This window comes from Silene latifolia, chromosome 8 (assembly GCF_048544455.1).
Source record: "Silene latifolia isolate original U9 population chromosome 8, ASM4854445v1, whole genome shotgun sequence".
NCBI classification, from domain to species: Eukaryota; Viridiplantae; Streptophyta; class Magnoliopsida; order Caryophyllales; family Caryophyllaceae; genus Silene; species Silene latifolia.
This window is the reverse complement of record NC_133533.1, coordinates 36,391,988-36,464,076: the sequence shown is the minus strand read 5'-3', so window position 1 is coordinate 36,464,076 and position 72,089 is coordinate 36,391,988. Positions and strand designations below refer to the sequence as shown.

Genomic DNA, 72,089 nt, shown 5'->3' with positions numbered 1-72,089 from the left:
AACAGAAAACCAATCAACAAGATAATAATATGATCATAAGACAACAATGATAATAATATGCTCAGGACAACAATTACGACGATATGCTCAAGACAACAATTGCAACAATAATCCATCTTTCAACAATCTCCAATTACCAATATAGAAAAGTTGAGTAGTTAACCTACCTTTTAGCAAACCCAATTAAGCAGCTTAAAGCAATCTAATAATCAAGGAACCGATTCCAATTATACTTCCTTTACAAATCGTCACCTAACATACATATTATAATCTTCCATTAATTACTAAATATTTTATTTTATTATTATTTATTATTTGATCATTTATTATTATTAAAGGATTACGGTATTAAACCCGATTATACAAAACCCGAGTCACCCAATTAAAAACCCGACTCAAAACAACAATCAACAACACTTCCTTATACACGGCTTCCCACCCGTGTACACACTCCCTTGAACCACCAAACCCGACACCATCAACCACCACTAACATAACCCATCTCCACCATCACTAGCCTACAACCCATCGTCACCAAGCACCCCTTAAGCACCGACTAAACAACCACCTACACCACACAACCCGACGCCCTAAACAGTACCACGAAGACCCGACACAACTAACCCATTCACTCCCTTACCACCTTCTACCACCTTATGACAACTAAGGGCCACCACCGTGGTCTCCTTTGACCCCCTGGTGATCCCACCACCTGGCACGACTCCTTACAACAACCCATGACTCACCATACACGACACATGACCCGTATAAAAGACACAATCTGCAACAACCTCTCCCACGACGGCCACCGTACAAACCACCACAACTCACCACCACGACACCACCATTAGAGCCGCCCCTAGCCGACTAGCCAAACACTCAAGTCTCATGCTCGTACGACAACCACACAAGCTACACCATCTGTCTTAAAGCTCACGTCACCACCTCCTTTAGACACGAAAACCGCCACCTACGGTGGTCGACAAAGGTCACAGTTGGTGCTACTGTGGTTACCACGGTCAAGGGCAACTACTACGATCATTGGCACGGTTTACTATGGTCCATACGATGTATTAATGATAAATTTAATTAATTAAGATGATATAGACATGAGTTACGACAATCTTACCTTTTATTGCTTATTTGTTCTTTCCATCTCTTAAAACTCCTTCTTCTATTTTATGATTTTTTTTTCAGCTATTATGGTATTTATAGTCTAGATTTTAGAGAGTCTATGGTCGGTCGGAACTGTATTCTATTTTTCGGAACAATTGTCGTTGGAAGTACCTAGACCAAAACACAATTTATAACTTCACAAACAACTCTACAATTAGTAAAGAGGCAAGTAAAGGTCGGATCCCAAGGGACGGGAATTGAGATGAGATTTCTATTGCAACTAGTGGTGTCTTAGGGGTGTCACAATTGGGGTTTGAATAGAAGGTCACTAAACTAAATAGCAATGAAAGTAAACAAGCAAGATGAAATAAAAGGGTTGTAAACAATTGATAAAAAGCACTAGGGTGTCATGGGGTCATAGGGGATTCATGGAAATTGATCATACAAACATGTTCTCAAATTATAAGCAAGCAATTATTATTGTGATGGATCGAGTTGGTTTATATCTTACAATCCTAGGAAAGTTTGGGTCCCGGAGCCGAATCGATTAGATTGTAAAACACCTACAAGTCGACTTAGTCTTTCCTACTCAACAACATGCATGGTCTAATGAGACTCGAGTTGGTTTATGTCTTACAAGTCTCATTGAAAAGGTAGGTGATGGGTAAAAAATGCAAGGATTCATAGGCTCGCATTTCATCAAACATAACATGTGCATGAGTCGAGATTCACAACAAGCAAGCAAATAAACTATGAAAGCATATTAGATTAAGCATGAATCATCCCCCATGTTGGTTTCCCCTAATTACCCATTAACCCTAGCTAAGGAACTACTCACTCATTATCATGTTGATCATGCTAGCAAGGTTGTCAATCATACCAACAAAGTGAAACATGATGAATAAATGAAAGTAATTAACAATAATTAAAAAGGGATTAAGAGAATTATACCTACTAATGATTCCAATAATAAAGTAAGAATAAAAGAAGTACTTGATGCTTGATTGAGACGTTGTCAATCTCCCAATAATAACCCAAATAATCTTCAATTACCCAAAATAAAGGATGAACAAGAGAGAGATTAAGGAAATAAAACTTGTATTAAAACTTGATTAATTGTTGGTTACAAAACTAAAGAGAGATTTGATTGATATTAACTATACTAAAGATTGCTAGGAAGAACATGCCCTTCCAATTAGACTAATGGGGTATTTATAGTGAAAATTAGGTGGATGCATTAGGGTTAACTAAGGGCTTAAATGACGATTAAGTCCCTACTTAAGGAAACGCCGGTATTTTTAGAAGGATGGGCATCTTTCATAGAACTTGAAGAACACGAAAATTGCTGGACTGGAATCCGTGCGTCTTAGGCACGGGACGTGCGGATTCAGGGGCCTCTGCCCGGGCGTCTTTGGGAGAAGGCGCACGTCTTCTGGTAGCTGCTGCCCGGGCGTCTTTGATGGAAGACGCACAGATTGTGGTGCTGGGGACGGCCGTCTTCAGGACAATCCGCACGGATTGTTCCTCAGCTTTGCTTCTTCTTCTTTTCTTCCCTTTTCTTCATAAAATCCTTGGGGATGCAAGGATCTTTCCTCATCATTGCCCATCTACTATAATATGTACAAAGGCCTTCTAATCTTGTCTCTCCTTGATGCTTGGTCATTGAATTCAATCAATTTAGTCTCGTTTTACCATGAAAATGCAAGATTCTTACTCCTTTCCTACCAAGGGATCAAAATCTCAAAGAATATGCAAAACAAAGAACTAAAGACAATAAATGACCCAAATATGGACTAAAAAGCATGGGAACAAGGCTAATTCGGGGGCTAAATATGCTCTAATTATGGTCACATCAAATATCCCCAAACCGAACCTTTGCTCGTCCCGAGTAAAGAGGTGACAAAGACTAGGACCATTATTTAAACTAACCTAATAACATAGCCGATATGAGACAATTAGCGGGTCTCACTCCGCCCCTTCAACTCACAACAAGACAACCATGAGGTAGGATGCCTTCTTGCAAGGCAAGGTGGGTCTTGCCAAAATGGCGACACATCCAAACATTAAGCACACAAAATCAAGTAATGGATGCATCTACAAAAGAATAGCCACTTCCTCATCAAGTGGCGGAGTCAACTAAAAAGGAACAAATTTAAGAGCATATATTCCGTCACAAATACTAGTTCAACAAATTACTAAGGTTAAGAAGATGACACTAAATCACCTCCAAATGGTGTTAAACTAGACTACTTTCGTCCTCAATTTCCAAATACTTTCGTCAAGAGCGATCGGATGGTGGTGGAATGATGATCCCCATGATGCTAGTAGCATATGACATGACAAGTCTCGAGTTCTCTACAAAAGTAAAGGTAATGGGTCATCCCAAGCTCGACAAAGTGGTTTGACAAAAAGGCTTTTTGGGAATGAAATGCTCAAATCGTTGTAAACAAGGGTGGATATGACTAGTATTCAAAAATTGGCCTCATTCAACTTTCACATTTCAAAAATTAGAGATGGGGTTTGTCCCTTCCGTGCTAATGTCCTTTGCTTTCGCCAATCGCTTATTAGGGAACCGGTTAACCTCTAGACAATAGCTTTTCGGGGTGATAGTCACTCTGTCTTTGGGTGGTTGAATTCACAACCATGTGGGGCCCAATTCAATGGATCCCTCTCCAAAGCACATCGAAGTGGTACGCCTTCATCAAAACGACTAAAATTCTCAATATTTCAACATTTCATAACATTTGAGGTTTCCTTGGCAATAAAACTTCCACATAACAAAATCTTTGAAATGAGCACTTCAAGCTTATTGATAGAAAGTATTTTTGGGTTGCCTTACCACAAGGTCAATCAAGGTCACCTAGACAAGTTAACCAAGTCTACATCGCATCACGGGGTTGGATAGGTGACTCACATGCAAACCCTTGACTAGGCTTTGGGTCATGGGTCGAAAGACACTAGTATGACACAATCTAGGGTGTTTTACAACCATTCTAGTAGGCGAAGTCTTAAGTTGAAAAAGTATTTGTAATGGCTTAGTTGCTCTTGTCAAAGTTCCTAATTAGGCACTTTTCAAAATATTTTATCTAAATGCAACTATATGCCATGATGCAACTATATATATACATCTTAATGCAAATGATTCTACCAACTAATATGACATATAAACTAAATGCAAGTCCTAAGTTCACATTTTTATACCGCATCAATCAAAATAAAGCCACATAGTCATTAACATAAAGAGGAAAAAGGAGATTGGAAAGATCATACCATGCGGTCTTCAATATCCTCATGTCTCGGATGTGGCGTAGTCAATCAATGTGAACAAGGATAGAACAAACACAATATATACAACAATATATACATGACTATACTAAAAAGGAAATAAACTTGTTTTTGGTTTTTCAAATTTTTATGGTTTTTCGAAAATTTTCAATTTTTTTTTTGGTTTTTGAATAAAAGTTAAGTTAGAATTCCCCATCCCCACACTAATATAGGCATTGTCCTCAATGGCCAAAATGATGGGAAATTATGCAAACATGATGCATGATTTCTACACTAAATGCAAGCTACACTACTCTACACTACATGATGCATGGTTTTTTTGTTTATGACGGAGAGGATAATTTAGATTACCTTCCGTTGTGTATGCATGTACTTCCCCAAACCGAGTTAGACATTATTTATAATGTCCTAAGGTTGGGTGTAGTTCATGCACACAAATGTAATGCATGAAACTAAATTTGTCATTTTGGATTTTGAAAAGTGGGAACAATGAAATAAGAACACCTCAATGGGGCCGAGGTGTTAGTCCTCTATGGTGCTAGGACTACTCCAACCATGATCAAGATTAAATAATATACAAGTTAACAAAACACAAACTTCTTTTCATGAAACTTTGAAAATTAAAGAGAGGAGATGAGGAAACTTCACTTAAACTTAGATGGGTGCCTCATGCCCGCTCCACCTAGCCATGAAGTAATCCTCTAGAGATCGGCATCATCGCCCTCTATATCGCTATCCCATATCTCCTCTGATGCATCACTCATATTTGGGTCCATGAACTCGTCCTCTTCACTTTCAAGCTCCACCGTGTCCCCTCCGCAAGAGTTGTTGCTCCCTTCCTCTTGTCTCCTGTTTGCTCCTTCATTTGCCTTCTCCGAGTTGGGGAAGAGTAAATCCATTTGAGCCCATGAGGGAAATGCTCCTTCCTCACTAATCCTTTCTTTTCGAACCAAATCGTGGTATTGAGGATAGAGTGCATAGTAATTGTCCACATTAGCTTCGTATTGACGGAAGTGCAAATCTTGTAGAATTCCCGTGACAAAGTCATCACGGGGAAGGATGAAGGGGTTGGGATGGTTGTACGGTTGATAAGGGAATGGGTAGGGAGGCACTTTGATCTTCTCATCTTGAGATTGTTGCTCTTGTTGTTGTTGTTGTGGGTTCGGAGGTGGTGGTGCTTGCCTTGCTTGATTCGGGATGAGGTAGGATGGGATTGGAGCTAAAGGTCCTCTTCTTGGGGAGATACGTGGTAGGTTGGTCATTGGAAGATAGATCGGATCGCTTCCTTTTGTTAACCATTTGATCCGCTTATCGACCCCCTCAAGGGTTATCCAATGATGATGAATAAGAAGAAGATCTTCATTAATCCTCGTGTTTCCCGAAAGAGGAGCATACTCATTATTCTCATTGAATCTCGGGTTGAAATGCTTCGCAAGCCTAGTAATTAGTCCTCCATTTACAATGTGTTTCTTTCCATCATCATCACCATTCCTAAACTTTGCCCATTTTTCGAGTAGCACAAGAGGTGCATTGAAGTGGTACACACTCCTTCCTTGAATATTGAGGTAGGATTCCATGAATACAAGGTCAAGTTGATTCACAATGGTCGGATCTCGGTGAGCAAGTAGAGTGCCGGAAAGGAATCGATAGGTAAGTCTCAAGATAGGATTTTGAATATGAAAAGCAAGACATTCCTTGTTGTGAATGAAATCCCGGCCGGTCATGGCCCTCCACAAAGGTTCAACACTATACTTATTTGGCTTCGATGTTCGGGTAGGCGAAACTTCGAGACCAAGCACATTTGCGAATTCTACAAGGGTCATCATCCTAGAAACATTCTCCAACCTAAATTCGATGCATATTGTTTTGTTCAAGGTTGTAATCTTCAAAAAGATCAAAAACTCAAGCACAAGAGATCGGTAAGTTTGTTCATACATGTGGAAAAGGGTAGAGAGACCAAATACTTCAAAGAGAGCTTCCACTTGGTGATAAATTCCAAGTTTCCTCAAGGTATCATGAAATAAAAACTTAGTGGGGAGAATGTTCTTACTTAGAAGCCGATGGAAGACTAATCTTTGCACATCATTGACAAATTCCACATTTGAGAAGTCATCAAGCCTTGTAAGATCTACAATCTCTTCATGTTCCCTTCTTAATATGTTGACATGGGAGGTAGAAGAACTTCCCCTCATCCTTGGTCTCCTTCCATTCCTAAAAGAAGATCTCCTTGGTGTCATTCCTTGATTATTGAGCTGGAATTTCTTGATTTGTTAAAGAATAAAGATGCTCCTTGTGGATTGAGTGTTGCCTTTGAAACCCTAGAAATTTGGGGCTTTTTGATTTTGTGGGGTAAAAGAGTGATTTGGTTATGCTTTGGAGTCATAAGGAGGTGGGTTTTTATAATGCAAGTGGAAGGAAGGGTGATGTGTCTCTAAATGTGTGGTGGGGTGTAATTTAATTAAGAAAGGTCGAGCCAAATCACCGCAGGAAGACGGGCGGATTCGAGCAGAAGACGCTCGGATTCTTCTTCAGTCCGAAATCTTTCAATTTCGCAGCTTAGCAGGACGGACGGATTCTTCCCAATATGCCCGGATTCCTAGCAGGACGGGCGGATTCCAATGAAGTCGCTTGGGTTCAAGCTGCGAATCCTTCCTTTGATTTCCTTTCCTCTTATAAATGCTTCCCCACACTTGAAAATTGGTTCCTTCCTTCATTCAAAATTCGTTAGTAACCCTCCCTCAATTACTCTCGTGAAAAGAGTTCATGCTTATTATTAAAGAAATGCAATAAAATAATAAATACAAGTTAGAGGGTTAGTATATTTACAAGTGGTGGTTTAGGGAGGACTCCACCAAACTCTCCCTTTTGATGGTTCTTTCATGGATGAGAAGGCCCGAGGTAGGTGACCTCGACCTCTCCAATAAATGCTCCCTCATAGTATGGCTTCAATCTTTGACCATTGACTTTGAACTTGGTTCCATCTTCCGCCTTGATTTCAAAATCTCCATATTTTCCAACTTCGGTTATAACATAGGAACCCATCCATCTAGAGTTCAATTTTCCCGGAAAAAGTCGGTAGCGGGAATTGAATAGAAGGACTTTGTCCCCTTTGTGCAAGGCCTTTTGTCTAATTCTCTTATCATGGAGTAATTTCGTTCTTTCTTTGTAAATCTTTGCATTCTCATACGATTGTAGTCGGAATTCTTCCAACTATTGAATTTGAATCATCCTCTTTTGACCACTCAATTTGAGATCAAGATTAAGTGCTCGGATTGCCCAAAAAGCTTTGTACTCCAATTCTATTGGCAAATGACATGCTTTTCCATAGACAAGCTTGTAAGGGGAGGCCCCTATGGGAGTCTTATAGGCCGTCCTATAAGCCCAAAGAGCATCATCAAGCTTGGTGCTCCAATCTTTTCGGGTCTTGTTCACAACTTTCTGAAGGATTTGCTTGATCTCTCTATTTGAAACTTCAACTTGACCACTTGTTTGAGGATGATATCCCAAGCCGGTTCTATGTTGGACACCATATTTGGTCAAAAGAGATGCAAGTTTCTTTTCATGAAAATGCGTTCCTCCATCACTAATGATTGCTCTAGGAACTCCAAATCTTGGGAAGATTATTTTCTTGAAGAGCTTGGTGACCGTTTTTGCATCATCGTTTGGAGTGGCAATTGCCTCCACCCACTTTGAGACGTAGTCTACGGCTACAAGGATGTACTTATTCCCATTGGATGTCACAAAGGGACCTTGGTAGTCGATCCCCCAAACATCGAAGATCTCCACCTCTAGAATGCCCCGTTGTGGCATTTCGTTCCTCTAAGAGATATTCCCCGTTCTTTGACAAGAATTGGAATGAATGATGAATTCCCTTGTGTCTTGAAACATTGTAGGCCAATAGAAGCCCGATTGAAGAATTTTTGCAATGGTCCTCCTCGCTCCATGGTGCCCACCGTAAGGTGATGAGTGACACCCTTCCAAGATTCCTTGGACTTCCCATTGAGGGATGCATCTCCGGTAGAGCCCATCACTACACTCCTTGTAGAGGTTTGGGTCATCCCAAAAGTACCTCTTTACTTCGAATAGGAACCTCTTTCTTTGGTTGTGGTTCAAATTTGGAGGGAGTACTCTTCCAACAATGTAGTTAGCATAATCGGCAAACCATGGGGTGATGTGCCTTTCAAGTTGTGTTTGCATGGCCATCAAGATATCATCGGGAAATGAGTCATTGATCGGGGTTTCTCCTTGTTCATCATGAAACCGGATCCTTGACAAGTGATCCGCTACTACATTTTCGGCTCCTTTCTTGTCTCTTATCTCCAAGTCAAATTCTTGAAGAATCAAAATCCATCTCAACAACCTTGGTTTTGCCTCCTTCTTTATCAAGAGATGTCGGAGAGCACGGTGATCCGAAAAGACAATCACCTTGGATCCAAGTAAGTAGGAACGGAATTTGTCTAAAGCATAGACAATGGCAAGAATCTCTTTCTCGGTGGTATCATAATTCACTTGGGAGGGATCAAGAGTCTTGCTTATATAGTAGATGGCATGAAGAGCTCTTTCTACCCGTTGGCCAAGAACCGCTCCAACGGCATAGTTACTAGCATCACACATAATCTCGAACGGTAGTTCCCAATTTGGAGGTTGAATGATCGGTGCCGAGATTAGTGCTTCCTTGATTCTATTAAAGGCTTCAACACACTCATTAGTGAAAAGGAATTGGGCATCTTTAAGCAAGAGTTGAGTGAGGGGTTTCGCTATTTTTGAAAAATCTTTTATGAAACGGCGATAGAAACCCGCGTGACCGAGAAAACTTCTCACCCCTTTAACATTCACGGGAGGTGGGAGTTTCTCTATCACCTCAACTTTAGCTTTATCGACCTCGATGCCCTTTTTCGAGATTAAATGACCCAAAACAATTCCTTCATTGACCATGAAGTGACACTTTTCCCAATTTAAAACAAGACTAACATCTTCACATTTTTGCAACACAAGAGAAAGATTATGCAAACATGAGTTAAAGTCCTTTCCATAAACGCTAAAATCATCCATAAAAACTTCCATTATGGTTTCTAGATAATCGGAGAAGAAACTCATCATGCATCTTTGGAAAGTGGCGGGGGCATTACATAAACCAAAAGGCATCCTCCTATATGCAAAAGTACCATAAGGGCATGTGAAGGTGGTCTTATGTTGGTCATCCGAGTGTATAGGGATTTGGAAAAATCCCGAATACCCGTCAAGGTAACAAAAGAATTTGTTGGAGGCTAACCTCTCAAGCATTTGGTCAATGAATGGTAGGGGGAAATGATCCTTTCTTGTTGCGGAATTCAATTTTCGATAGTCAATGCACATACGCCAACCGGTGATCATCCTTGTGGGTATTAGCTCATTCTTTTCGTTTGTCACTACCGTGGTACCTCCTTTCTTAGGTACCACTTGAACGGGGCTAACCCACAAAGAGTCCGATATGGGATATATGATACCCGCATCAAGTAATTTCATAACCTCTCATTTGACAACTTCTTGCATGTGGGGGTTCAATCTTCTTTGAGGTTGAATGGTAGGTCTATGGTCTTCCTCTAGATGAATTCTATTCATGCAAAAGTTGGGACTTATCCCCTTAAGGTCATCTAGACTATAACCTATAGCCTTCTCATGTTGTTTCAACACATCAAGCAATTTTCCCAATTGGTTCTCATCAAGTCTATCATTAACAATCACGGGTTTAGTCTTTGATTCATCAAGGTAAGCATATTTCAAATTTGGGGGAAGGGGTTTTAAAGTAGGAGTTTGTACCTCACTTTCCTCCTTTGGAGTTTCATTGAGAATTTGCTCCATCTCCATTAGGCATTCCATTCTCATGGCATATTCAACTTGTTCTTCATTCTCATCAATCTCATCACATTCGAATTCCATGGTGGATTCCTCTTGCTCTTGAGCTTGTAAAATATCTTCTAGGATGGATTGCTCATCTTCTATAGGATGGCATGCTTCCACAAGGATGTTGTGCACTAATTCGGATTGTGCATGAGTAAGTTCTTTGTTATTTAGAGCGGCCTCAAAAAGATATACCTCCAATTCCCAATACATATTTTTTAGCCTCACTTGCTTCCAAGGCTTCCAATGCTTGCATGGGATCTTTGAAGAAAGGTATTCTTAAGTGGTCTTCTACAAAACCATCTATAAGGTCCATCTTGCAAAATATCAAACAACTTGAAAACAATTAGAACAAACCTTGAGGGGTTTTACTTCCCCAAGGCAAAGAAAGACACAACTAATAACAATACAAGAAAATCTAAATCAAGTTAACACCGTCCCCGGCAACGGCGCCATTTTTGGTCGGTCGGAACTATATTCTTTTTTTCGGAACAATTGTCGTTGGAAGTACCTAGACCAAAACACAATTTATAACTTCACAAACAACTCTACAATTAGTAAAGAGGCAAGTAAAGGTCGGATCCCAAGGGACGGGAATTGAGATGAGATTTCTATTGCAACTAGTGGTGTCTTAGGGGTGTCACAATTGGGGTTTGAATAGAAGGTCACTAAACTAAATAGCAATGAAAGTAAACAAGCAAGATGAAATAAAAGGGTTGTAAAAAATTGATAAAAAGCACTAGGGTGTCGTGGGGTCATAGGGGATTCATGGGAATTGATCATACAAACATGTTCTCAAATTATAAGCAAGCAATTATTGTTGTGATGGATCGAGTTGGTTTATATCTTACAATCCTAGGAAAGTTTGGGTCCCGGAGCCGAATCGATTAGATTGTACAACACCTACAAGTCGACTTAGTCTTTCCTACTCAACAACATGCATGGTCTAATGAGACTCGAGTTGGTTTATGTCTTACAAGTCTCATTGAAAAGGTAGGTGATGGGTAAAAAATGCAAGGATTCATAGGCTCGCATTTCATCAAACATAACATGTGCATGAGTCGAGATTCACAACAAGCAAGCAAATAAACTATGAAAGCATATTAGATTAAGCATGAATCATCCCCCATGTTGGTTTCCCCTAATTACCCATTAACCCTAGCTAAGGAACTACTCACTCATTATCATGTTGATCATGTTAGCAAGGTTGTCAATCATACCAACAAAGTGAAACATGATGAATAAATGAAAGTAATTAACAATAATTAAAAAGGGATTAAGAGAATTATACCTACTAATGATTCCAATAATAAAGCAAGAATAAAAGAAGTACTTGATGCTTGATTGAGAGGTTGTCAATCTCCCAATAATAACCTAAATAATCTTCAATTACCCAAAATAAAGGATGAACAAGAGAGAGATTAAGGAAATAAAACTTGTATTAAATCTTGATTAATTGTTGATTACAAAACTAAAGAGATATTTGATTGATATTAACTATACTAAAGATTCCTAGGAAGAACATGCCCTTCTAATTAGACTAATGGGATATTTATAGTGAAAATTTGGTGGATGCATTAGGGTTAACTAAGGGCTTAAATGACGATTAAGCCCCTACTTAAGGAAACGCCGGTATTTTTAGAAGGATGGGCATCTTTCATAGAACTTGAAGAACACGAAAATTGCTGGACTGGAATCCGTGCGTCTTAGGCACGGGACGTGCGGATTCAGGGGCCTCTGCCCGGGCGTCTTTGGAAGAAGACGCACGTCTTCTGGTAGCTGCTGCCCGGGCGTCTTTGATGGAAGACGCACGGATTGTGGTGCTGGGGACGGCCGTCTTCAGGACAATCCGCACGGATTGTTCCTCAGCTTTGCTTCTTCTTCTTTTCTTCCCTTTTCTTCATAAAATCCTTGGGGATTTCCTTGGGGATGCAAGGATCTTTCCTCATCATTGCACATCTACTATAATATGTACAAAGGCCTTCTAATCTTGCCTCTCCTTGATGCTTGGTCATTGAATTCAATCAATTTAGTCTCGTTTTGCCATGAAAATGCAAGATTCTTACTCCTTTCCTACCAAGGGATCAAAATCTCAAAGAATATGCAAAACAAAGAACTAAAGACAATAAATGACCCAAATATGGACTAAAAAGCATGGGAACAAGGCTAATTCGGGGGCTAAATATGCTCTAATTATGGTCACATCAGTCTATGAGGTCAATTAGGAAACTAAGAACTATTTCTTTTTTCTACTTTCTATATGAATAACCAATATAACTATTATTACCAATATTAATCCTACCATAAGTAGGATTTCCTCTTACTACCTTTACTAATTTTATTATTATTATATGATTATTATTACTTTTACTTATTAAAATTCCTTAATTATTTATTATTATATCCCGATACAAAATCCCGTATCATATTCACATAACTCGGCCTCCTAGCTCATACTATACGGTCACATGGCCCAATGGCCCTATCAATAGTTAGGTCCAATTCCCGACTTGCTTACATACTTTATTATTTAATTAAACGTCTTACTTGTAATTAGTATTAGAAATGTTATTAATTAACTATGTGAATTACATTATTTATTCTTATTAAATTACGCGTATTACAACCTTCCCTCCTTACAATGAACTTCGTCCCGAAGTTCGCCCCATGGTACTATAACAACATATATATTTACAGTTGAGCACCATTCTGATTTATAACAATGATCATCCACTCATTATTACATCATTAAATTAACCAAGAGATATTACCACGACACTTAGAAACTTCTCTAGTATCACATTCTATCCTCCTTAAATTTAACTTCATCCTCAAATTTTCAAAATACCAATCAATGACAAGAATAAAATCATTTATCGTAACTGCGTCAAGACATGTAACATAATTTGCATTATAATCCAACTTTATAACGCAACATTGATTGCTGAGAAAATGAATAACAACAATTTCGAATTATTTTGAAATAACAAAATCCACATTTTTTCATCACACTTGAATTAACCTTTATTGAACTTAACTTCATACTTAACTATTGGCGAATACATTGCCAAGATAACTAATAATTCATAACAAAAGATATGTATAATTGTTTAATTAATTTTATTTTATTTTATATAACTCTCCGGAGTCTATTTCCACAACGAGCCCAGTTATACTTCCTCGGTTCCGGTTTTGATTCTTTTATTTGGCCAATATATACTACATCTTCACCCGAGTCATAATCTGAGGTTATCTTCTGGCAAGGCTGAAGTCTATCATTATCATCGTCCAAGCTAAGGGTCATGTCCACATGATGTCTACTTCCTCTTCTTCGTCACCATTAATCTCTATGACCTCACAGGCTTCCCTCTTCACTTCCTTAAGGAAAACACACGACTCCTCTTCCGAATCACTATCCTTAGAGGTATGGTTTACTTGCTTCTGCGTAAGGTTGGTGATATGGCTATCCGTCTAACATGCGTAGACTAAGTATTTCAGTCTTTCTGAGTCAACTTCATAGGTAAGGTGTGGAGGATAATTATGTTCATTAAAGTATCTAAGGGTTGTTTCAAGTTTCTGCTTAACTGTATAGTACTCAGTCATATATTCCACTTTGACTTTACTTAAGGATGCAGAAGTAGGTAAGGTGTTAACCAAAGTATAGGTTCTAAGATAGGTGTTGGTTAGGTATCTTTGATCACTACGAGTTCCATAAGCTTCCATAAGAGATTATAGGGCTTTGCAATGCTCGTTCAAATCTGAGTCTGGTGTCATGAATAATTCTTCAGGTCGAGTAGAAGGGTGAGGATACATCCTAGGAATTATAAAAGAATAGGTTAGGGTATGGAAAATTATATGCTAAGGAGTATAAGTATAATTATTAGAGGTATGCTTAATATGCATGAAAATGCTATGCTTATGTAAATGATTGTTTTGGTATATAGGTATTCTAAACTATCGAGATATCACACCTTTCTTCTTACTTGATTTAGATTCATTATTTATGGGTTTGAAGTTATGCTATCGTTGTATATCTTATACACTTGAGATATATATATATATATATATATATATATATATATATATATATATATATATATATATATATATATATATATATATATATATATATATATATATATATATATAGGTCGGGGTAAGGTGCGAACTAAAGTACGGTGCGAACCGTACGAACTACCCCAAATTAATAAAACACGCGCATCATTTCCTTTCTATTCTAACACCAAACTCAACCCCTGACTCCCTTCTCTCTCATTCTTATCCGCCACTACCAGTCTACCACCACACCCGATTTCCCTCTCCCTCTTCCACTACCACCACCGCCACCACCCGTCGAAGATTCCAGACGGCCGTCGGACGTGGTGTTATTTGTCACCAACCGTCTCATTTCACTACCATCATTTCATCTCCAACTTCCGTCTAATTAACATTCTCGCTGACTTGTGTATTTCTAATTGGTTGATTCATGCAATTTTTGAGCTCGGCTAAATCAATTTTTTGCCCAATTTTTCATCATGCTTGAGCAAGTAAGTTTACTTATTATTGTGATTTTTTTTTTGGTGTTATATAGATGGATGACAGTTAGAAAATTAATGGGGTTTCTAGTGAGTTGTGAAAAGTTACAATCTTTGTCACATGAAGCTGAAATAACGATCTGTGATTCTTGGATTTGTGAAAAATTAAGTAAGAATTTGTCTTGTGTTGTTAGCCTGTTGAAAGTTTGGAATTCAGATGATATGATTAAGGAATTTTATGTGTTACTGTACTTGAGTTTCACTATATGGATATGGATTGTAATTGCTAAGTTATCTATTTCCGTTTTGGGATGTACGCAATATTACCCTTATTACACTAACTCCATTTAGAAAGGCACGCTGCTTACATATCCCTAAAGCAAATTAAAATGTCAGGTTTTGTACAGCAAAGACTTTAAGCTGAGAATTTTATTTTTATTTCTGTTAAATAAGTAAAAAGGAGGTATTTTAGAATACCTCAAGTAATCAAAGATTCATTCTTCATCTCTGTTTCTCATTCTATCCCTCTACCAACCTTTGAACCCATGACCCGAGACACTGAGAATGTAAAACTGTTAGTTAAATTGTGCTAAATTTGTTTATTAAGATGTAAAATTGTTAGTGTGTCGAATGGGTGGATCTGATGGCTGCTTGTGATGGTGCTTAGGGTCGAGTGTTGCTTGTGCGTGGTTGAAATTCATTTCTCAGGTTGTGAAGGCTTGGCAGTGAGGCTTGAGGTAATGCAAAGCAAGGCTGGTGTGTTATCTTGTCACCTGGTTGTGGTGAATCTGTCTTGTCGGAGTCGTTCATCGAGAATGGTGAGTGACGGCGAGGAAATTGGAGTATGGTGGTTGTGCCGGTGGCTGGAGATGATTAAAGAAGTGTATCTAGCAAAATAAAGGTATGTATCTAGTAACTTAAAGGAGTGTATATAGCTAGTTGTGAGTATGTATCTAATAACTTATATGAGTGTATCTAGCTAGCCAAGAATATGTATCTAATAACTTAAAGGAGTGTATCTAGCAAGTTAAAGGTATGGATCTAGTAACTTAAAGGAGTGTATCTATCCAAACTTAAATTATTATAAAATACATTGAAGCAAGAGTACGCCAATCAACTTATATCTTTAAAGTTTAAACTAGTCTTACTGAATTCCTAAAGTGATTCTTGTCTTCCATAATACCATTATACTAGTGTTTTATACAGGAGCAACTTACCAAGAATTTTTAATTTTTGAAATGGTGAGTGTCATATTAACTGTATCTCAATTTGTTCATACTCGATTTTCATCAACTATCAGATTTTCACATAAGACTATAAGAGGCGTTGTGACGGGAGCGAAGTCAGGTTTGATGACAGATAATGCTGCTGTGATTCTTGAAGACAAGAACGACAGGGCAAAGGGAATCAGAGTTTTCGGCCCAGTACCTCATGAGCTTCGCAAGAAAAAGCATCTTAAGATCCTCACTTTAGCACAACACTTCACAACAAGGTTAGTTCAATTATGATTTTGGATCTTTTAAATTTCTGTCCAGTTTTAAAGTAAATTTGTGATAAATCATTGTGATAAGCAAAAAAAATAGTATAATCGGAAAAATTAGGGTTTGTAAAATCTAAACTTTTGATTTTCCTTGGTTATGTAATTGATTTTTGTATGTGAAGTTGAAATCCAGCAAAAAAATACCATGTGTTGCTACAACGTAGCTTAATCATATATCATGTGAGATTAAATTATTTTCATTGATGGTATTTTGAGTTTTATTGCAGATTTTCATGTTGGAGAGATGCGTCAAATCACTCAAAATGAAAAATGTGGAGACGGCTCGATAATGGTAGATGCTTTAGGTACATTGCTTTGATTTCTGGGTTTTGTTCTTGTAGATGTTGTCCGTTTTTTGTTTCTCTCTTCGTTGTCACGTCTAATGTTTATCGAACCCGTTGATGTCGAAAGAGGTTTATCTATCACCTATAGTACCCATTGCTACGCTCAATGCATTCTCACTTTGGTTATCTAGTTCTGCTTATATTTATCTATCCGTTTCCTTTGTTCAAATGCTTAAAGCCTTTATGCTTGTTGTTGTTTATTCTATTGGTGTTATGTTTAAAAAGGAGAATTTTAAGGGTCAAACTATGGTGAGGGTAAATTTTTTGCTGATTGAGTAATTGAATCAGTTCCGTTAAGGTAATTGGTTTCTGTATATCTAAAACATCTTTTTGAAGTCGATATAATGTCAATTTCAATCCCCATTTTAAAACCCGTCATTTGACCCTTAAAATGCATGATGCAACAACTTAAGTTTTTTATTGTTTGAATTAAGCCAACTTATATGTACCCTGAAGGGATCCCGAGAGATTAAACGATGAATCATAGCATAATAACGGGGCATCCCATCAACATCATCATATACAGCCCATACTTAACCCTCTTCAAAGTCCTTTTCAATCTTATTCCATGAAACTATGGAAATCTGGATCAGGAACAGGGATCGAAACTTGAGGCTTCATAGGCCCAGTATCATGAAGATCAGTGTTAATCACAGTAGTTTCGTTGCTTTTATCCTGGCATTGACCTGTCTCATTTGCTTTCACCTTTTTAGCCGTACTATCAAAATCACTACCTGATTTTCAACCATTTAACTTTCCACTAATCTCTTTTCGAGCCTTTTCCAACAGTATTTTCTGCAATTCAATCTTTGGTGTCTCTATGGAACTGTTTAATTTGCTGATCGTACTAGCGTTAAGTGAATTAGTCATGCCAAAACCTGGATTTATGAAACCCATCTGATGATTATGCAAACCGATATCAACTAAGTTTTCAGAGACATAATTTTTCCTTTTTATCGTCTTTTCTTGTTTCTTGGCAGCATGTGCTTCTTCCCGCACCCGTTTAACTTTCTCATATGACTGCTGAACAATATTTGCAGCTTGAGAAACAGATGAAGCACCAGCAGCTCCGGAGAATGGGATCCATTGAAAATCACTTTTAGGGTTGCTCTTACTCTTTGAGTCCCGATGAGAATTTCGAGAATGAGACGCACTTTTTGAATTTGGTGGTCGCTCTATGGCGAAAAATGGCGGCATTTAGGTGTAGGACAGAGCAAATTCTAATTTAGATAAGTTCTAAGATACTCAAACTGCATCCTACATCTATGACAGACAGTCCAAAAGGTGCGGTGGTTTGACTTATCGGCCTTATTAGTCATACCAGAAGTTGAAGACCCATTTGTCTGAGGAACATTCTTATTTAATTTGGCATTAGAAACACTCTGAAGGGTTTCTGGCCCAAACATTCCATTTTGCAGCATGGATGCAGTCTTCTTTTTTTTTAACAAGTAATGTACTAGTTAGTAGAATTTGCAGATGATCCTACTTGTTCATGATGAGTGATGGCATTATCATCTTGCGTTATGAAAGATATTTGGACGGTTTATAGTAGGAGTATAGCATACAAATGGGAGTCAAAAGATTATATAGGAATAAATGCTTATTCACTTGGTGCAGTAACATTTTGGCTAAAATGAGGTTATAGAACAAGAACAAAGCCTCAGTCCTAAAACAATTATTGTACGATTATTATATTTTGTATAAAACATAATATATCTAGTTCTCCCTCCGACTCACAAGTACTTTCCAAAATACGAAATTGTACGATTTAATGAGTATAAATATAAATATAAGTAATAAGGACCACGTATAATGATGTGTATCTAGCAAGAGATGTGTATTTACCAAAGGTAAGATATGTATCTATTAACTTAAATGAGTGTATTTAGGGTGCTAGAGATGTGTATCTTGTAATTTAATGAGTGTATTTAGTACCTTAACGAAGTGTATCGAAGTGCAGAGATGTGTATCTAACAACTTAAGAAGTGTATATAGGAACTTAACGGAGTGCATCTAGCAAACAGAACGGAGTGTATCCTGGGATGCCACAGATGTGTATCTAACATCTTATAGAGTGTATATAGGAACTTCACGGAGTGCATCTAGCAGCGTAACGAAGTGTATTTGGGGTGCCAGAGATGTGTATCTAACATCTTATAGTGTACTATCTAGTAAGCGATGGAAATTAGCGTTGTGTTCAACAAGAGAACAATTTATAAATTTCATAACTAGAAGTAAATAAGATACGTTACAACTAGTATACAAACAACAAACTAGCACCAACCAAGCATTTCTACTTTCCTAGCCTTAACACCCCTTGCGTATAACAGCAATAACATGAATCAAAGTAGCAGCTATACATTCTCAAAGCGGCTATTTGTACATTAGTACATTCAAGGATATCTTTCTCCATGTCAAGCCTTCTCCCTACCAAGGACTACTAATCAGCTGATGAATAACGATGGAAGACGAGTAACCTCCTTTCTTTTTATTTCCGCGTTCTCCTCCATTTCCTTTCTTTTATTTCCGTACAACCCAACTTACAAACCAAACAACGGAAATTTCCCTGTCCCTTTGAATATAAAAATACAGACCTTTGATGAATAACGATGGAAGACGAGTAACCTCCTTTTGTGATTGAGCCATCTTTGTCAACTGCATTATATGTATGAACTGACCCATTAACGCAACAGATCTCATTCCCCTCATTGCAGTACTCACAATCACGGCATGAATTCACACAAGTTCCCACAGCGACATCATCCCCGACTTTCAAGTGCTCCACATTTGCCCTCACCTCTTGTACTGTTCCTACAATCTCATGACTTCACACCAACCAGGATATACAGAAATCAGTATTTAAGACAGATGCAAAGACTAACAGCAACAGCAAAACCTCTTAAACTGTTATTCTGAAACGGCATACATACCCGGGAACAACAGGATACTTGCAATCTCCAAGTGTGTTCCTCGTCCAGATTACATCAGCATAACATACTCCACATTGCGTAATTTTAATCGAAACATCATCATTTGCCACAGAACTACTAATCAGCAAAAGAAGAAACCATGAACTCCCATATCCAATTAGCTGATGCACCAACATTCCAACTGTCACCCAGCTTTCTAGCTATGACCTGTAGTGTGTCCAAGGCTGTTTCAACAGCATCCCTACGAGTCCCTGACACCGTATGAACTACCAAGATACCCATATTACTACTCTCAGATACACATAGTCTTACTACTAGATACACAAATCAATTTGTGTATCCATGATAATATCGTGTGTATCCAAGCTTATTAACAAATGTATCTACAATACTAATGAGTGTATCCGCCATCGGACCACCCACCACCGCACATCACCATACCACCGCCCACCACCACTATCACCAAGTGCAGCACCTACTCCCTTCTCCCGACTTCACACCAATACCGGCGTCCACATCACCGACCACCACAAAGACCCAACCCCTCCTACATTTCCCTGATTTCTCAAAGTCCCTCGCACCAGTCGTCGTCAAACCCACCGATGTGCGGTGTCTACTCACCCCCTACCACCCATAATCCCTTATACACACCTCAAAACCGTCAAACCTAATCAGGTCCAACTCACTCAACAATCCCGACCGTCTTAGTTTTCGACAATTAATCGCCATTTTTTGTCGATTTGAGAATTAATGTATCGATTTTACGTATATATATCGTTTTCGTAGGAGGTTGTTGGTCGGAAATGATATCGAATTCGAAATGGAGAAGAGGAGATGGGTCCGACGGCATATTTCGAGTCTAAATAGTTCTCGTCGGTCGAGAATGTCAACATCGGCAGATTGATGATTGTTGATGGAGCTCCGGCATCGGCGTCGATTAAAAGTTAAGCACCGGATTAATTGGGAGAGGGTAGCTTGAGTAGTGTGTGGGAGAAGACGTGGAGGAGGAATTGAATTGTTGGGTTTTGATTTATTTGGGAAAGTAACGGGAGTGTGTAAAGGCGATAGAGTAAGGGGTTGGGATTTTTAGTTCGCACAGATTCGCACCGAACTTTAGGTTCATACAGGATCCTATATATATATATATATATATATATATATATATATATATATATATATATATATATATATATATATATATATATATATATATATATATAGAGAGAGAGAGAGAGAGAGAGAGAGTTGGGATCTTGTGAGTTTGGTTTCTTATGGTGAGTTTGTGCTTTGAAATCTCAGTCACTAGATTATATTAGAGATGAATGGTCAAGATCTAATCTTACCTGTCATATAAATCACTGTCATTTACTTATTTTCTCTTTTTTTCTAGTGTTACTCTTTTTTTTTTAACTTTAATTATTTTTATCTCTTTTTTTTTATCGTGTTATTATTTTGTTATTGTGCTTTTTTTTACGACATTGATTTTTTTTCTCTTATGTTTTTCTCTAATTTTCTTATTATGTTACCTTTTTTTTCTTTTTATTTTTTTGTACCAATTTTTTTTTTACTTTAATTTTTTTTACTCTTATTTTTTTTACCTCGTGTTATTATGCTGTTATTGTGTTTTTTTTTACTTTGATTTTTTTTCTCTTTTTTACCACGTGTTATTATGCTGTTATTGTTACTCCGTTGTTATTGTGATGTTATTCTGCTGTCACTTTGATCTTTTTTTCTTTTTTTACCACGTGTTATTGACTTTATTATAATCAAATATCAATAATATTAAAATATAAAATTTTGGAAGCACTTTGATTAATTTATATAATATTTTTTATTGTTTTATTTAATTCAATAGAAATTTTAATACATGTAAGCAAAGAAAATTTTATCGTCTAAGATTTTTGATATTTTTTACAAATCACAATTATATTTTGTTTCAAAACATTGATAATTTAAGAAATTTGTATTAATATTAATTTCATTTATTAAAGTCGTGAATTTCTTTTATTTATTTTTTAATTAAAACTTTATAATCTTAAATAACAATTTTAAATGATCGTATCACATTTAAAGACATAACATACTAAATTAAATAAATAAGTTATTTACCATATATCTTAGAGAAATCTAAAATTAATATATTGTCAAACCGTTTCATTCAAAAATAGATTTACAACTTTATTTTTAAGATATTTATGAAAGATTTGAATTTGATATAAAATGTAACTTGTTGAGAAAAAACTTTGGGAAAATGTTTTTAAGAGTGAAAAAAACAACAACTAGATTAAAAAAATTGATTAAATAAAATAAGTGCGCTAATAAATGAAAGTAAAAAAAGGATCTCTCGCAAATTAATTAAGAAAAAAACATAGTAGAAAAATTATCAGTATAAAAATTCAACATGGAGAACTTTTTTTATTGAAAATGAGCGCATGACGGGGAAAATATAGCAATTATAATAATATAAAGTCACATGTGCCAATAACGTGAAAATTTTGAGAAAGAAACGATAAATCATAGTAACAAAGAGGAATCAGTTTAGGAAAATAAACGATTCTGTTGTACGACAGTCGTTTTCGTGTTTTGGGGTAAAAACTGACTATTTTTTGGTTAGTAAGGACCACTTTGGGAAAAAAACCATTAGTTATAAAAAGTGATCATTATTTTACATAAAAATGGTCACATTTTTCATATCGTAGGTACGATAGTCATAATACGGAATTTTCATAGAAAAATATAAGAAAAAATGAGTACAAGAGAAATTAAAATAAGAATATCGATAAACTAAAGAAATAAAAAATGTTAGGAACACAATATTAAGTTTACTTTTTGGAGAAAATCGTTTTGCTGATTTCGGCAAAAAAAAATGACGTTAAAATCATTAGTCGTGAGGTTAACATCTAAAATTCGATTGTTTTGGCCAAAATAATGTTTTTCCAGCAAAAATTTGTAAATTATGTAACATATTTATAACTAAATAGTACTAAAGGTAAATTCGAAAGAAAAAAAATAAGCTTAAAACGATTCAAAGTGCTAATTATATCAACAAATTTAACTTTCAATTTCGGTAGCACAACAAAAAAAAACTCTACATTTAAGCGTGCTCAAATGAGAGTAGTGTTGGGATAAGTGACCTCCTGGGAAGCCTCTCCGTTGCGTGCGGATGCATGACTGGTGAAACCAAATAATGTTCAAATGAATCGAGTTAACTAGCGAAACAAGTACCTAGATTGTCACGGTTCCATATATGATAAAATATCTATTATGAAAAAAAAATTATTTTACGTTTTGTTTATTTAATTTTCATATATATTATTTGCCACGGAATTTATTTTTTCGCCACGGGAAATTTTTTTGGCCACGAGAGTTATTAGCCAAGAGATACTCCATGGCCAAAAATTCAATAATAGCCACATTCTTTTTTTTCCCGTTGCTATCTCTTAGCCACGGCCACTTGCGTTACGGAAGGTATTCCCGTGGCAAAATGATTTAGCCACAAAAATTTAGCACTTGCGCCACGAATTTAGCCGTAACTCAAGTGCTCATTTGTAGTACTGATCATTTATTTGCATTTGATTAAAATGCCTCACAAAGATAAAAAGAGCAAACAAATGATTTAGACCGGAAAATTTTCAGTTTTCTTATTCTTTTAGTATAAGGGGGGAATGGGGGATTGTCTAGTTTTCCCGAGCCATTAAGCAATTAAGAAAAAATACAATAACCACCATTAAAAAAAGGGCTCGAGTATTGTATGCAAATATCAATCTTCAAGACATTATAATAATCATTCATGTATCAAGGCATATAATTATTCTCTCTATCCTAGTAAATAGTTTACATTTACTTTATTTTGTGAGGGAAAAACAAAGTAAATATAAATTATTGACTGAGAGAGAGGGAGTAATATCTATGTTAAATAGGTTTACTACTACTAATACTCTGTATAATCTATATGTCATTTTGAGTAAGATCAATGACCTTGGTTTAGTCGTTTTTAGTACGATTAATAATCTCGGTCATTGCTTCAAGAATTAAACCAATAATCTGTATTTCGTCATATTTCTTTGAATGGTTGTAGTTTGTACCCTCACTTACATATACAGTTATTTTTTTATGTTTGAGTTATTTTAGTTCGGGTTTATAACGGGTCTATCGAAATCAAGTTCAACACAATTGGATCAATTTCTTGGAATTATATAAGGAATCTCTCCTTTAAATATATGGAATAATATATCAAAATCAGGGTTATAACGGGTCATATTTTGACTTCATAATGTGATCAACATAAACACATTAATTATAATATTCAGAAGACAATCTGAATAATACATGGAATCTCATACTTTAGATAGAGTGTAAAAACATGTCTCGACCAATAACAGCATAACAGTATACTTACCCATCTCCCTCATTGCCTACGCAACATTGGAACAAAGTAAATCCATTACCAGATTTACCACACTTTTTCTTCCTTTTACAATCCCCTTTACCCTTTTATCACATGTTCCGAGTCCACTTTTTAGAACCTTACGAGTTACGTGCACATGGCTACCACTAGTCGAATTGGTCATTTCTGCATATTAATTAGTCCTCCCTGTGTTGATGTACCAATGTGCCCCGAATAACGGGGCGGATCGTTCGATATCTCCCGTGTCCTTTTCCCAAGGCAACTGTCCCATTTTTCCCAAGACTCATGGGACTCTAATACATAAAACCCATCATATGCCACTCCTACAACAAACTGATTTGGTCTTTCTGGATGTGCCGCGATCACAAGTGAATGGACGATGGAGAAACTGCAACAATATCAATTATACAAGATTTGATAAGAAAAAACATTTCTCTAAACAATTTATTATGAATGGCAATTAAGTGTTTGTGAATTGTACCGGCTTGATGGTAGGTATGCATTAGGATGAATCCGACATTTTATTAAGAGGCTTGCAGCATTAAAGATGCAAATCGCTCCATCCGTAAAACCTGCATATACAAGCTTACCATCACACGAATATGTCGCGTGAGAGATCTGTTCATAGCAATCCGGTACAACCCACTACAATTGATAAAAATACACTATTAGTTGTCTGTTCAACATAATCACAAATCGGTATTTAATACCTGGAAATTGACAAACCTGATTTAGGCATGTTAACCACCTTGTTTCATATTGAGACAATTGTAGCTTGTGTATGACAAGTACATGTTTCTGGTCTCAGTGAAACTCGACAAGCGTGTCCGATGGTGGTATCGGTGTTCCTTGTGGAAACTCCAAATACACCGCATTTTGTCTTGGCCCTTCATGATCACCTTTACTTCACACACAAATCTAGACAGGATCATAAAACAAAAGATTATTAGTACACAAAGGCACTAGACATTATACAGAAAATAGAGAGATTTGTATGAGATAAACACCCGAGCGTCTGCGCCTGTTGAGACCAACAAATCTCCCGAGTCCGTTATTGCTAAACCCGTAACTCTTTTTGAGTGTCCTTTTTTTAGCGCTACATCCTATATAGACCAACACACAATCAACCATAAATTTTAATTATCTCCCAGGCTATCTAATGCAAAGTACCTCGACAGGCTAGAAATGCAAATTTAAAGTACCTCCATTTCTAGAATCTTATGTACTAGAATGAAAGAGTCTTCCGTCCCTATAATGATGATATTGCTATCTTTTGGATGATAGATAATAGACGTAGGGATTGTTGGCCCTCTTGCATGTATAGGCGAAATGCTGTACAGAGGCTGCGCTCAAAATGGAGAGATGTGTAACAAATAAATGATCAGAATTTTCATCATTACGTAAGCTCATGCGCTGCACGAATACTAAATAAGTATTTATAATAACATATTTCATTTTTTTTTGCTTTGTATATGAAAACACAATTTCAATTATTAGTTATATCTACACATGATCATGCATGCAACACTAATTTATGTAAGTAATGACGCTTATATTGCTTGTAATCATATAGTATTAAAAGATGTGACGAAAATATAGCCAACATTATTATTCTAATTAATTGGGTCTTATTTTCTAAGCTTAAACGATGATAATGGTTTTTACTTCTCACTTAATTTTCATCTCAATTGAACAAAACCCCTTATATTTGGTTGCCATAAACTATATATCATGTAGTTTATATGAGGATAAAATCCCTTAACATAAACATAAAACGATATTTGGAAAATTTATTATTCTAAAATTTTATTTCTAGATTCTCCCTTATTGACGGGCTTGCTTTAAATAAGAGAGTGAGGTATAAACTTCTATTCTATTTAACCCCCTATAAATTATTATACTACATATACTTTACTAATGTTAGACGGACCCTGTAGACGGAGATTATGAGGACATTATTGAGATCTCCAAGCCACTCCATGCAAACTTGAAAGAACTAGATTTTAAATTTACATGACATACTCATTCTTTTATTTTTAACCAAATTTCACAAGACAAAAAAAACATCTTAAATTCATATTCACAAAAGAAAGCATTACTTACAACTTTAATTTACTAATTTCTATAAAAAAAATATATAACAGTAAAATTAATTGCACGTGCATAAATTATATAAAAATCGGCAAAGTTTTATTTTATAAAAATGTATGAGTTGTATCATATATTATATTAAAGCAACAACCGGTTGCCTCTTTGATTGCCATGTGTCACAACACATTCAGACGCCACGTGTCATACTCCCTAATTAAAAAAAAAACATAAAAAAGGTGTAATCATTTATTTTATTTAGATATCCAGCTTGATTAGCTTTATAAAAGGCAATATAATCAAATGAAAGTGATAATTCTCAAGTCATTGACCCTAATTAAGGTAAACAAATAAATATTCCTCGACCATATCTTTTTGAAGGTTATTTATTCCTAATTTAACGTTCCATATATTCATCCATTTTAAAATCGGCAATAAATCACGCAAAATTACAATTATTTCTTAATTAGAAAACCTTATGCCCTATAGATGATGATAATATGGATATTGCAATTAAATGCAATGCAATAAACGGAAATATTGATCATTACCCATATTTAACTTAATGTCACATATATACAGCATATTCCAAACCATGGTATTTTAATAAACATTTAAATGTACAATGAAAAGCTTATGAAATATTCAATGAACACGGGATTAAAAGGCGTCGTGGATGAGATACGAGCAGTCCACCATTCCACGCACCATCATCTTTTCTTCTTTTGGTTGTGCTGATACCTTAGTTCCTTCGCTTATCACCACCAGCCATTATTCGACAATCTTCGTTATCGTCTTTATAAGTGTTGGTATGAAAATTCCTAAGATTTCTTATTTTTAATTTTTAAGAATCTAAATATGAATCACTTCGCAATTTTTTTAATTTGTTTTATTTAACAAAAAGGCATGTTTCATCATAGTTACATTTACCATTTGAAATATGTTAACGACGTTTTACCGTAATATCGTTGACGTGCACATTTTGTTCCCATAATAATCTTGACGTGGTAAAGTTTGTAATTCCATGCAAATTATTTTGATTTTCGGATTTGGTTCCAAATTATGGGTGTATTGGTGTAGAGAATATAAAAGTACTCTGTTTCGGTCATTTTGTTGTCCATTTTTATTTTTGGATCTTTTAGTCAATTGTTGTCATTTTTATTTCAAGAATGAACTTCATGAGTAATTTGATCATTCACATTCAATTTGTTCCACTTGTCATTTAGTAATTGACCCCCTACTCCTTTCTTGGTCTTTGTGCCAAAATGAAAGGACAACAATTGAGCGGGGCAGATGAAATATAAGTTAATTATAAATTTGCTCACATTGTTTAGTATGGAATAAATGATTTTAAATGGTATAATTGATAAAATACAAATTCTATAGTGAGACCGTCGATCAAAAAGTGGGCAAATAGCGACTATTTTATATGACTAAAAAATTACCATGTTTTTCAGGGTATTCATGATTTACGCAAAGTAGTCACATTTTGCAAAAAAAAAAAAAAAAGCACGGAAAAGATCTTCGCACAAGAAAATTACTTTTGATAAAATTGAACCTTTATAATGAAAGGAGAAAGCTTTGTTGTTTGCAAATGTCTTAGTCTTTGTTTTTGCTCGACTTTTCTGCAGATGGGTGACCCTAAAGTTGAGGTAACAAGTGAAAATCAGTGGATTGGATTGGAGTATTCCACACTCTGTAAGTAACTAATGAAGTGTAACTAATGTAGGTTAATAGAACAACAATTTATGGGGGACGTGTTAGATATAGGTTAATCTTTGGATTTGTATAAATATACCCCACTGCCTTTTGTTTTATAGAATCATTTTGGAAAAGGAAGTTTTGTTTTTTCTCTTACAGTTTCTATGATCTTCTATATCCATTTACATATTTTCATGCATTAGTTTGTAAATCAATCAGATTTAGTGACCAAAAAAAGACTTACTACGGGTGTTAATGTCTCTTTTTCACTTTTCGAGTTACAATTAACTAATTTTTATTTTTAATCACTATTGTAACATTTCCCATAATTATTCTACTAAGATGTACAGGGTATAAACAGAGGACGACGGTAAGATATTGATTAAAGTCGAAGTTTTGGGCAACCTTTGAAACATTGAAGACAACCAACCAAAAAGATAAATGTTTGTAAAGGGTCAAGAGGGATGGGTTAACCCTGGTACATCTCAATTAATTTTAAATTGATGATATACTACCTCCATTTCAGTTAATAGTTTACACTTACTTTATTTCCTTCCACAAAATAAGTCAAATATAAACTATTCACTTAAACAGAGTAATAGTAAATATTTAATAAAGAATTTATAGAAATTTCATTTCATGCAGCTAAATTGGACGGTCAAGAAGGATGGGAAGTTGATAGTTGATACATCGAACATTCATGACATCTATCTTTCTGTAATACAGTATTACTGTCTGTGATTAGAACATAGAAGTACAAAATATGAAGTACAGTATAATCTCTGTATATATTGATAGACTCATATATATTCCATAAAAAGTTAAGAGTATGAGATTTAATATAAAGTGAAGAATTCTCACATTAATATCAATTTCTTTTTTCAAATTATAGAGAGGTTAGAAACATATATATAAAATAGAGTATTATTTTTTCCCTTTTATGTTCGATTCATCGATAGACAGCCAATTTAACTCAACCCGATAACCGAACTCATTTAAATCAAACCGAAGTCGAATTCATTGACCCGTTTGCCGTAGAACAGGTAGATACATAAGGAAGTTAGATATTAAGTTCATAAATAAATGAAATAAGTCAAGGTCTTATAGTGGAAATAAACTCTCAAAAATTGAGTTCCATAATCTATTATTTCCCGCAAAATGAAGTTCGTATTTATCAAAGGTAATATGAATTCATTTTAATTCGTATTTTCTTTATTTTGATATTAAGCTATAATATTTATGTAAAGCTTCCATAAAGTATTCACTTTGCCATTGCTCTTTTTGTATACAATTATAAGGTACGTAAATGAAACAAACTACCTCCAATTTTCTTTTAAAATCTTTGCTTTTCAACACAAAATGATTAGGGCCCGTGAAAATGTTTACGGACCATGATTTGTGGGTGGGGTGATAGATCTCACCAATAAACTAAGTTAGATTTTAATTAGTTATTTTTGAAAAAAGAAAAAAATTAAGGGTTGAAAATGTTATTTTGTGTCCAAAAAAGTTAAGGTTGTAACTTGGTCAGATCGGGTCTTAATGTCTTTATAACTTTCTTTTTCGTCCAATTCAACCTTATTAAGTTAGGTTTATTTTACAAGGATAAATATTAAGTTGTAAATGCTCATTACTGATAGAGAAAGACTTTAAAAGTTTGATACTCATCGCCTAAACAACCAACTAACGTAAAGTTCGAGTACTATTGTTTTATTTAACAGTTAGGGTAGATCTCGCGCAAAGCGCAATTTTTAGATCGTTTTGTATATACTCCTCTATTACGATTATTTGTTTACATTTCCTTTATTTTATGAGGGGGAAATAAAGGAAGTGTAAACATATCACTGGAACGGAGGGAGTAGATCTTAACAATTAAATTCATTGTATTTAACTGTGAAACTAACAAATTTTAAATGTGAAGTATTAGGAGATAAAAATAAAATTTTAACATTTTTAGCCCTAATAAATTAACAATTTATGTGAGACTTTTTTTTTCTAGAAAAGGTATTTAAAAAAAATAAGATTTGTCGATTTAACATAAACAACTTACGATCTTTTTTATCCATAAAAAACGTTTTAGTCAAATGTGCAGCTATTATTGTAATTCTTTTTTAGAATATGCGAAACAAAAAATATAAAGAAAAGGTGGAATACATAAACTAATTTAATAATGTGAGCAAAATTTGAATATGTACAATTGTAATATATGAAGAAATTGTTTAATAATATGAGTCAAAATATTAAGCCCAATTATGTAAGTTTTATTATTTGAGAAGATATTCGAAATCATTATATATATACTCATAGAATAACTTTCTAAATTAAGACCCAACTTATAGGTAAAGCATTTTACGCGCGGAAATTCCAAACTTTTCCAATTTTTTTAGTAAATAGAGGATGTTGAAAGGCAAATGTCAACATCGCACAATTATCAAAAGAAAAAAATTAGAAAAAAAATATAGTATTTGGCGACGTAAAATGCAAATGAATGGGCGGCGTTTATGGTGGGAGGTCGTGATAGGAGAGAGGTTGCGATGGGTGGATAATTTTGGGGTGGGGAGACGCATAAAGTTACAAGAAGGGTTAGGGGTCACACATGGAATGGGACCAGGATCGTGGGGGACTGTGGGAGATACGGGACGTAGTGTAGTTATGGTGGGTAAGAGGGGGTAGGGTAGTTAGAGGACGTAGAATATGGATTGCAAGGTGGTGGTTAGTTGTAGGGAGCTGCTGAGATAGGGGTTGCGAGGGATGTCGTGGTTCTAGGTGTTGAGTACAATTGCGGTGGAGGGTCTGCTGGTGGGTCTTAAGGTAGAGTGATGGCGAATGTTGTTTCCATTGATGGGTCTTAAGGTAAAGTGATGGCGAATGTTGCTTCCAGCCGTCCAGGCAATGCTGGATGGGAGTGGAAATAAGAGAGAAGGTAGAAAATTAAGAAGAGAATAAAAAAGAGGTATAATATGATAAAAGCGTACCACAATAAGTAAAATTAAATGTAAATTGCGTAAATAAAAAACTTATGAAATCTACAATAATTGTATATCTACTTTTCAGATTTCACCTCTTATAAGTTAAAAAATCGAGGAAAAAAACAGAGTATTTCGAATAAAGTTAGGCAACATAAACTTATCAAAAGTGCATGACAATGTAAAATTTTCTAAAATGTAGTTATTTACTAAATCTAAAAATACTTATGTTATTTCTTTTTGATAATACCTTTCATTACCACCCGTGCAGTGCACGGGTTTAAAAACTAGTTATGATTTGTAGATTGGAAAAAAATTGTAAAGTTGTTGAATTGTGTAAGAACTTGTAACTAAGCATAAAATATTTAAATTAAAAAAACAATAGGATTGAATTTCACATTTGTTAAACTAAAGGTGGTCAATTATAACATTTCAAATTATATTTAAGGATTTAATTTCAAAGATTAACAAACTTAATACGACTAATTAGTATTTTCAAGAATAAATATATATTGCCTTTTATTAATCTTTTTTTATAAGTCCTTGACACGATCGCAATAATGTGTATGTTTCACGTTTAATCAAGCTTAAATAAAGGTCATACAACACGCATTTTCATAGAGAAGGCCCTAATAGCTCCTCCGGAGGCTGATGCGAGTCGTTCATTATCTCCACAAAGTGCGAAGCATGGAACGACACCGTCAAGGGGTGTGTCATTAAGTACTCCATTCTTCTTAAGCCCAAGAATAGAAGATTTCCACTGCCTTATTATTGAACCCCTCTGGGGTGTTGTAGTCTGTTGAGATAAATCAGTATTAGATCTTTTGTTCGACTATAAAGTTGCAACCAACAAAAATATGTTTAGCGGCTGAATATAATGATTACCGACTCAGACAAACTAGCTGATTTATCTTCATCCCATATGAAGTGGATTGAGTTGTAAACTAATGCCATTATAGTTTTCCCGGAATTTACGTAGATAATTTTTGTAATCTAAAGGACCAAACAATAACAAACCAAATCAACAAAATTATAATGATTATATTTCTTTACATTTCGTTACATGAAACTGCATGCAACATATAAAATACCTTAGGAGGGGTATGAATATGTGGGAGTCGAATTAATTGAAATTGAGCTTGTTCATAAATTTCGTTGATTTGATGGGCCATCTAAGTTTTTTTTTAAAAAAAAAATTAGAATTAGAGAAAGAGTAAATGAAGTGTATGTGTTTGTTGCTTTGGTGGTTGTATGATCACTTTAATTAACTAAACTCCCCTTTTTATATAGACTAAGAAAATGTGGCAATTGACAACTAATTATCTAAGGTTGACAAATTTAGCAAAAGAATTTTTTTTATTTTTTTTTATTTTCAAGTTTTACTTTTAGTTATTAACATGACCCGTGCTCATATTTTTTTCAATAATTTAAAGGGTAAATTGATAGTCGCTCCGTCCCGGTCAATTGTTGTCCTTTGGTTTTGGCACAAAAAACAAGGAAAGAGGAGGGAGTCAATTACCAAATTACAAGTGAAATAATTTGAATGTAAATGATCAAATTGCTCTTCAAGTCCATTCTTAAAATATAAAGGACAACAATTAACTGAGACACCCCAAAAATGAAAAAGGACAACAAATGACCGGGACAGAGAGAGTAAACAGTACCACTTTAGTCCTCTTTTTCATAATCAATAACTAATACCAAAATATTAACTTTTTTTTACAATAGGTACCAAGTGTTTGCATAACGAGCCTTTGTGATCTAGCGTACAATTTACGGGATGTTTCGTCGTGTCACGTGTTTTTTTACATTTGTATTCATTTCGATGCTACATACTCTGTCCGATTGAAATTGCTTTCCAAACTACGAAAATTGTACGATTTGAGGGGTCAATTCAATATTTTTGTTACCTCTTCTACTATTCAAAAATTTGAGCACAGATAAAGTACACAATATCACCCTATCATACATCAGATGGCATTTTGATAATGTTTGCATAATGTTCTGTCCCGTAAAAGGATGAGTCATGAGCTCCACACAACACCATCAAAGGGAGATTCCGATTCCGAGTTGATATGTTTGCATAACGCTAATTCCTTGCAATATTATCCTTGACATGATTCCACCAGGAATAATTTACATGGCTGAAATTGAGTGTTTGTATGTTGAACTTTCTAACTGGAATTTCATTGAATTCGGCATTTGCCATTTATTCCATGTCTGCTTTTCCCGTATATTCTCTTTTTTTTTTCTTATGGCTTTTGCACCATCCTAGGACTCCAAGCATAGTAGAATTTTTATTACAAAACTAAACTTGACACACACATTCTACCATCGATGGACCGAGTTTTCTTTAACTTTGACCGAAAAGCTTTGTTTTACCTTAACGCGACTTTGGCTAAATCCAATCAGAACTTTAAACAAATTTCACTGTGACTTTACGCAAATCTCGCCGACTCGAATTTATGCTCCAATGTTGGATGGAACTCGACCCAAGCTAATGTGCAAAACTCTTGAACTTGATTTCACATAGCTCTGCTAAGCAACTTCTCGCTATCCCAGGGAGAAGCTAAGACCTCAAATAACAGACAAGTTTGTGTTTTGGAATTTGGGACACATAACTTGTCGGACTCCCAGATAAATTAGTTTTAAATTTCAAAAAAAAAAAAAAAAACGGAAATGATGACGTTTGACGCATTTTTGGAAATAGTTTGAAATATGCGCCATTTTGTTAAATAGTTTGGGTTTCAACACTATTTAAGCAAAAAAATTAAATGATGATAGTCCTTTTTTCCAATTATTTGTTTTATTTTTTTATTTTTTATAAGATACATTTTAATCAAAAACAAATAAATAATTGAGAGGGAGGGAATAGTATATTGCTAAACTCAAAAAGTGATGTTTTTTAAGTGCATAGATAGATAGATGCATTGATAAAAATTGAACTACATATGTTCACCGGACCGCACCAATAGCATATACATCGTGAAAGTGGACAAGTGGTGAAGTTGAAGGGACTTTGTGATAGGAAGATGACACTTTCATTGAGCTACATATCTTTCATGGCAATAATCGTCAAAGATAGATAAAATTCAAAATAATCCATATTGTGTATCGATTGAGTTAATATGAATTAAGCGTGAATATAAAATAGGCTCTAAACTTTTGGAGAAATACTTTTATATTCCAACTAGAACTCCTAGTTTCAAAAAGTAGTTGGTATCTTTCATGTGCATGTATAAGAATGTATTCCCGTTGTTTTCATAGGACCAAGCTAAATCATACTCTTGATATTATTCTCGCAAACATTTTGATTATTTTTAAAGGTAACTTAACCATCCACATAATTTATTAACCATTTGTCACTCAATAATAACACAATGTAGCAAATGTACTTGCAAAGCAAAGGGAAACAACTTGTAAATACGATACAATAATACAAGTCATCTTATAAACAAGAAAGGCAATAAAATAACTAAATACAAGAAAATTACGGAATTTATAGAGAAAGATCCTCATAAATAAATTTTCTTTAGTAATAATTATTTTACTTCAACTGTCATTGTCGATAGAAGGGGCTATCTATTTTACAAACAAAGGACATGAGGTATCAGATATGGAGAATAGCGGTGTGGGATTTATGTGTTGATTCCTGTCTCCTAAATAGTCCTAATTGTAGTGATCAAATAAAATACTCACTACTTCACTAGCCTACATAGTACGTACACATCTAGACCAAATTTTATGGATGCGCAAAGAGACAAGTTAAATACCACCCGATGGGCCTAGGCATAGCTCCGTATCTGGTTCCGACTCATGACGACCATGGATGGGAGGTTGAATTTTATAACGACCTACCATTGTTTTTATCGTCATTATTGAATTAAAAAACTCTTTGATATACACGGATATGTTCACTGGATTGAACTTTAAAGGTACGCCACTCTGAGTGATCGGCGTACATATTGCATTTTGGAAACCTGGGGCAAAAGTTTGAAGTACTGAAACTCTTGGCCTGACACATGTAGAGGTTTTGACGTAATGGATTCCGCTTTCATAAACACCATCGGACAATATCTGAATTAAACATATAAAATATAAACACAGTTAGCTTAAGTTTTCGATTCCTCTGTTTCTAGTAAAAAAGAACAAACATATTTGATCTTTAAATAAATAATGTACCTCCATAAGGTCACCAACAAAAATGACAAGAGCTCCTCGAACTGGTCTTATCTCATACCAGTTTTTATTATATAAACCATTAAGCCCACCCGAATCATCTTGGAGTAAAATTGAAAATAAACAAGGGTCTGTATGGGGTTGGAAGCCTACTATTCTGCGGTCGGGGTCGCAACAACGTGGGTAAAAATTGCCATAAAAACCAATCCTTCCTAACATCCATGAAAATGGACGATCGTTACGACCTAATCCTTTCGCGAATAAGTCGGCAATCCAAAATGACAAACGCGTCATTTCCCTAGTCCATTCATCTACTTGACATCTGCATAAAAATAAGATTTAATTAGAGATAAAAATTATATGTTTTATTTTTTGGGAACCTAAAATCAAGCTGCCCAGTATATAGGTTTGTAAATTTGGTATTGAATAAAGAGTTATATGTAATATGATAAAGCTCACTCGCAAATTTCTGGTATGGGATCACAATGATCGGGCCCAAATCGAAGAAATAATGTATCGTGCCAGGTAGGGTCTTGGCCGTTAAAGAGGTCGTGTGTTGAATTGTAAAAGGCTCCTCTATCATAAGTTATACTCCTTTTAAGCCAACTCTTCCTAAACACCAAACCCATGTCATAAAATGACCTCATCTTTTCAATCAACTGATCGCAAAGAGGAAGAGGCACACCATGATCTATAATTTGGAAATAACCAAATTTTGACGATGCTTGTTTTATTTGCTCAACTAAGTCAACCTCGGGAAGCTGCATACTGATAATCGGTATGGGATTATCATTATAGACTTCTGTGAACATAGTCCTCAGGGGTGATTGACTGTAAAACGGACGAGGGACATGAGGTAAATTGTCGGCTAACCATTTTATGTCAAGTTGTTTTTCGTCAAATTCCTTTGCCCATTTTATGTTATCCGATTCACCGGATGATTCACCACTAAACAAATTGGTGTTTCTACCAGATGATTCACCAACAAAGAAATGGTTATTTCTATTGGCAGCCATTATAAATATAGTTTATGGATAGTTTTTAAGATTAGCTTGTGTTGAATTGGTTGGTTTTTAAATTTTTTTGAAGGGTAGTACGTAGAAGGGATAGAAACTCATCCCCCAATCACACTTCTATTTATTCAATCGGAGGAGAAGCATTGAGGAATCTATAATATGCTAGGCACTATTATGTCTTGATCACGTGTCATCCTGAGATTTGTTAGCACGTCACCATGAATAGAGATTCCGTTTAAAAAATAAAATATAAAAATCGAGTATTTTGTTTTCTAAAATGATCGAATATTGTAGTTATATTTTATTTTGATCTTATATGGTGCAAATTGTTAAGATTGAAGGTCATGTTCCTCAAAATTGGACCAATAATATTTTAAGAGATACTTTCTATGTTTTCTGATATAAATCATTTCATAGTATTATAAAAGAAAAAAAAAAGTAATAGTAAATGTTGTACTTTCTCCATTCAACTCCACTCTACCACTTTGCTTTTTCACGTTTGCCAACGCGTGTTTTACGCGGTAAATATCGTTAGTTACGTATCTGCAAAAATTATAAAAGTTAGATATTTTTAATGTACTCGTAAAGACGAATCAAATAAGATCCCACATGAATATATTTTCACTTATGTATTAAGAAAAAATCGAGATTGAATGTGCATTTGTAAATAGTGTAAAAAATAGAAATAGGTAGAGTGGAGTTGAATGGAGGAAGTATTATTAGTTAGCTGTTATAAATGCTTTTTGAAAAATAAAAAAGTAAACTTTTTTTCCACAATAAAGTGCCATAAATTACATCTTTTTCCTAATTATTAGTGCTTTAGGAAATGAAAATACTATGTAATACATGGAAAAATGTAAAATGACATATTTAAAAAAATTATTTTTTTCTAAAACGACTTATATTATAAAATGGAAGGAGTAATAAAATATTCTTGTTAATCTTGCACTAGCAACCCGAAACAAAACTGAAATTAAATTATAAAAATAAACAAGTGTTATTAACAAAACTGAAAGTAAATTATAAAAATAGTCATGATAATGGTATGAGCTTGGCTGTAGATAATAAAGTCATTTAATGGTGTGAACTATAAAGATGTTGACTTATGATCAATTGATAGATGGGTTTGGGGATTTAGTTAGGAATTTGGGGATTTAGGGATTAATGTGATTTGAGAGTAAGTTGATGATTTTCTTACAAATGATCGAATGATTTCGGGAGTAAGGATAATGTAGGAAAAGGGTAATCTGGGTATAAGACATAAATCGTTAATTGATGAGTCGGAAAATAAGAAAAACGAGTCTTGAGGCATATATACGGTGGTGATTGGAGAGTATACGTAAAAGTTTGGGGTTATTTTTAAAAATATAAATACGTGGTGGTTATTTAAGTACGGCTCATTTCAAGAAGATGAAGTGTAAAGGTAGAATTATTTTGAGAATAATAAAAGGTGGAAGTACTTCGAGAACAGAGGTAAAGGGGGTGGGATTACTTGTCACTTATTCCTTATACTAATTGAAATTCTCAAGCAAGGAAACAAACCAAAGTGGTTATTTGTTAACTTAAAATCTAAGGTTCTCAATCTATATATCACCAAAAAAAATTATTTTACAAAATCAAAATAAAACTCTTACATTAATTTACTAAGTTCTCAAACTAAAGTTGCTGGTTTTCAAACTAAAAATGCAAGTTTTGAAGTTAAACAAAGACCTTGGCCGGAAAAAAAAAAGTTCAAACACTTAAAAGTCACAAATTTTCAATTAAAAAAAGAGAATACTAAAGCTAAAACGATGAAATATCAATATTAGTTGTATGAATTCTCATCTTAAAATCTAGTACTTCTAAGATTGAATACGAACCCTTTATCTATTAGCGGTAATCGGCATCTTGATGGGTTGTCGCGTTGTGCTCTTTTTTTGTGTTCAGTCATTGGTGGAAGAAGCGATGGCTCGCTTAAGGTAGTAGATGAGTAGTAGGGTCGCAGAGGTGGCCGATGAGGCGGTGAGCTTGGTGGTTTCAAACTTCATGGGGATGGGGCGGCGGAGGTTGTGTTGATGAGGAAGTCTTCTAATCTAGTGTGAGACGTCTTGTTTTCTTCTGATTCTAATCTTTTATTGGACTATTTTTTTTCTATTGGCCCGTCATATGCTATAGGACAGTCCTATAGGAGAGTTACTATTATTAGCAAATCGTTGGATATTACTCCAGGTTGCATTGTAATTCTCTATATATTATGGTAGGGATGTAAACCTGTCAAACGGGGTCGGGTGATATGGGTTAGTTAAGGCATGAACAAGAATATCTCAAATAACTCATAGCTCACGTCCCTTCTGTATGTAAGCAGAACTAATCACAATCACAACATAAAAGTGAGCTAAATTGTGTTGATTAACAACAAAAACTAAGCCAAATGGATACCACATTCCAGAGCTACATGATTATTAAACTCAGAAGTGTTGGAACCAGCAGCAATAATCTAATCATGACCAAAAATCATATACTTTATGTATTTGTAGCTTTGATTGTGTATATTTCCAGATTATGAAGAACATTTAGGTTCTTGATATTCTTACCTAATTTAAACTTTATGTTCATTCATTTAGTAGCTATTATTCCTTATGTTTCTTCTGTGTGTATATCAATGTCAAATTCATGGAATCATATTCAATTATGAGTTGCGTAACTTCTTGAAACTGTAAAATATCAATGGCATCTTCATTTAAAACCATCCCTTTGATTGATTCTTCATTATGAGGACTAAAATCAAAGATAACAGAGCATCTTCATTTACATAGAATATATCAAAGGATGGTTTAAAATGCAGATGCTTAAGTATATGGTTCCATTATTGTCTTATAAATAGCATTGTTAATCAAAGCTTCAGTATAACAATAATCAGCATTACCAACTTCACTCTAACACGTTCCCTAATTCAACTTTTTATATCTAAATTAAACTTGTTCATTCATTCCTAGCTTCGATACTGCTACAATTTCACATAGGGCCCTGTAGTTTGAGTATTTTTTGCCTCCGATTCTCTACATTCCTTGCTTCCCAGAACTTCCTCAATACAGTTTGTGTGACGGAGTCTTTTTTTGCCTCTCATTTCTCGAGGGGTGCATCTGACTACAACAAACAGACTTATTCCGGGTACATTATTTATGGGCCAAATACGGTCAACTTTTTTTTTTCCCTACAAACAGAGGACCTGATCTTAAGCTAACTGTATTCATTTTTTATATGTTCAATTCAAATCTTGTCCAATGGTGTATATGAGAGCAGAGTAAATCGGGGTAAAATCCGCTCTACATGCCCGGCGAACTCGGTTGATCAACCACATTCCATACCTAGTGAATTCCATATGAATTCAGTGCAATAATGGTTTTCCCACATTGGGAATAAATCAGCTTTGTACAGGACCAAACAACAAACCAACTTAGCTAGCATAACCGGAAATCATCAAAATCACACCGACTGACTATATTTCTTTACATGAAGCATCATATATTCATATACAATACCTTAGCTAGGCCATCAAGTTGTTCAGGAAGTCGAAGTGCTTGGCATTGCTGTGGATGAACATCCTCACGCTCTCTCACCCGGTGGGCCTAGGCATAGCCGCATGTTTGGTTCCGGGTGACGATAAGCATCAATCATTGTTTTTACGGTTAACTTTCGACGGCGAAAAAAGTCCTTCACATACTCGTTTATTTGAACTGGTTTAAATAATTTAGGTCGCCCATTCACATGAAACGGCTGGTAGGTTTTTGGATCCGCCGGGGCGAACTGGTTTTTTTGGATCCTACCTGCCGTTTCATGTGACTGGGCGACCTAAATTATTTAAACCAGTTCAAATAAACGAGTATGTGAAGGACTTTTTTCGCCGTCGAAAGTTAACCGTAAAAACAATGATTGATGCTTATCGTCACCCGGAACCAAACACGCGGCTATGCCTAAGCCCACCGGGTGAGAGAGCGTGAGGATGTTCATCCACAGCAATGCCAAGCACTTCGACTTCCTGAACAACGTGATGGCCTAGCTAAGGTATTGTATATGAATCTTCGTGTAAAGAAATATAGCCAGTAAGTGTGATTTTGATGATTTCCGGTTATGCTAGCTAAGTTGGTTTGTTGTTTGGTCCTGTACAAAGCTGATTAACTCCTAATCTGGGAGAACCATTATTGCACTGAATTTATATGGAATTCACTACGTATGGGATGTGGTTGATCAACCGAGTTCGGGCATGGTAAACACTATATTCAGCCTACTAAACCTTGGCATTGAAGTAAGTTTCTACTAAACTAACAAAGTTCATGATTAATCTAGGCACTTGTGTCTTATGTTGAAGCAAAAAGCTCCCAGTTGTCCTAGAGTAATCATTAAGGATTGTCAAAAGAGTGTGCACCAGAAATCGCACTCTGTTTATAAGGCCCCCACAAATTCTTGTGTAAGAGATCAAAACATTATGTAGCATGAGAAATACTCCCTCCATTCAACTCCACTTTGCAACATTGGTTTTTACACGGATATTAAGCAGCGGATTAAAAAAAGTATTAAAAGTACATGGGGAAAGAGAAAGAAGAGGTTAAAAATATTAAAAAAAACATAAAGGTGGGGTTTTATGGTGGGTTAGTGTGGGGTATGGGTGACATTTTTTGTAAATAAAGATTTTCAATAAGGATATAATTTTCATTTTTTTAGCCAAATAAGAAAACATGTAAAGTGGAGTTGAATGGACGGAAATAGAATACATGTAAAGTGGAGTTGAATGGAGGGAGTACTTCTAGCATAAGGCAAAGATGATGTTTAACAAAAACACATGTCTCAAAAAACAAAATGTCACTATGCTTCCTACATTTTTTTGATTTTAACACTGTACAGGAGCTGTTATAAGCTCATTATTACCTTTCTTTCTCTACCCCATCTCCAAAACCGAAAGGTGTTCATCATTCATTCTATAACAACCATTGTTGTCAGAATCCCGATTCGATCCTATGATTCTACGATTTTACGATCCAAAAATGCTTGACCGATCCCGGATCCTACGATTCTATCATGTTTGTAGAATCTTACGATCCTATCTATTCGAAATTTTCTAGAAGTAGGATCATAATACGATTTTACGATCTTACGATTTTACGATCAGACTCCATAGTAAAAATATTTAAATACATTTTTATATAATAACATCGTAAAATCTAAATTTCATGTAATTTGTAGAAACATGTTCATGAAATGATACTAAACTTATTAATTATCAATATTTTGTGTATAAATAAGTGTTTTGATTTTCAATTATATATTTTTACCAGATAAAAAACTATATTTAGTGAATTTTTAGAATATTACTATTTTACAATCCGATTCTACTGTTTCGATCCTACCCTCCCCATCGATTCAAAGTAGAATTCGATCCTAACAACATTGATAACAACAGTTGCAAGTACTGTAGTTGTCCGAAAATGATTTGGGGTCGTATACTGAATACCCTTCACACTCGAGAAAATGAGATCATCAAAGCACAGTTATTGAAAGAAACAGTTAATAATTATGCACATTCATTCATGTGAATTTTTACCGAGTTATTTTCTACATATTATAGAGAAAATATGGGGCTATACTTTTCTTTTGGGTCTGCTGTCTTCTACTAACCTCCTCAAGCTAAAGCTAGAGTTGGCATAAAGGGCCGTGGGCCGGTGGGTGGCACGGCCACGCACGGCCCACGGCACGACACGGCCCGGCGAGAAAATCGAGGAAGCACGGGCACGACACAATTGGGCTTGAGACGAGCTCCGGCGCGATTTTCTTCAGGCACGCACCAGGCACGACGGGCTTGGCCCGGCCAGGCTCGAAAAATGGCTCATTGATCATTATTTATTAAATAAAAAGTACATTAATATTTAATAAAATATATATTAAACCATTATCATCATTTATTAAACAAAAAGTACATTAAAATTTAATAAAATATATATTTAAACCATTAATCATTATTTATTAAACAAAAATTATTAAAAATATATCAATTATATAACGTTTTTCTTTAAAATAAAAAAAAACAATATTAAAGCACATGGGTCAGCCCACGGACAAGGCACGAAAAGCCCATGGGCCAGGCACGGCCCAAGCACGAAAATGGTCGTGCCTTGAGCGGGCCGCGGCATAGGTTTGGATCAGTGGGCCTGGCACGGTACGGCCCGAGGAGCCCAATATCTGTGCCTCGGCCGGGCCAATTTTGGGGGAGGCACGTCGGCCGGCCCAACACGGCCCATTGCCTATTCTAGCTAAAGCTGAGGGATTTAGAAAGAATTAATAAAATTGAAGCACATCGATTTGTATAATAATATGCATGTGACACCCCCATACTCCAAGTGCCTTACCAGGACCACTTAGGTATAAGAACGTCACTATTTCGGTTACCCGAGGCAATGATAATCAAAAGACAATGAAGAAACATGATTTAAAAGTAAAATACGGTTTAAGTGATTACATGTTCAAAAGCCTAAAACTGTTAAACTGAAATACAAAGTAGTCAAAACGGTCTACTGGCAAATCTATCAAAACTACAAAACATCGTCTGACACAGCGGAAGACTCTTCTAACTGCCACGTGGTGACTCATCCCAGCTATCCCATATGTGTCATATCATACCTGCTCAATAACTGCTCACCATCCTCGAATGGATCACCACAGTTTTAAAAACAAACAACGGGGTCAATACTAATTACACGATACAAAGCCACAATGAGACAAATGCCAAAACAGCTCAATCAACACAAGAATTCCCCAGTCTCCATAACCAATCTCCACACAACCGACTACACACTAAAAGTGTGTAGTCCTGCCAGAGTACCCATCGCAACACGTACTCCACACCGACAGTGGGGACCGCAGCCGTACTCACCAAATCCCCGGTCATCAACCATTGAGCGATAAACCCAAGTTTTCTTAATGTGCACATCCCCTCCTGTGGCAGGTTTCACAGAGGGTGAACCAAGGGCATGAAGCCACTACCGCAAGTGACTCCACTCAGCCAGGGACGCAACCCTAAGATCACAGACAGATACAAACCAAACAAGAGTATGAAACCAACAACCGTCAAGATCACCAAATTTATAATTAATCAATAACCACAACACATTCACCACACACAACATGTAACTAATAATGAGTAGGGAAACCCTACCTGGAAGCAACACGAAATCAGACGATCAAGCAGCTAACTCGGAATATCTCCTCAACGAACCTTCCTCCTATACATACATACATATTATCACTACCATAATCACATAACCACCAAAAACCCACAAATCACCCAATTAGGGTTTAACCAACATTAACCAAACGATATAAAAATGATATGTAGAAATTAGCCACGACGCAAGGATCACAAAGGTGCAAAGAACGACGAAAACCGACACTTCTAGCTCCAGGATTTGCTAATAATGCGAAGGGATTAGGCAACGTAACTTGAAACTTCTCCTTGATTGTGATTTAGGTTTTGTAAAAGTGTTTTATGAAAAAATGACGAAAGTATATATATTAATCCGCATTGTTAACAAACCCGTCGCAAATCACCCGTAAACCGACTTACTCGATCGAGTAAGTCACTTACTCGATCGAGTGACCCTTACTCGATCGAGTACCCTACAGGAAGACTGTTGTTTTGCATAAAATCAAACTTACTCGACAGAGTAAACCCCACTCGATAGAGTACCCCAAGACACATAAAACCGTAGTATTACAGTCTTCCCTCCTTAAAAAGAACTTCGTCCCCGAAGTTCAAACCACAACCAAAACAAAAGCACACTAACATCCTCCCGACACAACAACAAAAACAAAACTCGACATAAAACTCCCAAACATACTTCCCAAACCAAACTCAACCCGACTGAAAACAACTACTAACTATATATCAAAACCAACATAACACATGTAAAAACTCTTTGCGACCATCTCCTACCCCCTAAAAGAAACAAGGTTACGTCCCCGTAACCATACATACCTGATAAAAAAGAGCCGGGTACCGCTCCCTCAAAGCCTCTTCCGCCTCCCATGTAGCCTCCTCAACCTCATGGTTAGACCAAAGAACCTTAAGCAACACTGTCTCACCATGTCTAGTTTTCCTAACCTTTCGATCAAGAATCTGTTTAGGCACCTCAAGATAAGACAAGGACTCATCCAGCTCTATGTTCTCGACCTCTAACACATGTGACGGATCACTAACATACTTCCGCAGCCGAGATACATGAAACACATTATGCACTTTATCTAATGCAACCGATAAGCAACCTCACCTACAAGATCCAAAATCTCATAAGGACCGATAAACTTCTGGCTCAGCTTCTCTTTCTTACCAAATCTCATGACCCCACGCATAGGAGACACTTTCAAAAGAACCTTGTCCCCAACCTGAAACTCTATATCCCGGCGATGCAGATCTGCATAACTCTTTTGTCGATCCTGGGCCGCTCTCATCCTCTGTCTGATCAGCTAAATCTGCTCCACCATCTCATGCACCATCTGTGGTCCTAAAACCACTACCTCAGCACTATCGTCCCAAAAAATCGAACTCCTACACCTCCTCCCATATAAAGCCTCAAATGGCGTCATGCCAATACTGGTGTGATAGCTGTTGTTGTAGGAAAACTCAATCTAATTTAACCTCTGTTCCCTGCTACCACCAAAATCCATAACACAAGCTCTTAACATATTCTCTAGAGTCTTGATGGTCCTCTCCGTCTGGCCATCTGTCGCAGGATGAAATGCTGTACTCATCTTTAAGGTAGTTCTCATAGACTCCTGCAACTCTTTCCAAAACCGTGAGATGAATCTCCAATCTCTATCAGACACTATGTCCTTAGGCACCCCATACAGTCGAACCACGTTTTTCCGATAAGCCAAAGCTAACTGTGTCTTAGTCCAAGTATCTTTCATTGGCACAAAATAAGCTGACTTGGTCAGACGATCCACTATAACCCATATCATGTTACTACCCTATTGACTCTTCGGTAAACCCATGATAAAATCCATAGAAATGGACTCCCACTTCCACTCAGGTACTTCAAAAGACTGAATATTACCTTGTGGTCGTCGCTGCTCCCCTTTCACTCTCTGACATGTCAAACAACGAGCCACGAACTCAGATGTTTCTTTCTTCATCCCAGGCCGCCAGAAAGTCTTCTTCAAATCTTTGTATAGCTTGTCACCGCCTGGATGTACCGAGTATGGTGTGCAATGAGCCTCTGTCATGATTATTTTTTTCAACTCCTCATCATTAGGAACACACCACCTCCCATCAAATCTCACACTACCATCTGTATGAATAGAGAATCTAGACACTGTCCCCTTCTCTACTCCAGCTCTCCACTCCTCAATCTTGGGATCCAACGCCTGTTTACTGCGAATATTATCATAAAGGTCTGGCCCACTGTCAAATCCTCCATAGCATCCCCTTTCTGGATCATATGTATCCCGAACTTTTCCACCTCATCTCTCAATCTCATCAAAGACACAACCGTGCAAAGAGAAAGCACACTCTTCCTGCTCAAAGCATCTGCAACCACATTAGCTTTCCCTTCATGGTATATAATATCCATGTCATAATCCCCAATCAACTCCATCCACCTCCTCTGTCTCATGTTCAACTCCTTTTGAGTGAAGATTTACTTGAGACTCTTGTGATCTGAAAACACCTTAAAGGTTGCCCCATATAGATAATGTCTCCAAATCTTAAGAGCAAATACAATTGCACCCAACTCTAGATCATGTGTAGGGTAGTTCTCCTCATAAGGCTTCAATTGCCTAGAAGCATAGGTAATCATTTTCCCATTCTGCATCAACACACAACCCAACCCATTCTTTGAAGCATCTGAATACACCTCAAAGTTCTCACTCCCTTCAGGCAAAGATAAGATTGGAGCTGTGGTCAAACGCTCCTTTAATGTCTGGAACGCCGTCTCACAACTTTCATCCCAACGAAACCTGTTCTCTTTCCTCATCAAGGCTGTCATAGGTCTACCTATCTTGGAGAAATCTTTAACGAACCGCCGATAATACCCTGCTAAACCCAAGAAACTCCTGATCTCTACCACATTCTTTGGTGCTTCCCAATTGGTAACTGCTTCAATCTTTGCCGGATCCACAACTACCTCTTTCTTTGAAATCACATGCCCCAGAAAAGCAACTTCCTCTTACCAGAACTCACACTTGGACAACTTTGCATACAACTGATGTTCTCTCAAGGTTTGCAACACAATCCTCAAATGCTCCTCATGCTCCTCTTTAGTCTTAGAAAAGACTAAGATATCATCTATAAAGAGCACCACAAACCGATCTAAGAACTGACTGAAGACCCGGTTCATCAAATCCATAAACACGGCAGGTGCTTTAGATAACCCAAACGGCATCACCACATACTCATAATGAACATACCTCGATGTAAAAGCTGTCTTTGGTATGTCCTCTTCCCTAATCTTCACCTGATGGTAACCCGACCTCAAATCAATCTTAGAAAAGACTGTTGCACCGCTCAATTGATCAAACAAATCATCTATCCTTAGCAAAGGATACTTGTTCTTTACCGTCACTCTGTTCAGCTCCCTATAGTCGATGCACAACCTCAAGCTCCCATCTTTCTTCTTGACAAACAGAACTGGTGCTCCCTACGGTGATACACTAGGTCTAATGTATCCTGATATGTGCATTTTATATAGTCCTTTTTGATAGAAATGTAGATTCATATACATATTAACATACTCATATATGTCTAAATAATTTGTCATAAAATTAAAACGGATTTTATGCATGCAAACAATATATCAAAAGAGGAGAAATCATATCCTTACATTGATGTTTCGGTTTTATAGGGCACAAAAGAAATCTCTTTTTCTTTTGTTCTTGAGCTTTCCCTTATGGATGAACAAGATCTAAGTGTAAGATCTCTCCCTAAGCTTTATACTCAAGGCTTTCTCTTAATCTAATTAATATTATTTGATCTAGTATAATATTAATCTTATGAAAAATTGAAACAAAATAGTTGGTATTTTAGCTCCTAAAACCGGGTAGAGGAGAAGAGATTTTGGAGTGAATAATCTCTCTAATTTATCATAAAATGTAGAGAGGTAATTATCTTTCTAACACTAGAAAATTATCAATGTAATTGAATGAATAATTTTAGAGAAGAAAACTCTCTAATAGCTAAAGGAAAACCGGTGGGGAGGGGCTTTTAGGGGAGCCAATGCATGCCCATATTTGTCTTCACAAGGTGAGTAGGCTTGCATGGCTACTTTAAGCTTTTCATCATTATGTTTTCTATTTAAAATATAAACACAATTTAACCCTAAAACTCCTCTAATATTTCGGCACTTATAGCTAATATGGAGTCCATATTATTTTTGTCAATTGTCAATATGTCACATGTCACATGTCACATAAATTTGTTATGTATTTTTAACACATTAAAAATCAACGTATTAATAAAAATACGTCACATACAAAAATCGACTTAGTAATTTCATAATTACTTGTGCCAAAATATTTTACCAATTTATAAATCACAACAGATTGTATTTATATTGATTCATTCAATTCCGATTGTTTCTTTAAACAATAATTTCATCCGAGTAATGACACAATTCAATTACTCAGACCGTATCTCATTTAATCACATTTCAATTTGATACGTAAATTATACTTCCAAAATCGTCCGTCAATTTTTCAAATAATTTAATTAACTCGCAACATTATACGATTAATTAAATAGTCAATTAAGAGTGTTGCCCTTTAGGTATGACCTAGGGGGTCAACTGATCACCACCGTCACACGACAGTAATGTCAAACTCTAGTCAGCCAATCATTACCGATATATGTGGACCAGTTGACAGTAACAATATTACTTCCCAATTGTATTCATTTTAATGAGACTTAAACATGTGATCATCATGATCAACAGTCGTGATCGCATTATTGTCGGAGGACACATATTCCAACAATCTCCCACTTGTCCTCGACAAGTGTGCGTCACCAATTCTCTTGTCCTATTACTATCTCCCACTCAATGCAAGGTGTCTTTCAGGTCGTACTTGCAAGTGATCATATCGAGAGTGGTTTCCTCGATCTGGAGAATAACTGATTGACCGGACTTATCTATCATAGATACTTTCCGAGCGTGGCCACGCATTTCCAGTTCATTACTCCTCGAGTGGCCCTGAGATATTGTTATAACCCTGAATAGGGGTGGACAATTCCTATTGCACTCATTCCCTTTGACTAGCCACATCCATCATAACCCAAAATATGTCCATTTGACCCCATTTACGAAGGTCGTAGTAACACAAATCAAAGTTAATCTGAAACTGTGCCATCTTAGGTGAATAGTCTCTAGTCAAAAGAATCGACTCATTTGAATACTATAGTAGCTCTCGCCACGACCAGGCTATATAAATTTGCCAGAACTCTATAAGCGGTCATTAGGCCCGACAAAATGTTCCTAACGATCGCCTATGTGATCGAATAGTCATCTCACATGACTCTATGGCACTTGAACTTGCCATCAATCGCCTCACACTCTAGTCACTTCGAGACGTCACCTCATATAAGCGACTATGGGCAAATACTATGTTAATCCGTGTTCACTTTAACGGGGTTCAATTGTCACTACAACCCGTTTGGATATAACAATGTATAAATTAAAGATAAAAGACAAATGTGATTATGAACATGAACAAAACAACACTTTTATTTCATTTCAAAATCTAACAAAAATTTGGTACACGTTTAAGTCCCATGGACGTAACATGTCCATCATGCTTAGCTTGCGATAAAGACTTGGTGAGCGGATCGGCTATGTTGTCATCCGTCCCAACCTTACATAACGCAATTTCCTTTCTATCAATAAAATCTCTTATTACATGATACTTTCTAAGTACGTGTCTAGATCTATTACTAGACTTTGGCTCTTTAGCTTGGAAGATCGTCCCACTATTATCACAATAGAGAGTGATGGGATCATCGGCGGTAGGTACTACTTTTAGACCTTCCGTGAATTGCTTGATCCACATAGCTTCCTTAATGACTTCCGATTTGCTATGTACTCAGCCTCCGTTGTAGAATCATGATTCGCTTCCTTGAAGCTTCTCCACTACGGCACCACCATTGAGCATGAAAACAAAACCAGCTTGTGATTTCATGTCATTTCTATCTGTTTGAAAACTTGAGTCCGTGTATCCATTAACACGCAACTCATTGTCTCCTCCAAATACAAGGATAGAGTCCTTAGTTCTTCTCAAGTACTTAAGGATGTTCTTGACAGCAATCCAGTGACTCTCACCTGGATTTCCTTGATATCTACTCGTCATGCTCAAGGCATACGAGACATCAGGGCGTGTGCATATCATGGCATACATGATTGATCCGACAGCGGAAGCGTAAGGGATTTCACTCATGCGTTCAACATCATGGGGTTTAGAGGGAGATTGAGTCTTGCTCAATATCGTCCCGGTTACCATAGGTACCAAACCCCTTTTGGATTTGTCCATGCTGAAGCGTCGAAGAATCTTATCAACATAAGACTCTTGACTTAGTGCCAATATCCTCTTGGATCTATCTCTATAGATCCGGATACCTAATATGCGTTGTGCCTCTCCTAAATCCTTCATTTGGAAGTGGTTACCTAACCACTTCTTAACAGAAGACAACATTGGAATATCATTTCCAATGAGTAGTATGTCATCGACATACAATATTAGGAACACAACATTGCTCCCACTGAATTTCATGTATAAACATGGTTCCTCAACACTTCGAGTGAAACCATTTTCCTTTATAACATGATTGAATCGATGATTCCAACTTCTAGATGCTTGCTTAAGACCATAAATGGATCTCTTAAGCTTGCATACTTTGTTAGGATTTTTAGAATCAACAAAACCTTCGGGTTGTATCATGTACACCTCCTCTTCTAAATGCCCATTTAGAAAAGCGGTTTTGACATCCATTTGCCATATTTCATAGTCATGAAATGCGGCAATCGCTAACAAAATCCGTATGGATCTTAGCATGGCTACGGGGGCGAAAGTCTCATCATAATGGAGACCTTGGACTTGGGTAAATCCTTTTGCCACTAGCCTAGCTTTGTAGACATCATCATGTCCTTCTATGCCATTCTTGATTTTGAATATCCATTTGCATTGAAGGGGTCTTGCCCCTTTAGGCAAATCTACCAAGTCCCAAACTTGGTTTTCAAGCATAGAATCCATTTCGGACTTCATGGATTCAAGCCATAAGGAGGAATTAGGACTAGAGATTGCGCTCTTGTAGGTGGCGGGCTCGTCACTTTCTATAAGTAACACATCGAGTGTTCCATCTTCCTCGATAAGTCCCACATATCGATCGGGATGGCGAATTACTCGGCCCGTCCTTCTTAGTGGAGGAGGTATAACCGTGTTAGACGACGAAGGAACATCTTCTTGCGTCTCTACCTCGGTTTGTGGCTCTTGAACTTCATCAAGTTCAAAATTTCTCCCACTCTGTCTTTTAGAAATAAACTCTCTTTCTAAGAAGACAGCCTCATAAGACACAAACACTTTGTTATCTTGAGGTTTGTAGAAGTAGTAACCTCGAGAGGTTAAAGGATAACCTACAAAGATGCATTTTTCGGATCTTGGGGCAAGCTTATTGTCGGGTTTAGTCTTGACATAAGCATCACATCCCCAAATTTTCATGTAGGATAGATTAGGAACTCTTCCCCTCCACGTTTCAAATGGAGTCTTTTCGGTGGCTTTAGTGGGACTATTATTTAAAGATAGCATTGCGGTTTGAAGCGCAAATCCCCAAAACGAGTTCGGTAACTCGGTTTGACTCATCATCGATCGAACCATATCAAGTAGGGTTCGATTTCTCCTTTCGGCAACACCATTGAGTTGTGGTGTTCCGGGTGGAGAAAGTTGTGATATAATACCACAACCTTTCAAGTGTGAATCGAATTCAAGACTAAGGTATTCACCACCACGATCGGATCGTAGTGCCTTAATCCTTTTGTTCAATTGGTTCTCTACTTCGTTTTGAAATTCCTTGAATTTCCCAAATGCTTCACTCTTATGTTTTATTAAATAGATATACCCATATCTACTTAAATCATCGGTGAAGGTTATGAAGTAGTCATAATTACCACGAGCGGTGATAGTCATTGGTCCACATACATCGGTGTGTATGAGTCCCAATAGTTCACTAGCTCGTGTCCCTTTACCACTAAAAGGATTACGAGTCATTTTGCCAAGTAGGCAATATTCGCATGTACCATATGATTGAAAATCAAATGGTGTAATCACATTAGTCGAAATTAATCTTTTGATGCGATTCTCGTTTATGTGACCTAATCGACAATGCCAAATGAACGCTTCACTTGGGTCACTTGTTTTGAGTTTCTTTGATTGAATGTTATAAATATCATTTGTCGGTTTTGAGGTCTCTAAAATGTATATGCCATTGATAGAGGAAGCTTGGCCTATAATCAAGTCGTTCCTAGAAATAGAGCAACGATTGTTCTTAATGACAAAACCAAAACCGTCCATGTCTAGCATGGCGATGGAAATAATGTTTTTAGAGAGCGTAGGAACATAAAAACAATTATGTAAATACAACTCAAATCCGTTTGGCAAAGCTAGAACATAAGTTCCTTTGGATTCGGCCGCTACCCGAGCTCCATTTCCAAGGCGTAGATCCACATCTCCCTTGCTAAGCCTCTCCACATCTCTTAAACCCTGTAAATGATTACAAAGGTGAGAACCACAACCGGTATCTAGTACCCATGTCGTAGTGGAAGTATAATTTATATCAATAACATAAATTTCTTTAGGAATTGTACCTTTCGGAGTGATGATACCTTCCCTTATATTTCGCAAATACACGGGACAATTCCTAAGCCAATGTCCCATGCCATAGCAATAATGGCATTCATCATTAACTTGCTTGATGTTCTTGATTTTCTTTCCCTTCTTCTTGAACCTCTTGCCCTTTGTAGCAAGAACTTGATTGCTAGAGCTCCCACTATTTTTGGCATCTTTATCTTCCAGAGACAAAGACCCTAAAGATTGCATAAGGTAGTCTTCCTGAGACGGACTCACACGAGGTCTAGTAGTAGTGGGTGGTATAGAAGAGGTGATGAAGTTAAGGTTTCCATCCGAACCTATCCCGAAATGAAGTTCTCTAGTTGTATCGAAATCGTTGTTGGAGAAAATGTCGTCAAGAACATTGTGATAAGAATCAATAGTAATTGGTGCGGTAGCATTTGGTGGATTCATTGTAAAGAACTACAAATATGGAGGAAAAGGAAATATTAACATTTGTCTTTTTAAATCATACTTGCAAATTTTAACAAGATATGAACATTTATATAGTGACCTCTACCCAACTATTATAAATGATTCCAAGACCCAAATTCATATCAACTTAGGCACGGGGTAGCCGATGCAACCTTCATTAATATAACTCGGTGGATTAACCCTTTAATCGATTCTACTTTTAGAACTCTTGGTCGATAAAATTACTCTAATGTTTATCTATAGCCCAAAACACATCAACAAGGGCACGGGGTAGCCGATGCAACCCTTATCAATTACTTTTGTTGAGTTCAATCCAAATTTCGAATAAATGTGTCCATTATCCAAACCCACATCAACTTGGGCACGGGGTAGCCGATACATCCCTTATCAACATGAATTCGGTGGATTAACATTCATCACCCACTTCCCCTACGTAACAAGGTTTGTACCCCGGTGTGGCCGAGTGCACTCCCTCACGAAATAGGTTTTCATGGTTTCTACTATTTGGTAAGGCTATGTCTCAATTGATTGTTTTAGCGAGAGGTCATGTCAATTTATTATCTATCACGTTTTAAGTGAACTAAAGCGGTGAACTACGATAATTCTAATTGACACGGTCGATAAACTCGATAAGACAATGCATGTTTAGTTACGGCGATTTAGCGATGCATGTGACATAAAATAAAATGCAAGCATAAAAATAAATAAATCCTAGTATGGCCTTTCCTAAAATAGAAAAACTCTTTAACTATTACAAATTCGGAAACCAACTCCATTGGTCCCTTGAACTTCGGTTGTGGCACGCATCTCGAGGTAACACCGTCTTTATGTATCGCCATTCTTGAAGAAATCCGTCTTTGGGAACTCCGGAATGAATAAAATTACATAATAAATTACATAATTCCTATTATACATTTGTAACTAAAATAAAATGAATCTATTAAATTACAAAACGGTGATACGAGATCACAATAAAATTACAACCGAATCGATATTCCCATACATTTCGGGAAATATCAATTAAAATCTAAGGCCATACTAAGTAAAATTACATAATTCAAAATTACATAAACTAAAATTATGACAATCATAAAGAAAAAATGCAGCATTATAATATGTATGAACATGCTTCATTTTATGCTAAATCGCCTTTAATTGCCAATATCGTATATTACTCGGTATTTACGGATTTGCGTGATTTCAACATTTTATAATCACAAAATTGCATAAATTCATATTTATGCACTAGTTAATTACCCTAACCACTTAGGACTCAAAATTTAGTCACCACTAATAAATTGACCATAATTAACTTAAATTACTAAAATTGTTCATAAATTAGTCAAAAAATACAAAAATAAGCTATTAAACTTCAAATAAATCACAAAACTTCAAATAAATTCAAAATTTGAAATTTAAATTCATGAACATTCTGGAAAAATACCATGACACTCATAATGTTCAAAATCTTAGGTTAAAAATTTCGAAATTTTCCCCGAAAAACAATGTTGCGATTTATCGATTTTAACTAAAATAATCATAAAACTTGAAGAAAAATTATATTCATTAACTTTTAAATTTTAGATCTGAAAATAATAATAAAATGCAACATTAGACGTTTTTCCTAGGTCATAGATTATGTTTTATTAATATTTTTCACTAATAATGTCACTATTTATGCTATTTTTCTTCAAAAATCCATAAATCATGCATAAGGACTTCTTTATGGCCAATTATTTTACACACATCTTGTAAAATTGCATGTGACAACATATAAAATTTCTATGACCAGATTCGAAATTTAACTCATATTAACCTATTTTTCACTTTAAAACCGAATTAAAAATGAAAAATCCATTTTTCGAGCATAACAAGTCGAAAAAATATGAAAATTTACAGGTTATCTCAAAATAATATGTGTCACAACATATCCAAAAACCAATGAAAAATTCGAAGTATAGCTATTTTTAGACCAAAAATGACATTTTTACTCATAAAATCACATTTAAATGCCATTATTGTAAATTATGAACAATAAAAATCCAAAAAAATAACCAAAATATCCCAAAACACTTTAGGACCAGAAATATTAACATGCATGTAATAATTTCGTGATATATCATAATAACACAAATTTTACAAGTTTTATTTGTTATTCTTATAACTCGGAAAAACTTTTAACCAATTTGCATGCAAACAACCGTGGCTCATGATACCGATTGATAGAAATGTAGATTCATATACATATTAACATACTCATATATGTCTAAATAAATTGTCATAAAAATAAAACGGATTTTATGCATGCAAACAATATATCAAAAGAGGAGAAATCATATCCTTACATTGATGTTTCGGTTTTATAGGGCACAAAAGAAATCTCCTTTTCTTTGGGTCTTGAGCTTTCCCTTATGGATGAACAAGATCTAAGTGTAAGATCTCTCCCTAAGCTTTATACCCAAGGCTTTCTCTTAATCTAATTAATATTATTTGATCTAGTATAATATTAATCTTATGAAAAATTGAACCAAAATAGTTGGTATTTTAGCTCCTAAAACCGGGTAGAGGAGAAGAGATTTTGGAGTGAATAATCTCTCTAATTTATCATAAAATGTAGAGAGGTAATTATCTTTCTAACACTAGAAAATTATCAATGTAATTGAATGAATAATTTTAGAGAAGAAAACTCTCTAATAGCTAAAGGAAAACCGGTGGGGAGGGGCTTTTAGGGGAGCCAATGCATGCCCATATTTGTCTTCACAAGGTGAGTAGGCTTGCATGGCTACTTTAAGCTTTTCATCATTATGTTTTCTATTTAAAATATAAACACAATTTAACCCTAAAACTCCTCTAATATTTCGGCACTTATAGCTAATATGGAGTCCATATTATTTTTGTCAATTGTCAATATGTCACATGTCACATGTCACATAAATTTGTTATGTATTTTTAACACATTAAAAATCAACGTATTAATAAAAATACGTCACATACAAAAATCGACTTAGTAATTTCATAATTACTTGTGCCAAAATATTTTACCAATTTATAAATCACAACAGATTGTATTTATATTGATTCATTCAATTCCGATTGTTTCTTTAAACAATAATTTCATCCGAGTAATGACACAATTCAATTACTCAGACCGTATCTCATTTAATCACATTTCAATTTGATACGTAAATTATACTTCCAAAATCGTCCGTCAATTTTTCAAATAATTTAATTAACTCGCAACATTATACGATTAATTAAATAGTCAATTAAGAGTGTTGCCCTTTAGGTATGACCTAGGGGGTCAACTGATCACCACCGTCACACGACAGTAATGTCAAACTCTAGTCAGCCAATCATTACCGATATATGTGGACCAGTTGACAGTAACAATATTACTTCCCAATTGTATTCATTTTAATGAGACTTAAACATGTGATCATCATGATCAACAGTCGTGATCGCATTATTGTCGGAGGACACATATTCCAACACTTTTAGGCCTTTTTATGCACGTATTTCTATGCTATTATCGTAGTTTTATACTACGAAATGCCCCGAATATGCTACTTTGGTTTGTTTTGTTCTAGTTGCAGGAATGGACTAGAAAGTAGTGAAATCAAGCCTTTTGCCGTCTGTTTTGCATGCATTTAGAGGAAGAGTGATTTTGGAGCGGAAATGTTGCTGTTACGGGATGCGTGAAGCCGTTTCGGGAGCTAAAAAGACAAGTCCAAGCTGAAACTAACGAAGTTATGAGCTGCTAAAGTCAGTTATCACTCGATCGAATGCATTTCTAGTCGATCGAGTACTTTTGGATGGAATAAGAAGTCGATCGAGTATAATTTATGGTCGATCGAAATGTGTCTATTTAGGGTTTACTCGATCGAGTAGTTATTCTGCTCGATCGAGTGGTTTGAGCTTGATTCTGCTCGATCGAGTTGTTTTAAATCACTCGATCGAGTGGTTTCTCTAATGGGCTCGGGCTTTTTAGTCCATTTTCGTTATTAGGTCAAATAAAAATCCTATTTATTATAAATAGGAATGGGGACGTCATTTTGTAACTCTCCCCCACACCATCAGACGTTATTTTTCTCCTGTTGCTTTGTTCTTCTCTTTATTTCCGGATCTATCTCTGTAATTTACTCTTCTCCTTTGCTCTTTATTTAATGCTTATTACACTTTTATCCCTCGTTCTTGTTTTCTCTTATTTCATGTCTAGCTAATTCTCCCCGCTAGGATTAGGGGATTCGATGAATGAATATTAATTGCTAATTAGTTTGCAGATTGTCGTTGTTGTTTTTATCTATGTTGTTAATCGCTGCTTTAATTGTATCTTGCTTATTGAATCGATGCAATTAGCCTTTTTAATTTTGGTAAGCCTTGACCTGGACCGGAAGGTTGGAAGGGGTGAGACCCGCAGTGAATAATAGAATGCCTTAGTGAGGGCGGAAGCCAAGCTAATAGTATTTTAGGGCGAATTGAGACCGGAAGGAGATATTCGTTGCCCCTTAGATCGACACATCGACTAATCTGTGACCTTAGCTGCAATTGACTGACGTTCATTGATGACCCGAAATCCTAGTTTTCTCTCTCTCTATTTAATTTCTCTTATTCCTTTTTAATCTCATTAGTTTAGTTAAAACAATTTAAAACCCCCATCTTGTGACCGTAGACATACCGAATAGACAAGTAGATCGTGACCACCTCCCTGTGGAGATCGACCCTACTTACTGCTAGCTTCTGTTAGTGTAACTAGGTATTTTATTTTTGGTACCTGACGACGGTATCAAATTTTGGCGCCGTTACCGGGGAGGCAATAACTTTATTTACTTGTTTTATTTTGTCTGTTTTTAGCCTCAAGGGGTTTATCCCTTGAGGCTGTTCTAATATTTTTCTTTAGTGCTGTTTTGATAGGCCCTACAGCTCCTACCTAGACAGTTCTAGGTAAAAGATCGTCAAAGGGAAGGCTTGAGTACCTTTGACCCGTCACCTATGTTCCATTATATGGCGCAACATGTGGCTTTTTGTGAGAGATGTGGTGCTGCTGGGCACAATGCAGCTATTTTCATGGCAGAGAATGGCCAGGTCTACGCGTTCAAGCAGCGTAGACGAGCCAGTCAAACAGTTGTAATTGCGCCCCCTAGTCTACCTTATCAATGAGGCTATCAAAAGCCTCCATTCATCTGGCCACCGCGACAACAAGCTCCTCCTCCTGATAGACAGAAAGAAGAGATTGCGGAGCTGAAATCTTTGATTAAGACACTTGCATTCAAAAAGCAAGAGTATGATAGACGTACGTACGCTCAAATCGATGAGCTTGAGTCTCAAATAGCTCATCACCTAGTCGCCGAGACGACCTTTAGGCACGCGGAGAGTGGTCTTTCCCAGGGAGGACCCGAGTTGCCTATCGTTGCTGATAGTTTATATGACTCGGAGTACGAAGATCTATCCGAAAATGAAGCGAGTTATGAAGATTTATGCGATGCACTGCAAAGATCACTCGATCGAGCTGGTAATAGTGCTCGATCGAGTGGATTACCAGAGAAAACGTTCGATCGAACAGTTGATTCCACTCGATCGAACAGTTGTGTTGAGGAAGTCCTCGATCGAGCAGTTCACTGTGTTCGATCGAGTGAAAATCAGGAAGGAAGCCCTCGATCGAGTTCTATTTTTGCTCGATCGACTAGTTTGGCCAAAGAGAGCATTGATTTGTCACCTGGGTTCGATGTAGATGACGATTTTGATGATGATAATTGTTACGGTGAATCTCCCCTTTTCAAAGCCGAGCTGGATGCGCTTGAGGCTGCGATTTACGGGACGAATTCCACAGAGAAGGGTGACGAGAAGGTAGTTGAGTCAGAGATTGCTCCCAACGCGGAAGAGGTAATATCTTCCTTTGTCAATGATTCCATAATTGAGAACAACCAAACCGAGGTAGTTAACGATAATTATATTATTGTTTGTTTGAATAGTACGCTACCTCGTATGACTCATGTTTTTTCTTTTAATGCTGTACCCCTTCCCATTCGGTCAAATAACTTAACGATTTTTCACCGTTCTTGTCATCTTAATTTTGTTAATCTGAAACACTACCCTAGATTATTACTAATTGCTCCTGAGCTCCTTTATTTTGTGGACAAATTTAGGAGCTGTCATAGGAAATTTGTTAGGCTCAAACGTTTATACATTTTATTTTCCTATGCTACTGTTCTACCTTGGTGCTACTTACAGTTTTGTGTAGCACATGCGCAGCTGTTTGATCGGTTGCTGCGCGCTTTGAGCTCTTTTGACCAGGCTAATTAAAGAGAGGCTCGAAGAAAAGAAGGTCGAGCTGGGACCTGTCTGAAACTAGCGCTACCCGGGAGGCAACCCGGAGTCTTATTTTTTATTTTTCATTACATTTTATTTCAGTTTTGTTTGTAATAATTGGTTTTCAGGCCATTGACTATATCGGTTGCGCTTGTTTTGTTAGTTTTGCGGCCTATTATGTTGCATCTTTGCAGGTATATATTAAGGAGAGCTCGATCGAGTACTTTTGTAACTCGATCGAACAATGTTGTTGCTAATGTCACTCGATCGAGTATATAAACATCTCGATCGAGTGCCTGCGAAGGATGATCATTCGATCGAGAGTTTTCACTTCCTCGATCAAGCTGTTTAGATGCCCATTTCACTCGATCGATCACTGTTTCACCTCGATCGAGTGCATTTTACTTGAATTCGCTTCATGCGCCGATGTTCGGAGCTGTTTGCGACCTCCCACGTTGCTGGCTGGTTTGGGGAGGTCCCTTATTCGCGTAATCTTGTAAATTTTCCGCATCTACATTCTTTCTCTTTTAGTTTGCGTTTCCTTTCCATGTTTTGGTACAATGAGGGCACTGTACGGTTTGGTTTGGGGAGGTTATGCATCCATATCTGTGTCTGCATGTCGTTTTTATTGCATTTCTGTTATCACGTTTAATTTTTCTGTATGCATTGTTGTTTAATTTTTATAAAAAATCAAAAAAATTAAAAAAAATTAAAAATTTCCATAAATTCAAAAAAATTCACGTTTATTTTAGCATATAGGTTGAGTCGGAACGGTAGATTTCTATGGTGAAATTGCACTACGATTGTCTTTTTGCTTAAGCCTTGCATAAACTATTATTCTTTTTAGCATTGTCTTTTTGCATAATCTACGAGTTTATGTTAAAATTTAACTGAACAAATAGACTTGTCCTGAAAATTTTGGCGACCTACTTATTATTTCTAATATTTAGAGCCGTTTAAACTGGTGTCGTTTGTGACCAGTTTCATGTAGGATTGTGAGTAGTTACTCCTTGAATAACATGTTCATTAATTTGCACGTATATGAAATTCAATTGCTTTTTGCCTACATACATTCGGGTTAGTGGTTGGTGTCACATGCAGGGAGGTGCTTACAATTTCTCTTTTCTTTCATTTTTACCCATAAACTCCACATTAGCCAATTTTGCCTGTTGACCCTTAGCTACATCCAAATTTAGCCTGCCTTGTCAAGCTAGTTAGCGTATGTTTTGCGGTATATAATTTATTGTGCCAAGTTTGGTTTGTATTGCATTATTTGAAGTTGGTAGAAAATAAGAATAGGGAGGAGGAATTGAAAAAAAAAAGTTGAAACAAAATTAAAAAAAAAATGTGATGAAGGAGAAGAAAAAGAAAGAAAAAAAAGAAAAAGAATTGGAATGTGAAAGAAAGAGACCGTCTGTGCTTAGTTTGATTTTGTGACGGTCTTGCTCCTATGTTTTATTTTGATTATTTGAGGAGTAAGTTCAGTTCGGTTTGGTGAGTTTTGTGCCAAATGAAGGGCACTCGTGCTTAAATCTATAATTGAGTTGGAAATGGATGTTGTCATATGGTTTTGTTTAGGTACTAGCTTGGCCGCCTATACCTCTACATTCCCATAAATGTTTTGCCTTTTCTTACCCATTGCCTCACTTTACCATATTTTTTGTAAGCCCTCGGCTGTGACGGACCTTGTTGGTTGGAATGTATGTATGGTAGCTAGAATTGTCTATCATATTAGCTGCATGCATTTTTATGTGGGTCGTAGTTTAGGTGAGCGACTATATTTCTTTCTCTCTTACATTCATATGCTTATCCTTTGCTTCATGAGAGAAGAATGACCCATGAGAGTCCATTATTAAAGGTCTTGCAAGGTCGACGGTTCAGCTATTTTATAAACATCCTATAACTCGTTTGCATTTGAATGCTTTGCTATGAGTATTAGTTTGCTTGCATTAAATCGGTTTGAGTGGGCATTTGTAGCTAGCTCTGAGTTATCTTTTCCGTTCATTAGTTTGCATTTAGTTTACTCGAGGACAAGTAAAGGTTCGGTTTGGGGAGATTTGATACGTGCATTATATATAGTCCTTTTAGGCCTTTTTATGCACGTATTTCTATGCTATTATCGTAGTTTTATGCTACGAAATGCCCCGAATATGCTACTTTGGTTTGTTTTGTTCTATTTGCAGGAATGGACCAGAAAGTAGTGAAATCAAGCCTTTTGCCGTCTGTTTTGCATGCATTTAGAGGAAGAGTGATTTTGGAGCGGAAATGTTGCTGTTACGGGATGCGTGAAGCCGTTTCGGGAGCTAAAAAGACAAGTCAAAGCTGAAACTAACGAAGTTATGAGCTGCTGAAGTCAGTTATCACTCGATCGAATGCATTTCTAGTCGATCGAGTACTTTTGGATGGAATAAGAAGTCGATCGAGTATAACTTATGGTCGATTGAAATGTGTCTATTTAGGGTTTACTCGATCGAGTAGTTATTCTGCTCGATCGAGTGGTTTGAGCTTGATTCTGCTCGATCGAGTTGTTTTAAATCACTCGATCGCGTGGATTCTCTAATAGGCTCGGGCTTTTTAGTCCATTTTCGTTATTAGGTCAAATAAAAATCCTATTTCTTATAAATAGGAATGGGGACGTCATTTTGTAACTCTCCCCCACACCATCAAGACGTTATTTTTCTCCTGTTGCTTTGTTCTTCTCTTTATTTCCGGATCTATCCCTGTAATTTACTCTTCTCCTTTGCTCTTTATTTAATGCTTATTACACTTTTATCCCTCGTTCTTGTTTTCTCTTATTTCATGTCTAGCTAATTCTCCCTGCTAGGATTAGGGGGTTCGATGAATGAATATTAATTGCTAATTAGTTTGCATATTGTCGTTGTTGTTTTTGTCTATGTTGTTAATCACTGCTTTAATTGTATCTTGCTGATTGAATCGATGTAATTAGCCTTTTTAATTTTGGTAAGCCTTGACCTGGACCGGAAGGTTGGAAGGGGTGAAACCCGCAGTGAACAATAGAATGCTTTAGTGAGGGCGGAAGCTAAGCTAATAGTATTTTAGGGGGAATTGAGACCGGAAGGAGATATTCGTTGCCCCTTAGACCGACACATCGACTAATCTGTGACCTTAGCTGCAATTGACTGACGTCATTGATGACCCGAAATCCTCGTTTTTTTCTCTCTCTCTCTCTATTTAATTTCTCTTATTCCTTTTTAATCTCATTAGTTTAGTTAAATCAATTTAAAACCCCCATCTTGTGACCGTAGACAGACCGAATAGACAAGTAGATAGTGACCGCCTCCCTGTGGAGATCAACCCTACTTACTGCTAGCTTCTGTTAGTGTAACTAGGTATTTTATTTTTGGTACCTGACGACGGTATCATATCATTTCTCAATCAGATCATCCAACTGCTTCCTTAAACTCCTCCAACTCCTTAGGACCCATACGGTACGGTGCCTTAGAGATTGGCTTGTCCTCGGTTTCAGCTCAACACTGAAATCTATCTCCCTCTTCGGTGGCAACCCCGGAATCTCCTCTGGAAAGACATCTGGAAACTCTCCCACCACTGGTATCTGCTTAACTGTCGGACTCTCCACTCTATGATCCCTCACATGGCACAAGATCAACACGCACCCCTTCCTCAGATAGGACTTCAATGTCAATGCTGCAATCAACTTAACTTTGGGTTTGACAACAAAACCACGATAAGACACACTAATCCCCTTAGGACCTCTCAGAGAAACCTTCTTTTGATGACAATCTATCTTAGCCTTGTACTTTCCCAACCAATCCATCCCGAGTATCATCTCAAAACCATCTAAAGGAAACTCTAACAAGTCTACAGGTAGATCAACTTGTCCAACTAACATAGACACATCTCTATACAGCCGCCCACAAGATACAGACTCCCCTGAAGGTACAAAAACTTCCTCTCTTACAGACTCATACTCCCTCAAACCCAACCGTTTAACATGACTCGATGATACAAACGACTGTGATGCTCCCGAATCAAACAAAACAAAGGTAAAAACTCCATTAACAAGAAATGTACCGGTGATAACGTGAGCATCCTCCTCAGCTGCTTTCTTCTCCATCATAAACAGCTTGCCACTGGTCTTCTGCCCACCTCCCTGGACAGTACTAGATGAGGTAGTTGGCTTAGCAGCCGACCCCTGGTTGTTGTTGGTGTTCGTAGCCGTCTCTGATATGAATTACCGCCATTGCGGTTAGCCCCACAGTTGTTGTTCTGACCTCCCCTGTTGTTCCATGACCCAGCCGGCCTGTTACTAGCATAACTCTGTGTAGGTCCCTGTGAGAAACTCTCATGTGACGGTCTCTGGAAACTCCCACTCACCGCACTGGTGCACTCATGTCTCTTGTGGCCCACACCGCCACAGTTATAACAGGTCATTCCCTAACTACTACCACCACTACCACGACCACGCCTGTATGAAGCCCCAACACTAAACCCCGAGCCCGATGAATATGCTCTCACCTGATTATGGCCACCCTTCTTGTAGCTGGACTGACCACCTCCCTCGCTCTCAGCTTTCCTCTTCTCAGCACCCCTCTCCTTAGTCATCTCAACTAACCTCTCAGCCCTCCCAGCATGCTCATAGACCTCCTTCACATCTGTAAGAACTCCCACCGGTAGCTTCTCCATAATCTTGGGGATCAACCCCTTCTCAAATCTCAATGCCATGTTCTCTTCACTCAGCCCCATGTCCTCAGCATACCTAGACTTCTCATTAAACTTGCGGTAGTACTCAGCCACCGTCATATTGGATGTCATCTTTAAATCATCAAACTCTTCCCTCAGCTTACTCCGCACATGTTCCGGCACAAACTCACGTCTCATCGCTTTCCTGAACTCATCCCAAGGTATCGCAGGTAGCCCCTGCTTCATATACATCTCCCGAGCACCCACCGTAACCTTATCCCACCACTCACCGGCGGCTTCCCTCAAGTAGAACGCAGCTTATTCCACCTTCAACTCCTCCGGGCAATGAACTAACTCGAGGATATTCTCCATCAATCTGTGCCAATTATCCAGCAAAATTGGCGCCCCGGTCCCCTTATACTCCTTAGGGTTAAACCTAGCTATGTGAATGCTGATTTTGGAATGATCAACATCCTTATCCTTTCCCACTCTTTTCAAGGCATCTGTGAGAGCATCCTGGTGCTCCAACATCTTTACTATATCATCAACGGTCATACTCTCTGCTCTAGCATACAAAGCGTTCCTCATTGACGGCATCTTGTAACTATATAAGAGAAAGGTAAACATAAACACTCATACCATATCCCAAAACACGTATACAACTTGTATAGAACCTACTCGATCGAGTTGAGGTCACTCGATCGAGTTACCCCACCTACTTGATCGAGTACCTCGACTCCAGAACTTGATCATAAAACTCCCAAAAACACACTCGATCGAGCTGACTTGCCACTCGATCGAGCTTACCCCACTCGATCGAGTGCCCCTACCTACTCGATCGAGCGCCCAAAAACCTGCTTCTGCCCAGAAAACATAAAACTACCTACTCGATCGAGTCAGACCCACTCGATCGAGCCTCTCACCTACTCGATCGAGTGCCCCCCACTCGATCGAGTCATGCAGACTCGTATACACTACCCGCATGTTCATCTTGCCTTTCCAACTTTCTATACTACCAACATAACGACAACAACAACATAGATATATGCACAACTTTTTATATATTCATCAAAACAACTTTACTTCCACATTTCTAACATACAACATAATAAATCAAATGTCGTGCCTTCAATCATCCAACATACAAATCACATAATCATCAACTTTTATTCCACACCTCCTATCTCCACATTCATGCGTCCACCGATTCACACCACATGTTATTATATAGATATGCAAACAAGAAAATAACACATAACGATCCCGACACGTACCACATGTGACCGGTTTAAAATTGTAGGGCGAGTTCGCGACTTTAGGACGTCTCCCAAGCCTTTGCATTAGCTCCTACAACTTCTACCCCGGGTTCATTTTAGTTTGACTCCCTATGTTCATTAGGTTCATTGGTTACACGTTTCAGGATCGTCGCTCTGATACCACTTTATGACACCCCCATAATCCAAGTGCCTTACCAGGACCACTTAGGTTTAAGAACGTCACCATCTTAGTTACCCGAGGCAATGATAATCAAAAGACAATGAAGAAACATGATTTAAAAGCAAAATACGGTTTAAGCAATTACATGTTCAAAAGCCCAAAACTGTTAAACTGAAATACAAAGTACTCAAAACGGTCTACTGGCAAATCTATCAAAACTACAAAACATCATATGACACAGCGGAAGACTCTTCTAACTGCCACGTGGTGACTCATCCCAGCTATCCCATATGTGTCATATCATACCTGCTCAATAACTGCTCACCATCCCTGAATGGATCACCACAGTTTTTAAAACAAACAACGGGGTCAGTACTAATTACACGATACAAAGCCACAATGAGACAAATGCCAAAGCAGCTCCATCAACACAAAAATTCCCCAGTCTCCATAACCAATCTCCACACAACTAACTACACACTAAAGCGTGTAGTCCTGCCAGAGTACCCATCGCAACAAGTACTCCACACCGCTAGTGGGGGACCGCAGCCGTACCCACCAAATCCTCGTTCATCAACCACTGAGCGATAAACCCAAGTTTCCTTAATCTGCACATCCCCTCCAGTGGCGGGTTCCACAGAGGGCGAACCAAGGGCATGGAGCCACTCCCGCAAGTGCCGCCACTCAGCCAGGGATGCGCCCCGAAGATCACAGACAGATACAAACCAAACAACAGTATGAAACCAACAACCGTCAAGATCACCAACAATATAATTAATCAATAACCACAACACAATCACCACACACAACATGTAACTAATACTGAGTAGGAAAACCCTACCTGGAAGCAACATGAAATCAGACGATCAAACAGCTGACACAGAATCTCTCCTCAACGAACCTTCCTCCTATACATACATACATATTATCACTACCATAATCACATAACCACCAAAAACCCCCAAATCACCCAATTAGGGTTTATCCAACATTAACCAAACGATATAAAAATGATATGTAGAACTTACCCACGACGCAAGAATCACAAAGGTGCAAAGAACAACGAAAACCGACACTACTAGCTCCGATATTTGCTAATAATGCGAAGGGATTAGGCAACGTAACTTGAAACTTCTCCTTGATTGTGATTTAGGTTTTGTAAAAGTGTTTTATGAAAAGATGACGAAAGTATATATATTAATCCGCATTATTAACAAACCCGTCGTAAATCACCCATAAACCGACTTACACGATCGAGTAAGTCACTTACTTGATCGAGTGACCCTTACTCGATCGAGTGCCAAGCTTACTCGATCGAGTACCCTACAGGCAGACTACTGTTTTGCATAAAATCAAACTTACTCGACAAAGTAAGCCCCACTCGATAAAGTACCCCAAGACACATAAAACCGTAGTATTACAATGCAAGCCAATTTTCAAGAAACAAACTTGTAGAAGATAACATGTGTTATTCAGAAACTTAAATTTTAATGCACATGTCAAGCAGAGATCTCATACAATATGGAGATGTAAAAAATTTATATAAACTAGTTGTTGTATCGCGCGCTTTTCCCAAGATATTGTTACTCATTTAGTTCGATTAGTATTGATTCATGTACGGAGTATGGTTGTTTGTTGAATTATTTGCTTTCATTAAACCTTATCCAGTTGGATTAAAATATGGCAATTGTGTACCATTAGAAATTCAATATTTAATAGAATAAGAAGTAAGGTCAAATTAGTTGTTTTACTTCTAGTTAGTTACGTAATTAAGTGCTATAAATTAGATGATTTGTATACAGAATATTGAGAATAAAAAGTTTAAAAGTTGAAGGTTTGATCAAAATTTCAAATTTGAGACGGTACTTCAAATTAAGAATATTGAGAACAAAAGTTTAAAAATTTGGTCATGCTTAGATCACATACCTGATTTGAACGGTACTTTGAACGGTATAACAAAAACATACCGGTTATTTGTTGTCCTTTTCCATTTTTGGGTGTCTCAGTCATTTGTTGTTCTTTCTATTTTAAGATTGAATTTGATGAGTGATTTGATCATTCACACTCAATTTATTCCGCTTGTCATTTAGTCATTGGCCCCCTCCCCTTTCCTTGGTCTTTGTGCCAAAACCAAAGGACAACAAATAACCGGGACGGAGGGAGTAGTTATTTGCAAAATAGGATAAATGTTTTTTAGTTCGTCACAAAACACAACTCCTCACCGTTGGTATCTCGATCATTGCTTGGAAACATAAGATCATTGTGTGCAACAATCAAAGAGGTACAAACAATATCAAGCAGATTTAACTTTAAAAAGACACTTGACATTTTTACTAATCGGAAAATGGAGTGGGGAAATGGCTGAGGCTCTTCGACGAGATGGACAATAAGGATCGAGCTTATGAGAATGTGGGTGTAAAGCTTTAAGTAAGTTTGATCTTTGAGTCGGTAAGCAGGGAGTTATTTGGGTTTGGATAAGTGAGCACCTCCACACAAATTCTTGTTTAAAACCGTTTTAAGTTATAATGGATACTTACAACCGTTCTGAATAAAACCAAATAAAAGGAGTGACGTGAGACCTCTTGAAAAACCCTCTCAATTTTTATTCTTATTTCCAAACATCTTATACGACAATCAACTATTTTACCTTGGATTCAACTAATCAACCTACAATGGTGGTGAAAGAAAATGTTGATATATCACCCTGGTTGTAGTCTTTTAGAACGATTTTCATAACCGAGCAAATCCACTCTTTTAGTACAAAAGTGAAGTACACGACACAAGAAATACGAAAATTCTCTAAAATTTAAAGCCGAACTCTATATAGCATGTGAGCTCTTCAGTTCTGCTGGTTACCAACCAGAGCTTATCAACTTCATGAAGCAAGGCGGTAAAGGCAATAAACTCGAAGCTCATAATAAGTACGACAATTGGAGATATGTTGAAACCAGGGCCATCGTCTGCATAAAATTGGAGCATTGTCCCTGAAGCACCTCCAGCTGCACCTACACCCGCTATCCTTCTCTGGCGAAGACTTGTAGCAGTTGCTGCTCTTCCTTTTGGTGGAGCAGTGCTGGCCATGTCTGAATTGAGAAATTAACAAATGATTTGCACATTAACTTATATGAGACTGTTAAAATTTGGAGACAACCCATTAGCAAGACTTATATAAGACACTCACACATCTTTAGCCTATTAACTTATAATTAAACTGTCGTATATGAGGAACTGAGGAACACATAAGTTTTACATTTGATCCAACAAGAATATAAATAGTTCAAAATTTCATGTTCATAGATCAAGTACACTATAAATAGTTCACAATTACATGTGAACTATTTACTTGTTAACACTGCTTTTCTTTTACTTGTTAACACTATAGTCTAATGAGAAAACAAAAATATTTATAACAGTCTCATATAAGACTACTGCATGTTTAAAGAACAACAAATACAATAAAAAATAAATCACAATTATATATAAAATCAGCAAATATACTGTTTTTCCTTAACTTATAAAACCAAAGCCAGATTATAACTTATGTCTTCCTTTTTAATACTACAGAAGATTATGTTTCATGCACTTTGCTCCTATTAATTCAAGCATTTTTTGACCACCTAACTCCACAAACCATTAACCTCAATCCCCTGTTCTAGAAAACCAAGTATAATACAGGTTGTGTATTTTTTTTCTCAACAGCAAATTCAACAAACAACACCTACTCCTTAATAACGCAATATATAATCTGACAACCGCTAGCAAACAACGTTGCATAACAGGTAGATGGGCACCTGCATACAACCTGTTCTAATGTTACAGGCCTGCCAACTATAATTCTTTTTTTCCGATCTGATAACGCACTATGCAATAACAAAATTGCTACCGCACAAGGCAGCATGCCAGGTAAATGAACTGACCATACTTAACTCTCTTTGTACCAATAAATGATGATTAGACACAACAATATTAACTAAATCAATAAAAACATGAAACATAACTGGAAATACACAATGAAACTATCTAATATATGTTTTTGTGAACATTTTATGTGATGTATTAGGTTTATCACAACCTCAAAACGACTTTAACCATCTGAAAATAACACTTTCACAGAAATCTGAATCTACACCCTTCTGCACAACAACATTTAATTCCGTCCAAAGTCTCGGCCTATTATTTCATCAAACCTCACTTGTATCCGAAAACAAATACAATCAAAGTATCAACCAACAGTTTTCCTTACTGCGCAACACTTATCCTCTCCATCTAATAAATGCCAAAACTCTATTCTAAGCTTACCACTTACATGAAACTCATTACAACAAAGAAAACTCCCACCAACTAATAAAAACATACCAGAAGGATCCCAAGATTCAATCCCTTTATTACATAACTGTATAACAAAGAGCAACCTTGTAATACTACGGTTTTCTATGTCTATGGGTACTCAATCGAGTTGGGCTTACTCTGTTGAGTAAGTATGTTTTTACGCAAAATAGCAGTCTGCATGATGGGTACTCGATCGAGTACATGTGGCACTCGATCGAGTAAGGGGCACTCGATCGAGTACGTCACTTACTCGATCGAGACGTCACTTACTCGATCGAGTACGTCACTTACTCGATCGAGTAAGTGAGTCTTACGGGTTATTTTAGCCGGGTTTTGTTAATAACGCGTGAATAATATAAAAGGATCCCGTCATCTTTCTTAATCAGTTTTCACTTTTCTAAAACCTTTCAAGAGAGGAAAAGAGTTACGTCGTTCTCATTCTTCACGTTATTGGCAAATCTCAAGGCTAGGTTCGTCGGATCGTCTCGTTCGTTATACCGTTGAGTTTGTCATATCGAGGGTAAGATCCTTGTATAGTTTTTATATTGTTTCCTTGATTTTCTTTAAAACCCTAATTGGGTAGATTGGAGGTTTTGGGGGGTATTATGTGATTAGATGGTAATTGTATGTATATGTGTTATAGGAGGAGGATTCGTAAAGGAACCGTATTGATTGGCTGTTGTGACGGTCTAAGGTGATTTCTTTTCCAGGTAGGGTTTCCCTACTCAGTATTGGTTATATAGCATTGTTGGTGATTGTTGTTGTTGTTGTTGATTCTTTTATCGTATTGGCGTTGGTTGTTGGTAATTGGTGTTTGTTTGAGGTGATTGTTGTGTAACTGTCTGTGATCTTCGGGGTGCGTCCCTGGCTGAGTGGAGTCACTTTCAGGAGTGGCTTCATGCTCTTGATTCGCCCTCTGTGGAACCCGTCACAGAAGGGATGTGCACATTAATGAACATAGGTTTATTGCTCGATGGAGATGAGCGGGGCTTAGGTGGGAACGACTGCGGTCTCCCACTGGCGGCGAGGAGTACCTGTTGCGATAGGTGCTCTGGCAGGGCTACACACTTCAGTGTGTAGTCAGATGTGTGGAGAGGAGATGGAGTGGTGGAGATTGTGTTGTACTGTTTGAGTGTTTGTAATATTGTTTCGTTGCAGCTGTTTGTTTTGTGTAATCAGTACTGACCCCGTTTAAATGTTTTAAAAACTTTGGTGATCCATTCGGGGGTGGTGAGCAGTTATTGAGCGGGTATGGTTGATGCACATGGGATAGCTGGATTGAGTCATCACGAGCTGTTTTAGAAGTCTTCTGCTGTGTCGAACGTTGTTCTTTAGCTAGTTGGTTTAACATTTGAGAACCTTTGTATTTTCTTTTATCAGTTTTCGGATTTGGTTGTATCGCTTTAAACTTTATTATTATTAAAGTACGTTTTGCAATTGTCTATTTGATTATCATTGCCTCGGGTAACCGAGATGGTGGCGTTCTCATACCTTAAGTGGTCCTGGTAAGGTACTTGGAGTATGGGGGTGTCACAAAGTGGTATAAGAGCGACGATCCTGAAACTTGTAACCAATGAACCTATTGAACATAGGGAGTAAAAATAAAATGAACCCGGGTAGGAGTTGTTAGGAGCTAATGCAAAGACTTGGGAGACGTCATAAAGTCGCGAACTCGCCCTACAACTTTAAACCGGTCACTATGGGGTGTCATGGGATCGCTATGTGTTTACTAATGTTCTATTGCGTATGTTGAATGATGTGATGTATGAATATGTTGGATGGATGGGTGTCATGTGGTTGAATGGAGGTGTGGTGGAAAAGATGAAGATAATTGTTTATGATAACATGCATTGTGGTTGGGATTACTACTAGTTACTATTATTTATATGCATATGATTGCATGAATAAATTGTATGAATACGTGTATGAATATGATCTATGAATAGGTGACGAAGTGGATTTGTAATATTGTTGTATTAGTAACATGAGAATAGGATTTGTAATGTATGAGTATGTTTTGTGTTACGAAAAGTTATAAAGTTAAAGCATGCGGGTAGTACGTGATGGATAAGTTGAATGTTATATGAGCATGATAGATGTTATTGTTTGGCTTTTGGTAGGTATTAACATGTGGTTAGGGATAGTGGTTTTACAAGTATCGTGTCGCTTTTGTTCACCTTGTTGATGTTTAAGTTGTTTGAAAGAGAAAATCAAATAGTTATGTTGTTTGATTATAGAGAGGTTGTTTTTAAACTCTTATATCTTGAGATGTATATATTCTTTTGATGTGATTCCAATTGGAGGTGATAGCTGGTTCTTTTACTATTCTAACGATAGGTCACACGCCCAAAATGACCAAGTAACGAGTGAGATATGACCGTTTTACGAAAATTGGACAGTGTTGAGAAATGCGTAGGGTACTCGATCGAGTGGCCTTCACTCGATCGAGTTCACCTCTTTTTACTCGATCGAGTAACCCTGGTAATTTTCTATATGTGTCTCTGACCTTCACCTACTCGATTGAGTAAGTCACTTACTCGATCGAGTGACTTGTACTCGATCTAGTGACCCCTGTTTTGGGTCATATGCTTATCTTTTGACTTCGTTGCCTATTATGTTTAATTCAAAGGTGTCCTTTTGCTTCTTTATGCATTTTTTTACGTATGTGTTGGTCCTGATGCGTAAGTTACCCAATCTTAGGATGTAAAGAGTGGCACCTATGGTGAGTATGAGTTCGGTGGGGAGGACATGAGTTATATGTGGTTGTGATAGATAGTGGAAAAAGAAAAGGAGGATCGGTATGGCTTATTGAGGCATGGAGCATGGTTTTTGAGATGGGATGAGTGATATGATTGTGTGTTGAGTAATGTAAAAGTAAGTGAATGTGGGCAAGGGATGATGTGAGTCTAAGAAACGTGAGAATGAAAAGATTGAAAGGAAGGATGTGGATAGTAGCAACTTGAGATGTGTAAGGAATTATGGAGAGAGATGGTTAGATTGTGTTGGTTAAGAATGTATGTAATGAAAGATCGTTGTAGAGGGATGGA

The 72,089-nt window shown here is 36.8% G+C and overlaps 1 protein-coding gene and 1 long non-coding RNA gene across 2 annotated transcripts; one reads left to right on the top strand and one right to left on the bottom strand.

The window, feature by feature from the left end:
* Positions 1–26,418: 26,418 nt before the first annotated feature.
* On the top strand, positions 26,419–28,687 carry LOC141594290 (uncharacterized). The gene is made up of 2 exons (XR_012522099.1): positions 26,419–26,935; positions 27,758–28,687. It is a non-coding gene; the product is annotated as an uncharacterized LOC141594290 (long non-coding RNA).
* Positions 28,688–34,187: 5,500 nt separating this feature from the next.
* LOC141594289 (1-aminocyclopropane-1-carboxylate oxidase homolog 4-like) lies at positions 34,188–36,067 on the bottom strand. Its single transcript, XM_074414403.1, has 3 exons — positions 35,429–36,067; positions 34,973–35,291; positions 34,188–34,867 (listed from the first exon to the last, which is right to left on the bottom strand). The coding sequence occupies exons 1-3, from the start codon at positions 35,983–35,985 to the stop codon at positions 34,556–34,558; spliced, it is 1,188 nt and encodes a 395-aa protein (XP_074270504.1). The 5' UTR covers positions 35,986–36,067; the 3' UTR covers positions 34,188–34,555.
* Between the last annotated feature and the right edge of the window lie 36,022 nt (positions 36,068–72,089).

Excerpts from the sequence above, each read along its gene's own strand:
- LOC141594289 (XM_074414403.1), bottom strand. The coding sequence starts at position 35,985 with ATGGCTGCCAATAGAAATAACCATTTCTTTGTTGGTGAATCATCTGGT. Across the intron at positions 35,292-35,428 it reads CCCATACCAGAAATTTGCGA|ATGTCAAGTAGATGAATGGA; the intron begins GTGAGCTTTATC and ends ATTTTTATGCAG. Across the intron at positions 34,868-34,972 it reads TTGTTGGTGACCTTATGGAG|ATATTGTCCGATGGTGTTTA; the intron begins GTACATTATTTA and ends TGTTTAATTCAG.